This window comes from Trachurus trachurus (assembly GCF_905171665.1).
Source record: "Trachurus trachurus genome assembly, chromosome: 5".
NCBI classification, from domain to species: Eukaryota; Metazoa; Chordata; class Actinopteri; order Carangiformes; family Carangidae; genus Trachurus; species Trachurus trachurus.
Window position 1 is genome coordinate 16,406,466 of NC_139896.1, and position 58,356 is coordinate 16,464,821.

General features: G+C 39.9%; 1 protein-coding gene across 1 annotated transcript; it reads left to right on the forward strand.

The window, feature by feature from the left end:
- Positions 1-8,829: 8,829 nt before the first annotated feature.
- hdac11 (histone deacetylase 11) lies at positions 8,830-29,164 on the forward strand. Its single transcript, XM_083972749.1, has 11 exons — positions 8,830-9,029; positions 9,514-9,573; positions 9,699-9,847; positions 11,154-11,254; positions 13,763-13,879; positions 16,903-16,945; positions 18,946-19,022; positions 20,754-20,816; positions 26,223-26,319; positions 27,461-27,639; positions 28,376-29,164. Exons 2-11 carry the CDS (start codon positions 9,539-9,541, stop codon positions 28,616-28,618), a joined length of 1,104 nt encoding a protein of 367 aa, XP_083828875.1. The 5' UTR covers positions 8,830-9,029; positions 9,514-9,538; the 3' UTR covers positions 28,619-29,164.
- The last annotated feature ends 29,192 nt before the right edge of the window (positions 29,165-58,356 follow it).

Here is a 58,356-nt window from a genome sequence, read left to right on the forward strand (position 1 = left end):
CCCAATCGCCTTAGTGCACAATGAGTGGGACCACTTTTCATTTCTCAATATAGTATATGTCACTATCCAAACATTTTCTGTCTCTGTCCTTTTTTCACTGAAAATGTCTATTATGGTGTGTCTATTCAGTGTCTTTCTCAGAACCACGTGAACAAGCTACAAAGGGAGCACTGGGAGATCCATCCAGACATCTTGTCTGTCAAAGACTAGGCTACACGGTGATATTCCCCTGGAGATGACATGGAATCATGGAATATGTACTGTAGCTGTGGAGGATGTAGGCTACTCAACAAATAGCCTACCCATAATTGTGCCTTCTGGAGTAGCCTACAGGGGAGAGTTATCATTCTATGGAGTCATTTTGGATATTGTGAAATTGAAGGCAGGTCAATTGCTGTCACGGAAAACACATAATATAAACATAACTGAAAAGGATAGAGACTTCACAGCATTTTATGACCTACAATTGAGTGATATATTGAATGTTAATAATAATGTCCTCGTTTATATTCTGTGTTTATTTCTCTCAAGGTTGGCTGAATCCATCCTTCAAAAAGCAGCCTCTGCCTTTGCCTCTGGGAGAACTGTGCCAGTGTTTTACCAAAGATGCTAAAACTTGCAGAGGGAAAATCTCACTGAACAAGACCCTACACTGACACAGGACTGAAAATGTATGACTTTGGCATGTGAGTTGTCCTGCAACTGACTGGTAGATGTCATGTTAACACAGGCACAAGAAAAATTGTCATTGAAGGGGCAACTGGGGTCTCAGAGAAGGAAAGTCGTTTATTTTAATCATTGCATACAGTAGGTAACATAATAACTTTTTTGAGTGGTGTTATACAGACGGATTGTGGAGCTGCAAAACAAATTTCCATACAAACAGACAATAAAGGTCTTCTTAATCTTCTAAATCTTTTTTGAACATGAGGCACAAACATTTCTTTAAAGCAGAAGTAAGCTGAATGTTTATGTTAATATAAGTCTTAAATAGTTATATCTTCCAACAGCAATCACTTATATAGAGTGTTTGGTCCGAAACACGGGTCTGTCAGTCACTCTGCTCTGCTGTACGCCGAGGAGAAAACTTTCCTTGTATCCTACAACCTTTATCCAATGAGGAGAGAGAACGGCATAAAGGGGCGGTCCTCTCTGTGTGTGCAGCCAAGGGATGCGCATGAATGTGGTGACGTAGGGACGAGGGCGGGGACTGCTAACTCCATCGGCTGACAAGAAGTTAGCCAAAATGACCGGATTGCTTACTTCTGCTTTAATAAAACAGACAAGGGCGATCTAAAAGAGTATGAAAATCACTGCTTTTTGAGTATTGAAAATTCCTTGTGACCATGAAGCAATTCTTTTAATTTGAACGTCTCCAGCGCTAATGACTACAAAATATCTACTGTGCTTTGTGTCATAAAATGAAAAACCTCCATTCAGCTCACATACCTGTTATACTCATTGCTCATGCTCAAATGCAGCTTTGACTCCAGTCCAGCTGTTTCTCTTAGGAAGCTCATTCATGATGAAGCAGCTCAGGTATAAAACACAGCTACACCTTAACTGACCAAATTGTCTAATATTTGAAACACTACACATTTTTTATTCTTTTTGAGCAACAAATACACTCTGTCTAGTGTGGGTCAGAGCATGACGCATTTCCGGTTTTCAACAAGAGCATGACCAACACATCCTGACCTACTCTTCAAAGCAAACTACAGAGTGGTATCTCCTTTTATTGTACTCCACTTCCATACACTCCTGTCAAGTGTGAGTGTTGCAGTGATAGCATGGGAGCAGCTGTCAGATGTGTGGCTGGATAAGACAAACTGGGTGCATGCTGTGACAGCCCATCGATGTCCGTGTTGTGAGCCTACCACTCGCTCCCATGGCTCTATAGCGTACGCTCTGTCAGGACCATTGTGCTTTGAGTGGCAGTGGTCAAAGTTCCCACAGGAGGCAGCATAGCATGCTGGGAACGCAATTTAAACCCCAGGATTTTGACAGGGTGACACTCAGAACAGTGTATTTTGAGTCCAGAAAAACCTTTTAAGAAGTACTGTATGACATTGAATTTCAAATGTAGCTGTTTAAATTGCTGCATTTGGCAAATTGGCTGTCAGGGCAAAAAGGATATGTTGTGCCAAAATCTCATTTACAATACAAGTTCTCACAAAAGACACAACGATAACAACATGGTTTACTTTGTTGAACAGTCACAAACAACATAAATTACTACTTTCACATAAGAATTAAACACAACTATTTTGTTTTGTTGACCTTTCCTTTCATTACAACCCACATGAAAAGATCCTGTCAGTTAAAGGTGCCATCTTGAACAGTATCACAACCCTGGTGAGAGTGCCCAACTTATTCATAAGAAACACCTGAAGCTGTGGTTAAAAGAAAATTCAACTTGTGACCATTAAGTTTGATTGACCTGTGTAAAAATGTGCAATAACTTTGCTGCTGCTTCTCCCTAAAATCGCACTGACACCTTACTGCTGGGCACTTTGTAAACTCTGAATAGGGTATTAGTAGTCTAATTTTCTCTAATTTTATTTTTATCTCTGCTGCCTTGTTGTTTCTGTTTTCCGTTTTTTTCTGAATGTTTCCTTTTTCTTATCAACCTGCCTAGGGACAGCAGATGGAAATTTGCCTGGTATTACAATCTGGTATATTTACATGCAAATATGAGTATGCATTGTCCCTTCTTTTATATAAATTAAACTAAACTGACGTGGACTGTAATGTGGACTAAGTTTGTTCAGCTCTCTAATATTTCTGGAGACATGGTCAAATTATGAAAGTGAGCCATTTTGTTGACCTAAAAGGCAGAACCAAAATGAGATCAACTTACATTTAACTGAGGATTAGACTTATAAAACTAATCCTCAGGCTCTACAGTCATACAGTCATCATCTAAGTCATTATTGTTGGCTCTCATTATTGTTGAACAAGGAATCTCGGGATATGGTTGCACCACCAAGGATCCACCTGTTGAAGAAGGCTGCATGTTTCAGCCACGTGACGTCTGAAGGAGCCCAGTCATGCCACAATGACGCAATTAGTTTTAAAACGCAGCCTCCAAAGGATGCAGCCTTTGAATTGGGGAACTTTTTATACTACTGCCCTTTGCTTCCATCATGACTACTACTAGATGTGAGCTAAAAGTAACTATGGGCCATAAGAAAACTGTTGCACAAATGACATATTTTACAGGAGCATTTCTGACAAAAACATGTTCATTCATCACTGGTCAATAACCATTAAAGCAGAAGTAAGCGATCCGGTCGTTTTGGCTAATGCTGCGTTCCAGGCAGGCTTTTGAAACCGTAAATTACAGCTTCAAGTCACAACTTACGACTTTGTAGCGTTCCAGGCAACCCACTCGTGTTTTTCCGACCTGTTTTACCGGTGAAAGTCACTATAACAGCCACTCGTAACTTCCGACCCGTGAACTCGTACCAGATCGAACTGGTACAACTTCACAGGTCGGAAAAACATGAGTTACGGGCTGCCTTGAACGCACCATAACAGTCCTCGTCCCTACGTCACCACATTCACGGCGTCCCTTGGCTGCACACACAGCCCTGCATGCAGTTCTCTCTCCTCATTGGATAAAAACTGTAGGATACGATAAATGTTTTCTCTTCGGCTCAGAGCAGAGCAGAGGGACTGAGAGACCCGTGTTTCAGACCAAACACTCTATGTAAGTGATTGCTGTCGGAAGATATAACTATTTAAGACTTATATTAACACAAATATATCACTTACTTCTGCTTTTAAAAAATGTAACCTCAGGATTTTGTATTACGGACACGGACGAGAGTGAGATCTTCTCTGGGGGTGACAAGTCGAGACATTAGAGTGAAATTAAGCAGCAATCAGTGAGCTGTTAGTCTGGAAAAAGGTGCAGCCATCAGTGAAGGCTGGATTCCTAAATTGCCATTTAGCCAATTAGACATTTACAGGAAGTTGCCAGAGCTGAGTTTAGTGGGAACAAATAGGTGATGAATGAGGCTAAATGAGGTCTGCTTTATACTTCTTTTTAGTAAGATCCTTTTCTGGCCTCTGTACACCATGAAAAAGGGTAGACTCATCGTATACACTGATGATCTTTATAATGCACGAGGTTGTGTTTAGCATCTAAAGGAGCCACAGCAGAGGGCCGGCACACAATCAACCATACAGACAGCATTTCATGAGATCACTGCCTGGCTCTGGGAATCAGATGATGTTTACATCAGCCCGAGCAGATGAGAAACTGAGAGCCACTGTTTGAGTTGAAATAAATTGTATTCTGTCTCTTTATCTGTTGTCCAGCGAGCAGCCAAAGAATCTGAGAGATTCACAGAGTACAGCTGCACTGTCAGTCAAAATGGTACAAACATAGCAACCACCACATCTGTGCCACTATGGCTCTGATCTGTGCTACAGTTTGACATATATATATCCTGTATATAAATAATGTATCCTGTTTTGCTCACATTAAACATTTGTCACAGTGGCCATTCCCCCTGCATTCATAACAGCCAAATGCTATCTGTATCATTATCATGTGATTATATAAAAAATATTTTCTGAATCTGTATGGAAGCATACTGCTGCCTCTATGATAACAGTTGATTTGCTCAGTCTTTCTTTACAATGAGAATATTTCAGGGATCCTTGTGCTGACAGTTTACAAGTAGCAACAGGTTATTTTTCACATTTTAATGCTATATAATAAAAATATGATATTGAACACTTCAATTGCTTATATCACAAAAAGAAAGTAAGACAAAAGACATCATAATGAACTGCAACATTGGAAGAAATGGCAGAGGGAAGCTCAAGGCAAGCACAAGCTAAAGTTATACTGTGCTGCTGTCCTGAATTTATATGAAGATGCAGTGGAGGAAGTAAAGATACTGAAAAAAGGGAAAGAGGTGAAGAATACAGAATGCAAACTGTAAGCAGTGAAGAAAGTTTAGTTTTTCTGTTAGGAAACTCAGCTGTTTTGCACAACACACTGAGAGAAACAGGGTCTGGAATGAGAGTGTTTAAGACTGCATTGTTGTCAAAATAACCTAATTATAATTAAATTAAATTAAATAAATTACAATTCTGTATTTAGATTACACCTTTGGGAGACAAAAAGAGGTTTGTGGTTACCTGATGTGAGACTGTGGACTGACTTTTCTATATGGATCAGTATGAGCTCAAAACCAAACAGTGAATGTTCCCTAGACTCATATTGTTCCTGTCAACTGTCAACTGTCTGTAGTGTCTTTATTGCATAAACAGTCCAATGATAATAAAAAAAAGTGATATGATACCGATCAGAGAAAAACATTTATTGAAGATCTCTCATTTTGTGGTATAACTATTTTATTATATGGGAGAATAATATTTAGATTTAGAAATTAAGGGTCTGAGAAGAACAGACATTAACTGTAGGTCTGTAGTTTATATTTTACATTATTTCTATTATATTTTATTATAATATAATACGTAGGAGCAGCATTGTGTGTTTGATCTGCTGCAACATACTTATAATTATATACATCAGTACAACACGTATAACGTCAGGTCACAGGACAGTTTTCATTTTGCTCTTGTTCAGACTGAACTTGGGAAAGATCGGGTTACATTTTCTTATGTCACTGGAGCCCTTGAAAGAATAAAAGGCTGCACTTAAATGTATTTAAATTAAATGTTTTCATTCTTGAGTACTGATTTGTATCGTGCATATCTCTGAATTATATGTGTATTTACTTTAAAATGTGTTTCCATGTATAAATTGTATGTTTATATCTGTACACAGGCATCACTTGAAAAAGATCCCATTCTCAATGAGACTACTTATTTATAGGATTTATTAAAAAATAACAACCTCTACCAGAAATAAAATAACAACCTCTTCAGAATCAAAATTGAACATTATCACTCTAGGCAGCAACAACTAATGTCTAAATATAAAACATGCAGGTCATTCAAACAATCATAGCTTGTAATCCTGCCTATTTCCTCTAATAATGTGCTGTGTAAAGCCTGAAGTATTTTCCAGGGCACTAAATTGCTTTAAACACCATCACCTTGGTCTGAGAAATTACCCCAAGAATTAGTGTTAAAGAAATATTCAAGCCCTGCTTGAGATAATTGTTCCCCTTGGCTTTAGCAGTGCAGATGGAAATCAGTGTTTGCATCTGCAAATATCTCCCTGAAGACTTGTGGAAGCTGCCTTCTCTTCTGTCTTCAAAACAGCCAGGAGAGATGGCTTTGTTCACATGGAGACCTCAGCAGAGAGAGTACCGTGAATGATAATTCATAAAATCAAGTTAAAGGTGTAAGTTTAACTCCAGAGGTCTCACTGCCAGTGTATTCATATCACATAATCTCTGCTTCGCCTCAACAATCTTTATTCTATTTGTTCTCACTGATATTAGTGAGGATATGGTGCTGTCATATAGACTTTGACAGTTGCTATGGTAACAGATGCTCAGTGTTGTTGGTGAGGTGTTTATTGCCCCAAAGCAGACCATCTAAGTCACGTCAGATCTGGACTTTGCTGTGTCAGTCACTTTTACCAAAGTAAAAAAACCAAATTATTGCTGGCAGGTCAAAAGAAAATAGATGCAGTTGAAACCAGGAAATAGTAATGTAAGAATCTGATGTGGGAGGCCAAGAAAAGCCATGTTTCTCAGACTATAGTTGTCATTTTAATAAAAGTCACTCAGACTGTAGCTGGCTGCTATAGGCAAACAGCGCCCCTCATACTGATGTGTGAACATGTGGTGAAACAAATGTCTCACCTGATGTCTAATGACAACAATCACATCCCAGAGGAGGCCAGGTGACAGTTCTCAATCCTTGATTAAAAAGAAGAATGATTTACCAATCAGATGAATCTACAATAGGCCTACCATCACGCCACATACCACTGTTGAGAGCAGGTGAAGATATAAAAATGGCCACAACCATCCACCAGAAAACATCACCAAGTAGTAATTCATTGCTTTTGAAAACTTCCAGGTTCATTAGAGACTTGAGTAGCTGCACCACTTTACAGAGCTCAAAAGTCGACTAGACTGGTCCAGCCTATTCCTCAAGGCAGTTTATGGGAGCGATGACAAAATGCATCAACCTTGTGCTAGTTCAGTTTCTCTCACCATCTCTTCAGTGCAGGGATTAATTATGATGTTGAGAATAATTAAATTTCATTAGAAGAGCTGCGGAGACATAGACACAGGAAACTATTGAGCAATCGAAAAAGTCTGGTACAATAGCCCTGCCAAATGGTTGAAATCTCAACAGGCTCACTGTACTTTTTCTGTTCGTCAGATCCTGGATGGTTATCACACCAGGGACCTCCAGTGTTATGATACAGTACAGAGTAGGGGTTGAGGGTGTCTCTTGTCGTACAGAGTAGACCTTTCCAGTCACCTGTCACATCAAACTCAGTCCTACTGTATGTCGTGCCACTATACTCCATCATAAACCTTCCTTACCTGCCCTGCTGTGCTGTTCTAGCTGCGTCTTACCCCATTCCATTAACAGTCCTGCCCTAGTCAGTAAGCTTATAAATAATAATAAAACCTCTCTTAACTAGGCTACTTCATCGTCTCCTGTTGTCTGTGTTCTGCCTTTTGGGTCTAAAATTGAACTGAATCTAATGTCATCTCTATTACAGTGCACAGACAAATTTCATGCTATTTAAGATGTCTGCCTCTTTATTTGCCAAAAGGTAGGATTAGAGAGTCATCCAATTCACAGGGATTACAGGTAACATTTTGACTGGCAGTGGTGGTGGTGTGTGAATTCATGTTATTGTGTTATAACAAAGATATATCAACAACATCTGAAGGAGTTGTTATATGCAACTGCACATTATTGCACATACTGAGATCAGATAAGATCTAACTGATCCCTGTGGGAACGTTCATTGTGTTGCGGAAGTTAAATCTAAAAGGAGTCTGTTTTTTAACCTTGCTAAATCCTTACACATTCTGACATGCAGTAAAACCTTTGGAAAGAATATTGATTAGGTAACGCAGTGTTATGAGCTCTATGATTTATTTTTTCTTAAAATTTACATTAGAAAATCTATACTATGTAAATAATGTGTACTGAAAAACAGTCCATGCATGCATACAGTGGAGCCACAATAAAAAAATCCACAGTATATAATCATTAGGCTATATACATGTCAGGTCTACTTAATTATATGCTACTACTGTAATGTTTAATTCTGCCCCATTATTTCAAACCAATATTATTTTCGCTCTATTACATTTCTGTCATACCTGTTCAGGTTACATTTCATCTTACATTAGCCTACTCATTTAGAATATAGTTCATCAGTGTTCTGGTTTATTGCACATTAATAGGCTACAACCTAAACATAATAGTCTTTCTCATAAAGACTATATGTTACCTACATCTCAATGGATAAAATAACAAATTAAATCATTGCACAGAGGTAGACAGAGGATACAGGACATGAAAAACACACAAAGAGGAAAGTATATTTTCTATCTATCTATCTATCTATCTATCTATCTATCTATCTATCTATCTATCTATCTATCTATCTATCTATCTATCTATCTATCTATCTATCTATCTATCTATCTATCTATCTATCTATCTATCTATCCATAATCAAAATAAACCTTTTGCTTTTAGACTACATAATTTACAGGAGGATGATCCGTATGCGAGTGCCTCTCTCCTCTTGAACAACAGGTCCGGGTATCTTGACAGTGAGTAACGACGTACACGGTCCTTCTACTTTAAATCTGCGTGTACGCTAACAGCGTAACTGACGCTGCAACGTACGCACTCTACGTAGCGGTCGAGAGGGAGGAGGGAATGAGGATACAGTCAAAGAAACACTGCCAACAGGGAGATTTTTACTACTAGCTGCAGTCAAATAGCCGAGGTTAAACTGTGTCGGCCAGGACAAACACTGTCTCCACTGACGGTTCATTTCCTGGCAGCTGCAGCTTTTCGGTGACTTGTGTTTATCCCACGTACAGTAGCAGGTGAGTTACATCGGCTGGTGGCTACTGGTCTGCCCTGAAACTCTCCCAGGCCGTTTCATACACAGCTGCTGTATGCACGTATTTGTCTTGAACGATAAAACTAACTCGTTTAAACCACACACAGGTCATACTGTAACGTGTTTTGGAGGCTGTGTGCGTGTGTGTGTCCCCGGAAACATTTCCTTCTGTCGTTGCGTCTTTGGAAATGTTGATATCCTACTGCGCATGTGCGAGAAATGAGCCTCTTGACTCATGCAGTTTATTATGACTGTCTTGCAATAACAGTAGCGTGGATAGTGTGCCTTTTTTTTTTTTACATGCAAAGTTGCTAAATATAAGCATTTACAAATGTTCTTCATACAATATAATAATAAGAATAATGTTGAGAGTAATAATATAAAATAATAATATGTGACTATAAATATTTACATCTGTCACTTGTGTGCCAGTTTATGTGCTTTTCTTCTCTTTTTTTCCCCCCTAGGTGAATGTAGCAATGCCTGAAAAACATGTCTCACAAAGAAGATAGTGAAGGGAAAAGGAGGTGAGCAGCAAAAACAAACAACATGAAAGTTCCAGTAGTGCTTATTAGGCCACTGTGGAAATCACTTCATGTAAATGTAATGCACCAGTGTTGCACTGAACACCTTTTGGACTATCTTCTTTCAGCTCTCACCGCACTGAATTGTACGCTAGCGTCCCTCGAACATGTCTGCCCATCGTGTACCACCCCGACTACAACATCACCTTCATGGGCCTTGAAAAGCTCCATCCGTTTGATGCGGGGAAGTGGGGAAAAGTCATTCGCTTCTTGAAAGGTAAGTGAGAGAGAGAGAGAGAGAGAGAGAGAGAGAGAGAGAGGGAAACCGAGTGGCAGATGCGGAGGACATCTCCCCAAGCTGATGTACATGGAATCGCTCAGTGTGGATCAGAGAGGCAAAGGTAGGCAGAGAACAAAAAGGAAAGAGTTGTGAGGTGAGGTGCAGGCGTAGTAGTGGGAAAGGCAGAGCATTAAAACACAGATAATTAAAGAAAACTCCCCGTGGGAGTCCGTGCAGGTACAGTAGATGAAACCCAGTGCAGGTTTCGAGAACAGCTGCTGCATCACCGGCAGTGGCGTGCACAGACTTTTTGAAGGGCAGGGGCGAAAAGGAAAAAAAAAGGGCACATATAGCGCGTCCTCGCCACTGAAGTGGGCACTTTTGTTTTGGCATGAGGTCACTGTAGCACACGTTTTGGCTTCCAAGAGGGCACTTTAACGTGCGTTTTTCAACAATTGGGCCACGAGGTGCACGCCACTGATCACCGGCACAGCTTCACATGAAGTTATTGTCAAATTGCACCATGAATCTTTTTGCCATAGAAAGTGCTGTTTGCAGTTCAAAAAAGCTTAAGACGTTAAGAGTGTAAATCAATGGCTCTGAGTCTCTGCTGACAGAAGAAAAAAAAACCTTGACATATTTGACGAAAATGTAGATGACGCAGATTTAACCATAAGGGTGTAAGAACCTTAGACAGTCCTACAACTGACAAGCTGATGTGAATCAAAAATAAGACACTATCAAGAATCTTCATATTCTTATAACCATATTTAAAAGGTGTTGCTGTGGAGCATATCAACTACATGCATCACATTTTATAATTAATTAATCACAGTTTTACTGGCATGTTATTGCAGTGAATTGTAGGTTACACAGTGGCCAGGTGGGTTGATATAAATACTGTATGTTGATGATTCTACCATTAATGAGGAATGTAGTTTTTTTGGCACCGTTTGAGTTAAACGTAATATTGATTGATTTTTTGCCTTTCCTCTCTGATGTTTATAGGATGGACAAAATAATGTAATCACTCATCAGTTCAACTGTACCCCACCAATGTACATCCTCCAAACCCACCAAACAGTTGAATTAACACCTTTCTAAAATGAATAAACTTCACAAAGGTGCGATTGTTTTATTTTAGAGAGCTGCTATTACAACATCCACTGTGTGTGTGTGTGTGTGTGTGTGTGTGTGTATATATATATAGTATATACACAGTATATAATTCTTTTTTATTTATTTAATGAGGATAATTATCTGATGCCTGTCAATTACTTGATGCCTTACCTCTTTGTCTCAGAGGAGCAGTTCCTCAACGATGGGAACATAGTGGGAGCCATTGAAGCTACAGAGGAAGATCTGCTAGTTGTTCACACCAAACGCTACCTCAACAGATTAAAGGTATTTTTTCCCCCTCAGCACTTACCTCACCTTTTTTTCCTCACCTCTCTTCCATGTGTCACTCAGACGCACTGAGGAGACAAGGGATCTATCAGAATTTGAACGATATATCTCTTGTTATATGTGATTTAAACAGTTTGTTGCCAGGTTTTTCCCATCTGTACTTATAATGCAGGAAAGGACATAAGAGCGATGGAGTTCTCATTAGCATGCAGTGGATTATCCCATAGGAGCATTGGTCCTCATTCAAATCAATCACTTGGAGCATATTCAGAAGATAGCACCTCTCTGAGTCCTTTGAGTCAGTAAGACTTTTGTGCTTTTAATTTATGAGCCCCAGTAGTTGATTAGGATCCCTGTTTGTTTTTCCTTCCAGTGAGAAGCTGCAGCTCAGTTGTGTGTGGACATTTCATATGCTGATAACAGTAGTGCTATCATGTTCAAAGACTCAATGTATTCTCTCTCCCCCTCCTCACGTGTCTGCATGCAGAGCCAAATCTTGGAGAGCTCAAAAGAGGTACCTCAGAACTCTCTGCTGTGAATTAGCATTATTCTGTGCTTTCCTGTTTCACAACAATGTCAAGGCTCAGTCATAAACTCCCTGGCAATACAGTATCACTGTGCATTTCTTTAGTCAGCTTTTTTTCACCTAATATATCCAAACTCTGGTGAGCACACAGTCTTATGCCTCTGCACTAGCGGTTGTCCATGCATTCAAATATGATATGTACACAGCTGGCCATGAAGTTGGAATAATTTTGTTTTCAGACACATTCCTCTTGTTATTCCTTCCATAAAGGTTAACTGTGGTTTAATTTTCACAGAGACATGTTTGGGTCTTGTTTGAGATTGAGCAATAAAGTTTTGAGAAGATATACACTTTATCTATTAAGAGTAAATCACATTGTCACAATCATTTCATGAGAACATGAAAAAAAAATCTTATTCCAACTTAACAGGCAACCATGTAGATATATCAGTATATGTATATGATACGTCCATATCTTCCACTCTCATGCAGTATCACGAGGGAACTTCTTTAAATTTGGCAGAAACATTAATATGGCCTCAAGGGTGAACCTACTACACTTTGGTGGTCAAATGTTTCTTCATAACTGAAGAATTCATTCATTAATCATGACATGATGGTTAACACAAATTTCTAATGTGTCTAAAATTATTAAAGGGACAACGAGGAGTTTTGGAAAAGTGAAGCGTTTTCACACTACATTTATGAGCCTCCGCGCGCACCGTAAAATTCTTTGACCGGCGCAAGACGGACTCATGTTTTCATTCATCAATAATTAAAGTCAGAGGTTCAAAGAGGTTCACATACCATCGTAGTTCCGACCATAAACGGCGATTCGGCTGCGTTATTCTCATGACTCGTTGCGAAACCGAAAGTAAGGAAACGCTGGTCGGCTCGACCAGCATTTCCACCACCACTAATAATAACAAAATAACGATAGAGACAAAACGATATACAGTATTTATCGAAAATGGGCCCATTAACAAGTGTGGGTAGCGTGAGAGTTTTTTTATAACCAAATAGAAACTCCTCGTTGTCCCTTTAAGTAATGACATTTATATTCAAATGATCAAAAAACAACTGTTCTGCAAAAAACACTCAGTGCATCAGCTCAGCATGAAAGTAGGTGTTACAACTGTTATACCAGTCTTAGCTACACTTTGCACTGAGTGTACCTACCAAATGTGACTGAACAGAGCGACAGAGCTGCGTCTGGTCTTAAGATGCGCGTTTACACAATACACAATACAAGCAATCATTGTTTCTAAGCAGCACATGTTGATCTAACGTCTTCCTTCAAACAACCTGGAAGATATGGATGAAGAAAACTGAACATGCAGTTGTCCACCACTGTACACTGATAATATCATCCACAGTTATTTGAAAGGCTCAATTTGTGTAAAACCAGAATACAGCCAGCAGCTTCAGGGCAGGTGGACAGAGCCACCATCCTGTCCGGTGATGGAGTAGAGAGGGAAGCTCCTTAAATAGGGCCCATCTGTTATTAATGACACGTGTTGCCATAATTGTCTTCCGCACTGGTTGTGTGATCAATATTTTCCTGTTATTACTTACTGTAGACTTCTTAACTGACACACGTGCACCTCACTACATGTAAACGTGACACCCAGGCACAACACATATGGGATTAAATGTACAGCAAGCGCCGTGGTGCCCTAGTCATAACTTCAGGTTTGGTCTTAAGTTAGACTTTATGTTACACCCAGGTATAGTCCCAGCCGGTGCACTCCACTCCAGGCTGTTAGTCAATGCTGTGACTCAGGGAGGGGAGATTCTGACTACTGTATATTTCCTACAACTTGGCTGGCTGGTGGTGGCATACAGCTGGGAGGTGGTAACTCTAGTTTTTCTATCACCTTTGGTTTCCTGTGCTTTTTAGCCTTCTAATGACTTATAGAGTCATATCGCAAAAAAGCTAAATATATTAATGATGTGTTTAATTGTGTCCTTCCCTGCAGTGGTCCCTGGTGGTGGCAACTATCACAGAAATCCCCCCTCTACTATTTCTGCCCAATTTCCTGGTGCAGCGGAAGGTGTTGAGGCCTTTGCGGACACAGACAGGAGGGACAATAATGGTAGGCAGCCACGATTTTAACTTCTCCCTCATGTGTCTTCATGTTTGTAGCAGTTAAAATTTACATGTTTTGTCCATCTTCTCACTAGGGGATGAAACAGCCCCCAGCATCCAGCCAACATCATGAATGGGTTACTTTGCCTTCCAAATCTGTAAATTAGCCCATTTGTGATACTGGCTGGATTTCTCAACAGCTTTTAATATCTCATATAATCAAGATGAATTCAGCAACTAATAATCTTCAGCTTCCCTGGTGAACTTCCATTATTCATAACAACTATAATATCAAAGAAATCCTTGTGTTTACGGTTAATTTAACAGAAATAATTTAATACGTTTTAGCATATTCAAAGTTATAGTGTGGACAAATGTATAAATTCTTGCTGTGTAAATAAGAGCATTGCTCTTAGTCTGTAATATAATAGTAGTATAGTTTAAAACATACAGTTATGGCCTGGTATCAGTCCCCCTGGCTCTGTACTGTGCAGAGTGAGCCATGTGTGCTTCACTCCTGCAGATCTGCATTGGTGTGTTGGCATTGAAAAGTTAAGCTCCATAGATTTTACATTTGCTGGGCCGTTGCCCGCCATATACTGCTTTATCTGTCATGACAAACTCTTTGACAGACGCAGTTTTTTATGCTACGGTACAGGAAGCATTCGCATTCACTTCATTTACCTTCAAGTCTTGTATTTGTTGATATGGCATTAATTAACATGGAAGTTTTATTGACAAAATTGTCTTTCATAACATGTTTTATGCAAATGTTGTAGTTGAGAGGAATAAAATGTTTAGCACGGCCTAATTGTGTAATCTGTACCGACGGGTCCACCACCTGCTGTGGGGCAGTGGCCTCCATGTAAATTATGTCAATTACAGAAGTGAAAAAAAAGTGGCAGTGTTGCTTCGTTTGGAGCCACATGAAGCCATGTAGTGACTAGGAATTAACTAGCAGGACCAGGACCACACACACACATGTATATGTATGTGTATGTGTGATTTCAGAGTTATGATTACTTCAACTTCCACTTGTAGTTCATAGCACCATGAGTCCTGGTACCAGATCATATGTCAGGGCAAGGCCTTGAACTAACCTGGGCTTGATCTCTCCGTCTTGTCATCCATTTGTCAATCTGTCTTGGGTTTTCCTTCACTGATGGTATAACCTCCCCTTAGACGCTGCTATAGGTGCCTTCCTTTTTCTCATCACCATGCGTCTCCACTTTCTGGAGTTGAACTTCATTCTTGACCATGTTGCCAACTCAACAAGGATTCATCTTTCCCGTGGCACATGAGATCGTTGTACTTGAATTTTTAGATTTAGAATAGAATAGAAACTTTATTTGTCTGAAACCAAAGGGTAACAGAAATTTGTCCTGACAGGGCTCAACACCACTTTTACACAGACACACACACAATATGTTGAAAAAATACACAAGAGATGATACACCAGATGAAAAAACACACACACACACAATTCTAAATTCATAAATTTATATATATTTATGTACAGTTAGAGGCACAACACAGTAGCTTGAGTTTATCTCCTGTAGAAACCTTGTTTTGGTTTCCACTTTGTGCGGCTCACTTAAAACTGGGATCAATCTCTATTAGTCTTGTTATCCGAAGAGGAGATTTTAATGTGCACAAACTGATCAGTGTCATGCACATTGTGTGATTTCAATTCATAAAAGTGAAATAATTACAGATGATATCAGACCTACAGTACAGTAGCATCATGCCAAAGCTCTTTTCACTAAAAGAGATCCTGGGGGTGATGGTTGATGGAGTTGTGCAGATTAAATTAGAGGGCTATAGTACAATGTGCCTGGTGCTCTGTTTAGTTATACTGAGTGCTTGTTTTTCTCAGACAAAGTAGAGTGTTGAGCCATGGCCAGAGAGTGTGCATACATGCTAATGTGTGTCATTACTCATCCATCAGATAAATCTATTGGCATTTATACACAATCTCCCGAGCTCATATCTCCTCCCCTCAGGCGTCCTACACACTGAGCTGTAGGAAAACATGGCAGACGAGCCCCCTTTTTTCATCCGAGAGAGAAATTTTGATCTGCCTTTGAAAAGAGCATCTGCCACTCTGTGTGCAACACCATTCCTCTTAGTTAATGAAACATTGCTGGGTATTACTGTGGTGGAACCTAGAGGGATTTCCTTGAGTGTAGCTGATACTACAGTATGTCTCGGCTATTATTGATCAATCTGATCATATTTTTGTCACAATGTTTTGCAGCTATTGTAACCATCCTTTAAAGTGAAGTGTGTTAGATAAGCCATCAGTGGTTTACCACCAGTGAAGCAAGCAGCCCCAAATAACTGTTTTCTCATGTGTAGCCATGCACATCAGGATTAAGGTGATCAACATGAGAGACAAACATTGCTTGTGTCTTGAGCTTTCCCACTTCCTGTCAGGTGAATGTGTGCTCCAGCAATATTTTTGCATGGAAATGTAAAGGAGTAGTTTAGCATTTTGGGTAATACTACTTTCCTTTGGAATGTCATGAGAAGAGCCTGGAGACAACCAACCTTGGTTTAATAGCTGTTTTCACACTAAAGTCGATGTGTTTGTAGCTTCATTGGATTGTTTGTTTTTTTATAGTTGTGGCTTTAGATGACTAACAGATTTTAGGTTACATATATTTTATGATGAAAAAATGAATTCCGAAGGGTTCACATACTGTTTTTGTCTGTACAGTATATAAATGGAGAAACTGTATATGTGCCCTAGATAAATGGAGGTCAGTTTTCAAATTAGAAAATCCAGAACCTTTGGTATGACATGCAGTATTCTAAGTGTTTTATCCAAGTCTGTGATGCATCAGGACATACTTCATGAAATAATTTTTCCCCCTGTTCTTTAATGAACATGAATCAATTTATGAACATTGCAAAAACCACCTGATTGTTGTTGCAGTTTGTGGCTTGTTTGGACCCAGAAAGGAACATACTCACTCATCTTTATATCTTTACATTAAATGTTGAACTGAAGTATTCTCTCTTCCACAGGCAGGAAAATTGGCTATTGACAGAGGATGGGCCATAAATGTAGGTAAGTCAGTTTACAGCACAGACAATGATCTCAACTCATAAATAGACATTACTCTATCTGCACTCAACTGTTATTCATTAATCTTCAGTACAGGGAAGTGAATTATTTGTCACTCTCAGTGCCCAGCGCTGTCTCCTACATGATTCGTTTTTACAACACAAATATGTCTTCAAGAACGTAGTTGCTGTCCAATCCAATGGGCTTTATGCACAGTTCCACTACTTCCTGAAATAAGCCAGCTCCTTTATTTCCTGTGTTACATTATTGGACAAACTGATTAATCCAGGTGTGTCTGACCTCACAACAATGGTCAGGCACACCTGGATTAATTAGTTGGTCCAATAATGTAACACAGGAAATAAAGGAGCTGGCTTATTTCAGGAAGTAGTGGAGCTATGCATAAAGCCCATTACAATCAGATTACATTCAACACTAGTGATAGTAAAACATGATAGGTGTCAATCAGGTCTACACTATGTAGTTTCTGTCTGTGCATTGTCAGAATTACTCGACGCTAACCCACATTAAGAAGTCACAATAGCTCAGTCCTGCTACAGGTTTTAACTGTGCAGCTATTTTATGCCACTGAAAATTCTTTGTATTGTCACTTCACAGTTTTTCCAGTTTTTGCAGCCGTGTCCTCGTCATAGGCAACCATTTCTTACTCAGAGTGAATGAATCTGAGCTGTTTGATGTAGTTGCTTGGTCAACCATATTTTTTTTGAATTTGAATAAAAAAAATACCCCCAAAACTTTATTTTCCCAGAATTCATGGCAAATTAAGCAGGCTTTATACTGTGTCTGAGTTGCTTGTCAGATGTCACACCTGTCAGAACTGTTTGAAACCCACTTCACGCTATGATTGGCCAGCTGTGCAGAAGAATCAGGGATTGTACTTATCTCTGTAGCTCTCTTTTTTTGTTGCACTGTCAGTTTTGGCACTTTTCATCTCAACAACCAAGCAAAACACTGTGAATGTCTTCTTGGGGAGACTACCGCAAAATGGATTCAAATTTTTGATCACATGTCATATGACAAGTTTTCACTCTGACTTCCTGTTTGGATGAGGACGATGGATTAGTTCTGAAAACCATAGACCAGCCCTATGTCCAATTTAAGAGAACTGGACAGCTCAGATACAGTAAAACTGGATGCCTCAGATGGATAAATGTCTGTAGATGCCAGAACTTTCTTGTTATTGATCTAGATTGGCAACCCCCTCGGCCAATCTGTGTTGTAGGTTCACCTTCACCTACCCCCCCTGTGTAGGGGGTATTGATTCATCAGGCTGGGGTAAAATGGGGAAGTGGTGAAAATAGTCAAAACTGTTTTTTTGGAGTGAGACCATAATAGCTATATTTGAGCCAGAGACGCAAGCTCATCCGTGTGACTGAGCTGATGCTCCGCAGAGTCAGCACAATCTCAGACACAGCCTTGGTGCATACTCGCAAACTAGCTCGTTACAGCATGAAGGTTGTGATGGTGACTGGCAACTTTGCACGTTCTGCTTGCTCAGCTATCTCCCACCTTCTGTTGATGAATCAGGGAAAAAAAATTGTCCTGCATCAATAAACATGATTTTAATAAAGATATAAACAAAATATCGGATGCACCTGACGTCCGTGTATTGTGTTCTCAACACAATAAAGATTCAGAGGCTTCATAGAAGATTGTTTTTGGAAGCTAGGTACTAAATGATAATCACATTTCAGCCGTTGCTTTACCAGTCTTTATTAATATTCTACTCGACAGTATAGTTTAATGAAGCATGCACGTCCCTGTGCTGCTTCCCTGTGCGAGCAATTCAACAGTCCCATTCTGGTGTCAATACAACCATTGTTGTACCACAGGGCCATTTTTATAAGTGGCAATAAATTCAATAACAGACTATTTTAAATCACCAGTGGTCATTGTGAATAATAGACTGGTCAGATGGGCAGTGACCTGCTCAGCTCGTCTAATGGCCCTGACACTGAGCCAGTGAATCTTCTGTTTCCCAGGAGGAGGCTTCCACCACTGCTCCAGTGACAGGGGAGGGGGCTTTTGTGCATACGCTGACATCACTCTGGCCATTAAGGTAAGACTGATGTTTAATGTTTAACTCATCGGAAACATCCATGTTTATTTGATTAAAAGTGAGATAATGTTACTTTGGGAGGAAGTAACAGAGCATCCTTAAGTTTTGCTGCTTGTTCAGATATGAACTGGTAACTTATGGTGGCCGATGATACTGTAGCTAAAGTTAGCAAGTTTTTTTTTCTATTTGGCCACAATACAAATGAGGAGCAAAAAGAAAGGAGTAGGAAGGAAATCAACAACACAGCACATCAAATACAAGAACAAAAACCACACTCATAATAAAAGTTAGTACAAAGAAGTAGTATAAAACTAGAATGACCTCCTCTGGGTTGTCAGAGCCACTGGGCAGAACTCAGCAATAGGAGCGAGGCAAAAACCAAAACATTGGGGAAACATAATCGTAAACTTAGGAACACAGGTGATTGAACTGGTAGTAAAACAAGCTGGCGAAAAACAGATGAACTAATAATGGCCGAGGAGAAGACAACAGCCTTTAATAGGCTTCTTTTTTTTATTAATGCAGAAGGGAGGCAAGGGTAATAGGGAGCATGTGAAACACAGCAGATCTGACTGGGAAATGCACGGAGGGAATGAAATGAACAGAAACTTAAAGAAGTCATTTCAAAATAAAACAGAAAATAATAAACACCAAATAAAGTATTTCAGAGGGGCAGGCCAGGACAGCTTATCATGATGATCATCTTTCCGAATGTTTGATCACAGACCATGACTCTGTGATAGAAAAAGTCCTCTCTGAACACCATGTAGAATGAGATAGCACAAGCTGTCCAAATAGCAGAACTGACTGTGTAAATGCATTGTAGATAAAGAAACGGTCAAGTGTGAGTGAATGATGAATGAAAGGATGTTATCTGTCTTTTCATCTTTACTAATTAAACTTTTCACTGAGCAGCTCAGAGGCTACCGACAGCTAGAGATGGACTGGTTTCCTCTCAATGCATTTGGCAATTAACAGACCTTAAATGTTAATATGACAACTCTGATCATTTAATTTGTTTTTATCAGCTCAGTCTCTTTGATGTCATACACTTTATTGAATGTATACACAATCACATGTTTAAAGACTGATCTCAAGTGTTATTAATTGGTGTCAGATTAATCAAATGAAGGGCAATCATAATTGGAGATTCAATATTTTTCACTCCAGCACTAATGATGACAAAATCAGGATATGGGAGACAAGTGAAACGATAATGATAATGGAGCAGCTTTTCCACACAGTAGTATGATTGTCCTGATTTTAGAAATCAATTTTCACTTTTAAAGAAATCAACATTAAGATGAATAACTGGGTTGGAGAGATGATGAGAGGCAGACCCACATACTGTATTGGAAAAATATAGAATAACACCAGTTTCATCCTTTAAGATAAATTTAACCCAGTGGCTCATTATATTATAGCAATTTCTGTGTCTTTGTGATGCTAAAAGAACAAAAAAAGCATTTAACAGCCCTTTGATTTGGGATTCTGCTTGGGGAAAACATATTAGACCAGTCTCAAAAAAGGAATGACTAAAATGCCTCCCATACACAGGAAGAGTAAGAAAGACATGCCACGGCTTCCTTCAAAAGATGACTGTCATTATCAAGTTATTGTGGATGTTTATTAAATGTAACGCTTTAAGTTTCACTTTGGGTTCTACTGAGTGAGACTCTAAACTATGAAAGAAGCAGAAAGCAAATATTTTCTCATCCATCTCTCTTACAGTTTCTGTTCGAAAGAGTGGATGGCATCTCCAGGGCTACCATCATCGATCTGGATGCTCATCAGGTGAGCCGATACCATTACCTCTTTGTGTCAATCTGAATTGCTGCTTAGGGACTGACATTGATGACAAGACTCCCCCCTTTACACACACACACACATGTATATGCACACAGACACATGTACGCACACGCACACACACACACCGCCCTTTTGCAACAACACCAATCAATGAGGCTCCCTGTGGGTCAAATTGGCCCTTTCTGTCATATTCAGTGGGATGTATCTAAAAACAGCTCCCCTGGCAAACAGCTGAGTGCATCCAGACTTTGGATAATATTGGACTTGGGCAGTGGGCTATCTACTCTAATGTCAGCTCTTCATATGTTTGAGTTTGTTGACACAGTGATGTGTGTGTTTGAAATAATTCATGTGAACCACAGAAGCAACAATCAGTCTGGCTGCAGTGATTTATAGTCGGACACAGTCTTACTGTAATGATGCTTTTCCGAAGTGGTTGACTTGATTCATCAGTAAAGAGATCCAAAGAGTCCAAGATCTGAAGTGCAGGGTGTTCTAATACGAGCTCAGCCACAGAGTGAGTAAAGAAGCCTCTTTAATACCTCTTTACCGTATATAGGGAATACATAGGAATGCATGGGTAACAGGTGGATACCACTTTGGTAACTCTTTTTAAATAAGTGTCCATCACTACTGCCAGTTCTTCCAGACCTCCTGGCATCTTGCCCACTATCTTATTCTGGGAAGACATGTACATTACCTTTTGTGGTCTACAGTACTTGGCTCGTTCATGCAAACATGTAGGACCTATAGGTGAAAACATTTTAACACTTACCCTACCTGAAACTGTCAAAAGATAAAGATACTGTCATTGAGCATGCTACTCTATGAGACTCCACAGCTCTATTACTTGAGAAGAGCATAGATACAAAAGTTACAGTATAGTATAGTATAGTATAGTATGTACTTAGTTACTGTTCACCACGTATGCTTTGTATCATTGATTGTGACAGTATTCTCACTTATTCTATGTAGTTTCTGTGTATATAGATTTTAATAATTTTGAGAATACAGTAAGGAATTAAGTTAAAAGTCTCCAATGCATCACTATCAATCACATTTTTTTTTCAGCCTCATTGCTACTGCTTGAGGAAAGGCATACTACTAGAGAAAGTTGACAATTAACTTGCAGGTATTACTGCCCCATCCCATGATGACGAGCACCATTTTTGGAGTCTTTAACTTTAGTTGGGATTATTATCAGGAGTTAATCACCTACATACAGATATGTTGAAAAAAAGTGGCCCCTTAAATGACCCGACATGGTTTCACCAAGCTCGCATCTGGCAGCTATACAACTACCAGCCATGCTTGCTAGCAAAACAGCAACATCGTGCTTTCAGCAGAACAACAATTAACTGCAGCATTAATAACCAATGATCTCATGATGCTGATACATTTTGAATGAAGCTACCTTATATAAAGTTCGCCTGACCCGCTCTACCCTCTGAGCCGCAGCGCCCTACTTGCTGCAGATCTTGTTAATCAGGTCACCGTCGGTGGACTGAGCTCACCCCAGCTGTAGATAACAATGACTCAACATTTTTTGGAAGTCTGATTATCATATTTTAGTCTTACCTCGTGTTTTCTACATAATGACTTGTATCCCCCACCAATTAGCCCTCAGAACTGTATTAACATTGATGACGTCTCAAGGTTCCCAAGGTCTGTGGCTGCATGCCAGTAACGGGGCTTTATTCATTTTGAGCTATGGCTCATTGGTCATGATGCGCCTTTACCTATTGACAAGAAAGGGATCAATACAGATGCAGAGTAAATAATTCATGAAGAAGAACAAAAGAGCAAATCTGCATGAGGGCACGGATGCTGGCCTGAAGTGGCCCTCTCAGCAGATAATTGGGCAGAGAGAAAATATTGAGGATATGCAGTAAAATCCTAATTATGACCCTGAGACATGACACTTAAAGTCCTTTTATTCTCACATAAATTGAGGTTATGACCTAGACAGATGTGTTGCTTATTCACCCAGTCAACAACAAAGCAGTTAATGGTCAGTTTTCTGTTTGGTTTATAAGAAGCTTGACTGTAGTGCTGCTGTGGAGGCATAGATACTGTATGCAGTGTGAGCTGTTCACGTGTGATAAGGTACTTTTTATGTGTCAAATACATTTTATAGACCATCAACTGATATATTTTGCAGCTCGCTAAATAAACACAAACAATGATGGTTGACCTTTCCATTTACACTTGGTGAACAATACAAACATCACCACTGCTTCAACTGCTGTGGAGTGACTCACTCTGTGAAACAGTACGGGGTAGTGTTGATATAGTGAAATACATTGTATAAAGTGTTTCTAGTGCTTTATCTACTTTATTATGGATCAGTGACAAAATACATTTAAAGGTTGAGATACATAATCAATATATACTGTATATAGGATTTAAAATCCTGAATGAAGGATGGTACATCCTATGTATGTGTTTCCCCTTTGAGCACCACCACTGCTACATTATGAGTGCTAAAATTTCACACGCTTTTTTAATATCTTTGGGCTACTGATGATTTTTGTCTGATGTTATCTTGGCATTGTTTTTTGAGTCATAGGCCAGTGCATGAAATTGTCCCAGACCCTCTCATTCATCTGAATTAAAGCAGCGTAGCTCACATGTTACAGCTCAGCCACCAAAAAATGAACACTCATTCATTTTGACAGGAGTAGTAACCAGGTTAGATTTGTTAAAGTTTATACCCAACCATCCTATTGTCCTGCATTGCTCAGCTTGCAGTGGTACAACCACAAAAAATAGTCCATTGACGTATTGAAGGCAGCTCTAGTAAATGTCAAACACATCAGTCAAGCCTCTTCATCATCTGTCTCTTTATTCATTAATCCCAATAAAACTGTGTCAGTACTGTTGAGTTCAAAGAGGTATTGATAATAAATTACCATCTATACTGTACATGTTTAGGACATTGGCCATTTCCTGCTCCTAAACAGTATTATCGTCTGGTGAAAAATCCATTCCTGTTCTTGTCTTTTGATCATGTTTAGCTAAGTAATGATAGATTGTGCTATCATTTGATACAGATGTTTGAACTTGGTGAGGTAGACTATCTGTTTTGAAGAACTAAAGGGTAGGTCTGTTTGAGGCTGCAGTCAAGGCTTTCGGCTGACACTAACAAATGTCGGTGAAAAGCAATCTTTTATTGTATAATACAGTATGTGGGGAGAGGATAAGACTAATAAGACTACAGGCAGGCACAGTATATAAGCTGATTTATAGTCTCAGGCCATCTTTCAAATGAGGAGCAGAGCATTCACTTACATGTTGATTCAGTCATTGTCTAAAGGAAGCTTATATTAGCCCTCAGTATGTGTTAATACATATTACAACTCGCAGGGATCTACAGTACACCCTCTACATTTGTTCCTAATACTGGTTTTACCATACAGTAATGCTATCAGTTAAATTCATACTTAACTTTGTCTGTTGTTTTAAAAAAAAATATGTTTCCTCTTTTTAGCCAATGAATTGGATTTAAATTCATGAGTAGCCTACAGATGCCGAAGAGAAATGTCAATGTGTAGCCTTTTTCTCTGTGTCTCATTGACTTTTTCATGTTGTTCATCTCTGGAAAATATCTAGCAGAAGTTGTGCAGACTGAGATGGAGGGAACTAGAGTGACCAGAGTGCACTGCCTTTTTGTAAAAGTGTGTGCAATCTCTTTCAGTACATTTTTGACGTTAGTGTCACACTTGGTCAAGTATGTCTGAGCCATTACCATGTGAAACTCACTATACTGCTTTAGGCCCTTTCTTATGCCCTTTTTCCACCAAAATTAGCAGGTATAAGCTGAGCGACCCACAGTCAGTCGAATTCAGTCTCGCTGTTCGGACTAAGGGCACGCACAAATGCCATGAGCGACGTTGTCACGTGCACTTACAGGGCACACACACAAACACAGAGTGAGCTGCTAGTGGATTTGGGGACTGGTAAAATTGATCTGTCATATCTCATCCTCTGATTGAGGTTCCTGTAAAAATGCCAGAGCCTCCATGTGAGACGAATCGGTTTGTCATTGGTCATTGTTTGTTTTAAAAACTTATTTTAATGCCGCTGTGTTTCTGGTTTAACAGCACTGTGCTGGACAGGTGACAGGTCTGTCTACAGTGTCTGTGCTCTAAAAGTTGTTACAGCACACAAGGGGAGAAATTGAGCAGATTTACCTGGACCAGTGCCAGTCGGAGCTGATTGGAGCTGGAGGCGATAAATGTAATTTTGAACCGGGTGTGAATGTCGATTCAACGCTTTTCCAATGCTGACAAAAATCGGATGTTATCAGGTCTTAGCTGCATACATACTACCAAGTCCACATCACACATAATTCATGTGCAACACTTTCTCATGTGACTGTCACATTTTGTTTATCTTTCTTGGACCATCTCTGGCAGATGACCACTGGTTGTCTAAGAAGCATAGGATCATCAGCCTCTCCGACATTTAACCCTCAGATTTCATGGTTGTGCAGAACCTGTCACAATATACTTCAGTGTTAGGATGCAAAGTTTTAGTGAGAAGTCCAGTGGCCGAGGCTTCCAAGATGAGTCCCTATGATTCCTGAGGAGGTCCCTGTACAGTCAAGTAAGAGGGGCATCAGATTACAACACTGTGAACTTCATCTAGTTATTACATACAGTAATATAATTGTTACCTAGTTCAGTCACTACAGTATAATTTTAATAAGCATGAAAATCAGAAACAGTGATGTTAACTGTAGATCGGCCATTTACTCATCATGCAGCTTGAACTTGTTTGTTTGCTTTCACATTAAAATCATGCACTCAAGTACAAAATGACTCTACTCGCCTCCTTGGAAGTACAGCTCGGTTTCACTCCAGTTTGAAAACTGAGATGGTTGGATATCATATCAAAGCTGGTATCATGTCAACTCTCGATCTTAACCTCAAATGTGAAGTGGATCCAACCAGACCACACATTAGAAAACATTGTTTTTCCCCCCTTTGCATTCAACAATGGATTATACACTCACTTGGGCATGATATTCAGCTGGCACCAAATTGCCTGGCTTGTCCCATACATCCTCCTTTTCATTCAGTAATACCAGGCTTGGCACAATGCCTAATCTCCTCCTGACAGCAGCCAGACACATTGGGTGACAAATTGATGGAAGGAAATGAAAAGTGATGGAGTAGCCATGACTTTTTTATTAAGTATTTTAACATTTAATGCCTGCAGATGACAAGACTATTTATCCCTCATCTGGTGCTGTCAGTCAGTGCTGCGCATCTCTGATAAACAAATGGGTGACACCTGTGTAGACCCTGGCACAGTCAAGGAAAGCTGCAAAGAAGCAGAGACAGGATTAAAGCGCTGAATAAAAGTTGCGGTTTCGTTGTGTTACAGGGAAATGGACACGAACGTGACTTCATGGATGACAGGCGGGTGTTCATCATGGATATGTATAATCGCTACATATATCCAGGGGATGGATATGCAAAAAGTAAGTGAAAGCACCATTGATTTTTGTCCATAAAACATATTTTTAAACGTAAATGTCAAAGTAGTTTTGAAAGTATTAATATCTGTAGACAGATTCTTCGACTTCATGGGAATTCATGTTCATGTGATTCATTTGGTGACAGAATAAGCTCTCTGCTCCTCTGATGCCTTGTTGGCAGTGGAGGTTGGAACAGAGCGGGCAGCCTCCTCCAGCTCCAGCCCCTAGATGTCACTCAGTGCTGTTTTAATTATGCAGTGAATCCCTAAGCACTACCAATCACTCTATTAGCTCTCAGCAAAAAATACTGCCAGGCCATGCAACACCGTAATCATGGCTTTTACACAAATGAATGTGTTAATACATTAAAGCTGATCTGACAGGGACCGCATGTTAGCATTTAACCCTAATTCATACAGTACTGTGCAGATGAAACGCCACAGCCCTGACTTTAAAATGCTCCCCATCCTTCAGCTTCCTTCCTCCACACAATTAATTGAATCCTTGACATTTTATAATCTTCTCCCCCCTAATGAATGTGAAATAAATGTACACTCTGGCTTTTTTAAGATAAAAAAAATGTACTCTCCTATTCTGCTCCATATGTCATGCATTTCCTTGTACTTTTAAAAAACCAAAGCTTTCAATTTTTGACACTTTTTTTTCTTTCAAGTCCATCAAACTAGCAAGACTAGACTAAAAAAACTACCAAAAAATCTGTTCTACATGGACATGCATTGTTCTTTCTAGTGACTGCAGCATAATTGTTTGACTTTGAAACATAAAGGTCTCTTAATTAACCTTTTTCATCACTAGCATGAATTATTGGAAATATACATACTAATTTATTAAAGCACAACCGCGCTATTTCCTGTCGTTGCATTCTGTAGGAAAGAAACTCAATTACCTACCTGAGGTTCATGTATATTGTGACTCAGTTATCAGGAATTCTTTGGCCTGTCTGTGCTGAAAGAAATTCAGCTTTGTGTAACCACTGCAGCAATTACCGGTCTATATGTGAGGCCTGTGGATTGAGCTCAACATAACGACTTCTGTCTCATAATGGCTTGTTTACTGATAGCAGCCATGGTACTGTCTACTGTTGTGCTGTCGCTTTTGAATGTAACATTATTGTACATTTCAGGAGCCATAAAAAGGAAGGTAGAGCTGGACTGGGGTACTGAAGACTCTGAGTACCTTCAGAAAGTAGAGCTCCACTCCGAGGGAGCGCTGAATGAGGTCCGACCTGACATCATCGTCTATAATGCAGGGACAGACATCTTGGATGGGGACCCTCTTGGGGGACTCTCCATATCACCACAGGTACTGTACCGCTGTGTCGACACATCTCAATAAAAACCGAACATTAGAGCCGTAAAGGTAGTGTTGGAGATACACACGTCCAAAGTCCAAGCCCCTTTCCTCAGATTTCTCTCTGAAGCCACGCCTCCAGTTCATGTAGCCTAATGTGTCAGAAAATTTGAAAGTATACTGAGAGCTGATCCAAATGAGCCAAATTTGTATTTATTACTTCCTGTGGGCAGGGATTTCCGGCCAGTGATCCGGTAAATTCCAGAAAACAATAAAGCAATTAAGGTGAAGTGGGGATTGCCATACCGATGTGTGTTAGATAACTAATTTATGACTGGGGCTGGTAAATAGCCTGAAAAAAAGTTACCACAGCTTTAATAATTGTTATTTAAAGTTCTGAACATGTGTTTCTGCTGCTTTCTGCCTAACAATGTTTGAAATCAGTCCTCGTGCGACAAATTGCACCATAATAAATGACACGAGCTGTTCCCGTTCTCAGTCCCTAGACAAGTCGGGGAGTGTGTGTTTCTTTTCAGTCCCTCCCATATGTGTCGCCCTGAGAGGCTTAGTGCTCTGCTGTGGAACAGGGAGATATAGGAACAATCAGTCCTCTTCCAGGCCTCCCCTCCCTCCTCAGGGGAGGAAGGCAGCGTAGATAGAAACGTTAGCCAGAAGTTACTCAGAAATTAACCAGCTCTATCTGAAGCTGTGGATCAACTGACAGTTTGTCTTTCCCCTTCTTTGCCAGGGCATTGTAAAGAGAGATGAGATTGTGTTCAGGGCTGCAAGGAGACGAGGCATCCCCATACTCATGGTAACATCCGGGGGATATCAGAAAAAAACAGCCCGCATCATCGCCGACTCCATTCTCAACTTGCAGCAGCAGGGCCTGATTGGTGCAGAAGCTATGGAGGGGGAGGGATCATCATCGCTAGCGGCCAGTATGATGAGCAGCTGTGGACCTGCAGGATCCACAATGACTGCCGTCTGAGAGGCATTAAGTTCAGGGATCTCTACAGCTGTGACTGATGGCATTGAATTCACTTTATATTGTGAAGAGAGCAGTAATGATGTCATGATGAGGAATGTTTATTGTGTGTCTGCGTGTGTGTGTTTTAACAAGCTTTGTGAAGTTTGCACCTAATACAAGGGAATAACCATTCAAAGGGAAAAAGTTGTACTGAAACAATTAGCACTCTCTTGACAACGGCAGATTTATAGAAGCTCACATGTGCGACAAAAAGATTATTGAAATTTGAATCAGTGGGAGAATGAAGGGTATGTTAGGCTTATGTATGTTCTGCATTTTGGAGAGGTATTCTCTCATCTCAGGAAATGTAATAAGGTCGTTTATGAAGGATAATATATTAATCGTCCATAAAACGGTACAGAGGTTTGATGTTCTTACAGACACATGAAAAAGTATAGTAATTATCCTCCAGCTCACTTTATAGTTATGGAGGTTAAAAACAGAAATAACAGCTCTAGATAAGTGTAACTATCAAATATAATTCAATAATGAAGTTTAACCCACAGGTCTTAAAGGGATAGTTCACCCAAAATTCAAATTTCACTCATTATCTACTCACCCTCATGTCAACTAAGAGCTGTGAGAATTTTCAGAGTCCTCCGTTCCTTCTCTGAGTTACGGGGGGGTCTGCGCAGCAGTATTTGTCCATATAATGGTTGTGAATGGACACCAGAGCTCTTCGTCCAAAAAGACACACCAAAAAACATCCAAATACCTCCATACTGCTCGTCTGTAATGTCCCTCTTGTATTGAAGCCCCGACATGAGAAATTGTTCCGAAAAAAATTAAATACGTCTATATTTTAAGCTTGTTTGTAGCGGAAGCTCCCAGTGTCTCAGTTCACTGCTCTGCCTGTGTAAGTGCAAATCTCACGTGATTTGCACTGACCGGCGGAACAATTTCTCATGTCGGGGCTTCAATACAAGAGGGACATTACAGACGAGCAGTATGGAGGTATTTGGATGTTTTTTGGTGTGTCTTTTTGGACGAAGAGCTCTGGTGTCCATTCACAACCATTATATGGACAAATACTGCTGCGCAGACCCCCCCGTAACTCAGAGAAGGAACGGAGGACTCTGAAAATTCTCACAGCTCTTAGTTGACATGAGGGTGAGTAGATAATGAGTGAAATTTGAATTTTGGGTGAACTATCCCTTTAATGTCTTGTGCTCATCAGAATTTTGTTTTATCATTTCCTCCGATAGTATTGTAATATAGTGTGCACTTGGTGCTTTAAATCCACTGATAATCTAAAGTTAATGTTTACAGGGAGCCCAGGGTGACTTCACGACAGGCACTTAAGTGTTTTGTTTCCAAAGTCTGAACAGATTTGAAAAAGTCAACATGGGACTCAAGCACTTTAACTGGTGTGTGTGGTGGTAACTGAAAGTTCACCGACACATTCCTGAGCTCCTGAAAATCAATCTTCCTTCTGCAGTTGGCTTCTGTCATCCAGACATCAAAGTCCAAAAACTGAGAAGTGTTCGGTTATTAAAGAGCAGCACTGACCACTGGAGCTTTTCACGGCTTTTATATCCGATTGGTTTCAGAACTCAGAAATCCACTAATGATGTTTACACATACAGTTGTTATGTACAAGGAGAAAAGTTTCCAGAAGACACTAAAGAATCTCCATCAAACACACACTAATTTCTGAAAACTGCTGTGTAGGTGTTTATTTGTGTATAATACCAACTTTCTGTACAGTATGATGTTTTAAGTTAACCTTTTCTTTGTTTATACATAGTATAAAATACCACCGTAGTATCGCCTCTTCATGCTTATGTAAAGGTTTGTGAGGCATGTTGTTGGATCACTGTGAGAGACAAGAGATAGAGATAGAGACAGAGGTTAAGGTTCGAGAATGGGAGGAAATCACTAAAACAAGTCTGGTTGGGCAAGAAACCTTTGAAATTATGAATCATACAAATTACTGTTTTGTTTTTTGGTTTTCAGTTTAGCCATAGCAGCTGTGTCCTTTTTCAGAAACAAGTGAGTTCTGTGGCTGAGATTAATACTGGAAAGTCAATATACAACGTATACCTGGGAACATTCATGGCAAACCAACAACAGAAACTCTTAATTCAAAAATGCAACCACTGCTGCAGCGTCCATCTTTACTGACAATGACATCAGCACGACAGAAACTGCTGACTCACTATTGATTTGTTTGAGCAAAACAAAACAAGTGAGTCACTTTTCCTAAATAGAAATTGAAGAGTGTGTCAAATTGAAAGAATGAAGTGCAAAGAAACGATTGGTCTCATAATCAGCCTGAAACAATGCTTTAAGTAACAATTTCAGGTGCTTTCACTTGCGTGTGAACCTCCTTATAAAGACGTTGAGATGAGTTGTGCTTTATCTAGGGCATGTTTCATTGACGACTTATGTTTCTTTTTGTTGCAGTTCTGCCATGTTCCCAGATGTCAGCAATATGAGTAGTAATAAATTGTAATGCTCCTTTAATCCCCTTACAACTAGATGTCCATTATTCTGAAAGCCAAACCCATGCCTCACTTGATTTGTTTAATTCAGGTTTAAGGGACGAGATGTGTTGCGCTGATTCAGCCGTGCTAATTGACTTCCCAAAGTACAGCAACAACCTGGGGGAGTAGCTGCAGAAGGAGGGAGAGTTGCACATGTGTTCATACTTTGAAGTTGCACAGTGCAATGAGACGTGTGCAGTTGGCTTCTGAACGCCTCCCATTGTGGAATAAACACATGGACTGAAGAGCTGTATCAGTCTGAATCCTGTGTTGGTTGAAGGAAATAGACCAAGACAAAGCTGTTGACCAAATCAGAAGAGATGTTAACAACAAAACCACATCCTCTGTGGACTTTGGTGTTACATTAGATGTGTTTGCAGCTGAAGCGACAGCTGGCAGGTGCTGCTGTAATGATTTTTTTTTTCTAATGTGTTTTCACATTCATTATCATCTGCTCCTCTGGCTCCACTCTTCTGTTTCAGAGGGAAAACAAAAAGTTACAAAAGTTAGGACTGGAGCTCAGACTCATCATCATTTAAAGGATTAAAACGCCTATCTTTGAACAGCATGAAAAGCAGTGTTCGGTGCTTATCCAGGAAGCTGTTTGGACACATTCATAATGAAACTGTGAGAGGCAGGCCATATTAGCGGTGTCAGTGCTAATTAGCTAAAGCCTTTGATCTGGTGTGCTGCTTTTGAATGCGGCTGAAAGGTTTAGAGCAGTCTACCTTTAATTAGGACTCAGAATATATCACTTATTGTATGCTGGCCTCCTTAATATCTGATGCGATCCTAGATTCCAGCAGCTCATCAGCTCTTTTCTGTGTCAGCCAGCGTTTTAGCCGTTTGAGTTGATTGAATTTTGCGTGCCAAAAATAACACTCAAGTCTTCAAAGCTGTACTGTTTTTTTTTGTTTTTTTTGGGTGTGTTTGTGGTTTGTGCTGACATTGGGAATTACATCTATGCATTCATAATGACACTGAATAAATCCTGTAACAAAAAATTATTCATTTTGCATTTTCTTTTTTTGCTTGCTGTTACTGCTCATACAAAGAGAACGGTATACTGTATGTGGGAAAGAAAAATGCTGCTGCTGCTGTGTAGTTCAGCATTTTTCAGAATTCTCCACATTGAGATGTGCTTGTCCCACATGGGTGTTTCTAAAGCCCTGCCCCAAGTGATGTAATGGTTTATCCCACAGTGTACCACTGGGACTCAGACAAAAAAAAACAAAAAAAAAAACAGCTCAGATTCAGTTTCTGTGTCATTTGGCCTCACTGATGCACACTACTGGTGAATTTCCACGTTCCTGCAGCCTATCGCATCTCCATCCAAACTGAGGTGAAACAGAATCCCTGTAAAGTTTCAGAGCCTTAGAAGTGCATTGTCACTGTTTTTGTCCATTTCACTCATTTCCTTTCATTAGCAGATAACTGTAAGGGGAACCTGTAAAAATTGTAAACATGAACAAAACAGGATACAGTTTAAAAACTTGCCAGAAGAAACTTTGCAAGTATTTCATGTCATCTGCTACAGGAATGTTTGCAATGTTTGTAAGTCAAGACCACCAAGAATGAAGAAGAAGTGAACAACTGCCTTTCTCCTCTAAACTCCTTCAAATGGTAGAAAAAAAAACTCACAATACCTTGGTGTTTGATTAAATTAAATCAAACACTGTTACCTTTAATAAAAGATTTATTAAAAAGGCAAAATAAAGCTAATAGCACAATCTAGCTGAGGCATGATGAGTGCATGATGTGGTCTGTCACAAAACACAAGTTCCTTTCACTGCTTTGTCACAGTGATGGCCCTCAATATGATTCACATACTGTAAATAATTAACATTTTAATTAGCAACTTTAACATAACATCAATGTTGTCAAAGACCATACTATGTAAAAATATTATCCATGTTCTCATTTTTTATGATGAAATGAATTGCCCACTTGCAACACATTCACAGCCTATCTGTTAGGATAGACTTTAGAAAACAGTTTCTTATTCAGTGGGAGAGAACTTCTTTTACACAGGTTATTATCAGTCAAAACACGTGCACACAGAACACAATAGAAAACACATTGCATCTTAAGCGTGAATACGGGACAATTGTGACTAATAAAAAAGTTAGCCCCACAGTGTACACACCCACCGCTCTAACAAGAGGTCCACAGTTATCAGGGTAAACAAAAAGAATGTGTGGGAGGACAATGAGTGTGAGGACTTTAACTTGCATGTTAATGTTTTGGTTTCACAACTGACAAGCAAACTTTATTTTATGCACAAAGCAGAGCAGTGGCAGAGTTCAACTTCTGACTCAGGGGAGAGAAAAAAATCAATCACAACAAGCAGCTGTACAGACAAACAAAAGACGACTGTCAGTGTCTGATTATGGATGTGTGCTGTTGTTTTTCTCCTCTACAGAATTGTAATCCACAGGAGTGAATGGTCTTAAACATATGTACTAAGGTGTGATACAAGCTTTAACCAGAAGCCACTTTAGCTTCCCATAATCACCATGAGATGTGACACAGAACCAATTATACTAATGAGCTCATTAATAACACTAGTCAGTGTTTTAATTAGTGCATATGTTAGTAACATTACACTTGTCTTCACCTAACACATTGGTCATATCATTATGAACTCAGGAGTTAAGTGGGAGCCCAAGAGTTCATAAATGTAACCAGGGAAGAGCAGAGTTAGTTTTGCAGAAAACAGACAGACAGACAGACAGACAGACAGACAGACAGACAGACAGACAGACAGACAGACAGACAGCATAATTTCAAACAGCCCATGTAGTGTGGTGTTGTGACAGAAGCCCTGCAGTAAGCTTCATTAAACATGTTTCCCTGCAGGCTGCCTGGCTCCTGGATGCCGTCTTACCTCAGATGAACTGCTCCAGGGGTTCAGCTGCTGGACAGAGGCCGAGACTATCAAGTGCTCCTTGTCTGGCTGCTTCGACAGAGATGTTTTCTCCTCTCCAGACAAACCAGCCCAAGAGGGGTATAATCAGTTCACAGTCCGTAGCCCTGAACAATATGTTTACATTCACAGGAAACTGGCAGGATCAAAGGGGAACTCACTCAAAATATTACACATGAGGTTCAGTTTACTAGTTTCACGATATATAGAATTCCAAATTGGACAATAAACCTAAAATGACTGATCACACAACTAAGGAGAAAGACCATGGTCTTGCTTAGCAGAATATGTAAGGGCAGAAGGGCTGGAGATGAGGAATTGGACTCAAAGATAAACTGATGAGATTTTGGTAGGAAAAGATCAAAGTTCTAGGTCATGCTGATCCCACATACTTTTAATACAATATATCAGGTATTCATTCAAATTCATTCACTAATTTGAGGAACAATTTCATTCAAATTTCTATAAATATTAAATCAGATGATAAGGTTTTCTATACAAGGTCACTTCTGATTATATTATATTATATTGGAATATGAGGGTTAACTCAGGTGTTTGAACTGAGTCAGTGACTGCTGGCATGCTTAGCATAATGTGAGGTCTAGATTTGCTTCCTCTCCAAGGCTGTATGGAAAATGTATTCACTGGCAAACTGTTACAGAGTTGTGGTTACTGTTTTTTTTTTATGCCTATCAATCATCTGGAAATACAGAACACAATTGTCCATTGTAATACATTCACTGACCTTGCCAGCGATATAGAAATCTGATGTTTAAAGAAAACAAATCCGAGGATATTGACTCTGTGCCTGATTTTTTAAGTGTTTATTATGTCTCAGGCAAGTCCTGGAAGTCCTCCTCTCCCCTTCTAAGATAGTTAACTTAACTAAGTAGTTTTAATGAGTGTTTAAAACAAGGGATCAAAGGGTTTTTGGCACAAACACAAAATAACTGAGAACAAATTTTGCATGAAAGTATCTCATTTTCACGGTTATTGGCCAGACTTTGATTAAATGCTTGTAGACCTTTTTTTATTTTTAATCTGGTCAAGCTGAATGTGTCAGAGTGATGCTGGAAGAGATTTAAAGCGACTCAGGCTCATTCAGTCACTTAAAGGACAAATTAAAGCAGCCACTTTGTCTCCTGCTCTGATACATGGCAATTGTGGTGAGCAGAGTGTAACTAAACTGAGTTGAGCAGGAGTCGTATTGTTTTGACAGTTGGTGCTATTGTTTCAATGTAGTAAGGCCACAGTACGCAGGCTGACTTACAACTAATGTGTGGCTGAATTTTTGTCTCTGGCAGCTTTGCCACAGGAGGTGATGTGTGAGGGGTTTATTTGCATTCTCGGACAAAGATCCTCTGGTTCATGCCAATGTTCAAGTGCAGTGCCGTTGCATAGGGGAGAAGGTGATGACAATTGTAGGGGCTGCAGGTCCCGCAAAAACCCCCCAGTAGCCTAATCTCTCTATGACCAAATTATTCTATATAAAACCCTGGCTATTCATCCTAATGCTGCATCACCATCAAACAAAGCCACAAAACATGCAACACTTATGAAATAGGTTTTATATTTCAAGGTGAAGGGCCATTACCAATGAGTTGTCATCAAAAATGTTGATTCAAAATTTAAATAAAAACACATCTAGCTGGATAGCTCTTGGGGTAATGTCATTGGCTTTGGACTGGAAGGCTGGGGTTCAAGTCTGAGAGCAAGGAGAAGAAGAGTTTCTTTATGGCCGTCATCCAGCCTCCTCTGAAGAGCACTGAGGCTGTGTAGCCTTGAGCTTGGCCACGGGCATTTGTCACCACACAAACATAAGACAATAATTTCACAGGAATTGCCTAAAACAGGACTAACATGATAAACTGGTATCATTCCATATTGAAAAAATAAAATGTACTGTCCCTTACTAAATCAATACAGGACGCTCATCCTAATCTAATGCTACTCTACTTTTTCACATGCCATGTACAGTATGACATTAGAAACAAGAAAACAAAAGTTCCATGAGACATACAGACGTAGAATGACAGGCAAGTTGTCTGTCACTCACTAAATAAAAAATGAAAATACACAGCCAATGAAAAAAGTGACGATGAAAACTCAGTCAAGTATTTTTTCAAGGGGCCCAGATTTCCTAGCAACGGCCCTGTTCAAGTGTCAACTGCAGGTAATTTGTATTGTCAATGGATTTCAAAGGGGCTTAATAGTGCAGCCATTTTCAGTTCACCTAAAGCCAATTGGTTTTCACAGCTCCACATCCACTGCGTCTAGGGGGTCATTAAAGATCTGGTTCCAGCCTGTTTCCAGACCTTTCAATTGCTGTCACATCTCCAATTGTTGCAGTGGTTCAAAATAAAAAGGTCTGGTGGTTTGCTTGACAGCAGTTTCCTCATTTTCCACCTTATTGAAAAGCTTTAGTGCTTTTTTCTTTTTAAAGTCTCCCACTGAATTCACTATGAAAAGTCAACTTTCAGAAATAACTTTTTTTAAATTTGATTATTGTGAAATATATTAAAGCAGCATACATTGATTTTTTTTCCTGCCCACATAGAGGCTGCTAAAGCTGTAAACAACACTAATAGATAAATTATCTAAATATCCAAATTATTACAGCTAATGTGTTTGCAAACAGTGGCTTATTTACAGTACACATCCAGCAGACAGAAAGTAACATTAGCCATAGCATTGTATTGGAATACTCTCTTGGTCTCCAACAAAAACTTTGAGAAAATAAAAAGGTCATTTTTCAATGGCTCTGTTACAGTGGTGTGACTGTACTGACACAGGAAAGTTGTGAGCTTTGAAACTTAAAGCAGAAGTGAGTGATCCGGTCGTTTTCGCTAATGCTGCGTTCCAGGCAGGCTTTTGAAATCGTAAATTACAGCTTCAAGTCACAACTTACGACTTTGTAGCGTTCCAGGCAACCCACTCGTGTTTTTCCGACCTGTTTTACCGGTGAAAGTCACTATAACGGCCACTCGTAACTTTCGACCGGTGAACTCGTACCAGATCGAACTGGTACCACTTCACGGTCGGAAAAATACGAGTTTCCTTGAACGCACCATAACAGTCCTCGTCGCTACGTCACCACATTCACGGCGTTCCTTGGCTGCACACACAGCCCTGCATGCCGTTCTCTCTCCTCATTGGATAAAAACTGTAGGATACGATAAATGTTTTCTCTTCGGCTCAGAGCAGAGCAGAGGGACTGACAGACCCGTGTTTCAGTTCAAACACTCTATGTAAGTGATTGCTGTCGGAAGATATAACTCTTTAAGACTTATATTAACACAAATATATCACTCACTTCTGCTTTAAACAACATTGCGTGACAGCATGCACTATGAAGGATCCACCCAATGGAGCCTTTGTTGTCCAGAATTTTTAGTCCTGTTACTTTACTATCGCTATTGGTCTTCAAACATCAATGGAATCAATGTCCACCTTTATTTACAGTCAGTTTTCATTTGTGTCAAGTTTTCATTTTACATATCTGATTCACAATAAAGTAAAAAAAAAAAAAAATGCTGTGATTTTCACGGCATCAAATATTTACATTAAAAAAAACTGAAATAAAACCTAAAAGTGCTGGGCTGGAGACAGAAGTTAGAAGAGACATTTTTCTTTTGTGGTATTTGTGAGATGATCCTTCAAATGCACTGAACAGTTTTATACATGATCTCTGGTTGGCTGGCAGTACTGGCGGCCATGACAACCCTCTTTGACAGAAATGGAGTAATACATATCTTGGCAGTATACAAGCCTGACTCGGAGCCAGAGTGGGAAGAATTGAATATTGAGGTAATTGTATTTGTTGCTGGTATTACATCATGGTGAGAAGCAGCTGTGTCAGAGTACTTTCATGTTTTTACAGCTCGTAGATAACATGTCTGACAGCAAAATAGACAAATCTTGTTTCCCCCATTCCTTCTTTGCTGTTAGTGCTGTGCGAATATGATGTGTATAAACGTAGTGACAGAGAGATTTTTGTGGCAGACAGAGCTCCAGTGGTGACCGACGGGGACTTTTTCTCATTGTTTCCCACCAATTCAGCAAATGCCTCTCAATGGAATTTGTTTACAGCCTACTGTATGATATATTATGCAATATCTCCCCTGCAATGCAGTGGGAATATTAAGTTGTTTCGCTCACCTTGTCAGATTCATGTTCCAAGAGGGCTGCCTACACACTGCTGGGTATTATGTTCTCTTTCACTCCCAGTGGGTTTGAATATAATCAGGGACTTAGCAGCAACCTTTGAAGACAATAAGTGGATCATTTCTTTGTATTAGAGAACAGGGAGTGCATCAGTTGGTTGTATAAAACACATGCTTTTGCTGTTCACTAACAAAGAGGCAAATCCTCCTTCTACTGTGATGTATCCTGGGCTGACAGATGCAGTGAGTTTTGGGAGCTTTGCTCTGAGAAATCACACTCTGTTTCAATGGCAGTTTGTCATTTCATACCCACTAGGCCCCTCTTCCTTCCTAAACTACAGATGGCATCATTTGAGTAAAATGCACTGAGGACTCCAAGGTCATGTCTTTGTCTGTAATGTATAAGTGTTGATTTGCTTGTTTGCTAAAACCAGGTTCCTCAGCGACACTGTATATTGTTAACATGAACCACCTACTTATCCGCTGCATCACTTAAAGGTCCAAATTGTGTGAAGTGAGGCTGACATTTCTTTGATAATAAAACAGGTCTTGGCGCTATAATGTGGAAGTATCAACGCCTCAGTGAGAAATGCACAGAGTCTCCAGAATCAAAACGGGCACTTCCTATACCTTTCTTATTTTAAAAGTCTAGGAGAGGAGAGGTGTTGCAACTCCTTATCCTGGATAACTTTAAATTAAATCATTAATGCTATCCAAACACAGTAATAGAGGAAGTTTTGAGTTTAGGGAAGGGACAGGGAGAATTAAGATATTGAAGTTAGAAATTAAAAGCTAATGGTCTTTTTCACAGGCTATGTTGGTGCTGGAGGAATCTAAGCTTCAAGGTGATGTCAGTGGCCCTGGTTATCCACAGAAAACACCACATCTTGTGTTTTGTGTTTCCTGACAGTCGGTGGCACATGGCAGCCTAGACAGAGAGCATAAATGTGTTGGACATTTTACAAAGCTTTCCTCTGGTTAATTCAGCCTTTGTCTTCTTTTATCTTATCTTGTTTTGTGCACACGGCTCCTGTGGCAAAGATTTTACTCCACACGTTTGTTGCCAGTATCTGTATTGTGATTTATGATGTTGAGCCAAAAAAATTGATGCTGGCAGCTGTATGTGATTTGTTGATGTTTTGAACGGTATGACTCAGGCTGTCTTGCTGTTTGGCTTGCTCTAAAAATTTCCCACCTTACAGATGGATATGAATTATTCATCTGTGGAAGCTGTAATGCTCACTCTCAACCAGCAGGTGGCCCCATGAAGAGGGTAGATTCTGTATACTGTATGTACAGCTGTAGACTGTACTGTATGGGACAGGCTTTCTCATGGTGTCAGATGATGAACTCTTCTCCCAACTTTTAGGTATGTATGTGCTTTGACCTAATGACAGCAACAATAACACAATTAGGAACTATAAATAATGGATTACATTCTCACAACACGAACACTACACAACAAGCACGCCTCCTCTGCTCTGTAGCATCATTCACCCCTACTGTGTTTTTCATGGTGATCACTGAACACATCTTCTCTGATGAAAATCCCATTACGTTTGGTGGAACCATCCGACTGGACAACAGAAACATGCATGGGAGTGAAAACATAGAGGTCCAGTAATCACACATCAGCACAGAGGAAATTCGCTGTTGTCTTTGGCTCTAAGGAAGACGTCAAGCTGTCATGAACAACCCCTCCTGCAGATGAATGTGCCATATGGATGAAGCTAGCTGCAGACTCCTCGCCATGCTATCTTGAGGGGATTTATAGAGGGTGAAACTGACCTTGAATTGAGCAGACACAATGACATTTCTGAAGAAGAGTTTATATAGAATATATTCTGTCTGGGGGTGTCCAACATTGGTCACATATGATGCATCTTCAGAGCACAGGATACGTCTCCATTTGTTTGTGTTATTGTGTGGTACTTTTACATGAGTAAATGATCTGAACTGAATCCTGCACTAAAGTTACACAATAATAAACTAACTGACTGAGGCAGCAGCACCTGTAATCTGATAACTATAGAACGGCCATTTCTAGTTTAACAACAACAAAAGCTCCGTCTGCAAGAATGTCTGTGAGACATTTATTAACATCTGATCCTGTCAGTTTCAATAGTCTACCAAGTCTGAAGCATTTTTGTTCAATATTAATCATTTATGTCCTAATGTTTTGGCAGCTTAATATAAACGTACTGCTGTGGTGCATCATGACACACTGACACATGTAGCTCCAATAGGAAGCGTCGCTGGCAGGAGACCACACAGAGTGTAGGACCCAACTAATCTAATAAAGAATTATTGACTGTGAGTTATGAAATTTGGGATACACATACCGTCTTCATCCATTTTTCAGAAACAGTTGCAACTTCTTTTTCTTTGGTGTTTGTTTACAACATAAATCACCCAAGAGGAAGAGGAAAAGAAGAGCCAAACTTGGGGCGAAAAGGAAGAAAGTAAGTAGTGTCGTGGCCTGACGTTGAACACTGGTGCCTATTTGCTGTGGGATATGAGCGCCTGGTTTGATGCATACTGTTGGGCACCAGTGTGTGTTTTTCTCTGTTAGCATCGTCAACAACATATCTATAACCAGAAAGCTGAAGCAAGCCATAAAGAAATCCTTTCTTCTTCTTCTTCTTCTTCTTCTTCTTCTTCTTCTTCTTCTTCTTCTTCTTCTTCTTCTTCTTCTTCTTCTTCTTCTTCTTCTTCTTCTTCTTCTTCCACTATGGTCAGTTTTCAAGACGAATTCTCCTCTGCCTTTGGGTTAGGGTGACCAGATCTCAACAGACTGGAGACAGAAAATGTGATTTGGTCTAAAAAAAAAAAAAAAAAAAATTATAGAAACTATTAATGGACCACTGAATTGTAAATGTCCATGGCTTTCATTTCAGAAATATGGTCACCTTATTATATGGGTGCCTGACTTCCAAACCACTTGGTGCCTGTGCAACCTGTTAAACTACACCAGAAGATAGGAGGACAATGTAGAGAAGAGTAGAATATATGTATTGTCATTGTACAAGTGCTAGTAAATTTAGGTGCACTTCAGACTGGGGCAAGGAGACGGCAACAAAAGTAAGAGCTATTATCTTAGAGTTAGAGCTATTTTATATAGAAATATCTTTTGACAAACTAAAGTGTTTGCTATAAGCAGCTTTTGAAGTGTATCTTGGGTGTAATTGTTTCTATATTGTATTTTAGTATATTTACCTGAGACAAATTATGGAAGACAGACAGTGTAGTGTGAGTGGAGAGAGAGAGTGAAAAGAAGGAGCTGCTCATGGGCTGTTGTTCTTTTCCCCCTTGAGTCTGGTTCACAACTGGAGTTTTCCTTAGGGCTCCGATGATCAGTCTGCAAAAATCTGGAGTTATATCCAAACATTTCTTGATCCCTTTCTGTGATTATTGGCAGTGGTGCACAGTAAGTGGCCTGTTTTTCAAGGCTTCACATTAAGGAGAGACGTTGGGTTTCATTCAAGAACATTTTTGTGTTTGGTATCCTACAGTTCTTCTCTGTCAGGTTTCAGTGTCGGCCTCACCAACGCCTACAGTAACTACACTGAGGATGATACTTTGAACAGGATATTAGTTTAAAAAAAGAGTTTAGCATTAGAGTCTAGATGTTATTGTCCCTTTAGGGAAATTCTTTTCCACCGTACCTCTTCATTTCACACTCTACCACGTGGAAAGAGCAAGACACATAATAAAACACATTTAACAGTCCAAATAAAGAAAAAAAAGTTCACATTCTGGCTTGTTCAGCGAGGCCTTTTGTTCAGGGTCACTATGAGCGGGCCCAGCGCCCTGCATCTGCATCCTGAGGGAAGTACGGTGAGGTGGATATTCAGTGGGTGTGTGATATCTGCAATGCGTGTGATGGACCTGTTGCATCTGTTCTGTTTGGTGTGGGGAGAAGCTGTGATAGTTCTGCTTGTGAGTTTGGCTTTGTTTTTAACGGATAGCATGTTGAAGAAGCAGGTGGAACAGTACGTGGACTGGACTGGATCATCCTTTGATACAGCAACAGGAGGATATGAGGGGCAACATAGAGTTTATCATCATTTCTTTTCAATTAAACAATTTTTGGTAAAACATTTATACAATTGTTATTCTTAAAGTGAGAGGGTGTGTCAGTCTATTGGTTTAAATCAGTGGCACACGTCACTGAAGAATGAGTCTGTTAATGCAACAGACTGATCATGATTTGGTTCCTGAAAAGTTCAAGAATTTCTTTATTTTCAGCAGTTCTTCCCATGTCCATGTTCTTGTTCATGTTAAGTTATGTACTCCCATCTCTAATTCCTCATAATTAAAGATGAACTTGGGAAGATGTGTGTAGGTGTGTTCAAGGCTGGAGGAGGCTGCCAGAGCAGAGGCCTCTGGAGCTGCAGGACCACACAGGGCCCCAGACTGAGCTTTCATCCTTCAATCTTCCAACAGCCGCAGAGACGTGGCCCTCTGCCTAGATGCGAGCCGAAAGATAATCAATCAACTTTGACTCATCAAGCCAAGACACACTGCAGTCTTTCAGTGTCTTGAGAAAGCCATGGGTTTGCCTTTGTTGTAACAAAGTTTTTCATTGATCTGTTTGTCTGAGAGATCCCTCTTTTCTGGGATGATATAACAAATATTTTCTCAAAAAATGGTTTAGCATGCTGAGAGTTATGTCTACAAACGGTTATTGAAAAATCTCAGAAATTATGAAACATGATGCATGTGATGATTTTATACCAAAGCATTAAAAAGCCTTGAGTGAAGTCCAGCTTTCTTTGGCCAGAATGCAAACTGCTGTTCAGGAAACAGTTTATATTTTACTCTTAGGAACACTCCAACATTTTGGGAAATTTGTTGACGAGCTGAGAAATAGAGGAGAAGAAGAGCCCGGTATTAAGTGTGTGGGTGAAATTAGATGTTTAGCACAAGTCTTGTTTCCAAGTCTGGAAGAAGACGGCCACATGCACCTGGCTTGTAGCAGAAGAGACAATCAATAATATCTTCCAAAAATGGTCTCATGTTGTGCCATATTAGATAGAAAAAATTTAATTATTATTTTGATTTACTACATTAGGCGCGGATACATCAGAGAGTCAGTCAGGTTTATATGGTTGGCAATCTCCAGACTTCTTACTGTAAGGACTATTAACATCACTCAGCCTAGCTGTAGTCAATCATTTAATTGTGTTTGCTAAGAGCAGCTTCAAAACCACAATATTATGTCTAAGACTAAGAGCACTGGTTCAAAATTGTCTGAAACATGGGAAATATAAACCTCTGAGCTGATTAATTCCTTTTCTCAATGCCAACATGCAGAGCGATGTCAAACTCCTGTGTCATATTCAGATTCAGCCTAGATATACTCAGTCTCTGGTATGAGGTGACTATGACATCCAAATGTCTCTTTCTGTTTCTGCTGGTCGACATACAAGGCAATGTCCAAATTGGCTGAATCTCCTGCTCATGTGATGCCATGAGATGTCTTGTTAACAGTGGCGCCATATTGGAAACCTAAATAAGCTGCAGCTGCTGTGCAGACACAATGCATACAGTGTGTTCTTAGCCTTATCTTTGCTTGACACCACTGTGACCATTTTTTTTTATATGCCTTCTTTTTCCTGACGAGTTGATGGTTTGATTGAAATGTTGGACAACTCAGAGATGAGGATTATTTCAGAAATCTGAAAGGAGGACACTAATTAGAACTTTGTAGTTAGAGATTGTTTTGTCTTACACACTTATCTGAATATCTAGGACTTCCAAAAAAGTAGCGGCAAAGAGACAGGCTGTTGGCAGAGCGTAAAGGAGACAAGGAGGGAAAGTGTCTGGACTCTCAAAGGTTGATTACCTGACCCATTAAAAGTGTTCCTCAGGGGAACCGGCTGCTCTTGCTGGGCAGACAGCGAAGAAGTCATGTTTGAGCCCTCATTTGAACGGCCTGCTGGTGGGCCTCGGACAGAAGCCAGGCGTTTTTATTCGTCTGCCGCAGACAAAGCTGTCAGGGAAGTCTCTGAAACCGCCACGAACAAGTGGAGAAACTGCCGTCCATGTCCAAGCTGCCACAGTCAATTAGCAGCAAAGAATTAGGGAAACAATAGGTCTTTCATAACAAGGCATAGTTTATTAAGTCTGCTTAATTTTCTGTTTTGGCTTGCACGAATCTGCAGAGAAGCCTGCAGGAAAATATTCTTTGGATAAATGTGGTTAATGTGTGAAAGGTTTGGATGATCCATTGCAGATAAAGCAAAACTTGTGCTCAGTCATCTGTACAGACATAATCTGCCCCTTCAGTGTAAATTCATGAGTGGAACCTAGTTGTGATTTATAGACATACCGGAAACTCTTCTTTGCCTGCATTCAGACTGCAACTGAACATCTGCTATAACACTTCAACTACTTAAGTTTGATTGATTTAAATACTGGCATAAAAGACAAAGAAAAGCCCATTTAAAGTTTGGGATGTTGTTCTTTCAGTTAGTGTTTTTTGACTCAGAGATGGTACATGAAGGAATGAGCCAAACACAACCAGATGGTGCTGCCTGGAGTCTCATCCACACTCTGGCTGCTGCTGATTCACTACTTCCATCTCAGGAATTCTTGGCAGGACAAAACACAAAAAGAAAACCTGAGCGAGAAAGGCCCTGTGATGAATTCAAGCTACACAATGTCGAGACTTTATAAATGAGTTGGAGCAGGACTCGGGGTTTAACTGCAGTTTAACATTCGCAGCTGAATACATGCTTACTGTTGGGAGATTTTATTTTTTAAGTTTTCAGCCACCTCAGAGTGTTTTTTATTCTGACAGAAGTTTGATGATTAGGATCATGGTCGTGTCAATAATGCGAGCTGACATGGCCAAAACTCGGGAGTTAAACGCGGCGAAGGCTGCAGAGGAGATGGATGAATAAAGAAAAAGGCAAAAAAAAAGGGCTCTCACACCATCACAACAAATAATAAGTACACCGGACTTTGCACTCTGTCGATTGGACCATTCTGTGACTTTGTGACATTCCAAGCTACAAGATGAGACTGTTGTTCACTCATGACGGACAAATATGGACACATGTGCAAACACACACGTAATCTGTATGTACTGTCTAGAGCTAAACTTCAGCTCTGTATACTACCTGCTGCCAACATGTTATGTCAAAATGTCATAAGTAAAAGTATGTTATACCAAAATACAAAAAAGCAAAAACAAAAGAAAAGATTATGATATGATCTGTCTACTACTTACTGCTGTAACATGCTATGTCAAAATGTCATAAGTAAAAGAATGTTACATCAAAATGCAAAAAAAATAAAATAAGGGGGAAAACATCTGAAAGAAAAGATTATGATAAATATTTTTTATTCTGTGTGTAATGGGGGCGGGACTAGATAAGCTTTTGCTTCTCCCGCTTTCACTTTCGGCCATGTGTACTGTATGTATTATTTGAACTAAGATGAAGTGTGATGATGATGATTTAAATTGACATGCCCGAAATAAACAAATTGATTGATTGATTGATGGTTGCTCTAAACTTCTAAACATCAATGTGGAGTCAGAAAGCAGAGCCATTTTTAATTGCACCCTCTTTCAGGCCCAACATTGTTAGACAGTTGTAACAGAGGATGGCCAAGAGAAACAAGAGGACAACAAGGGTGTTTCAAACACATAATTTTTTACTGTTTTGACAGTTTCATACTGGCCTACATGTTCTGCAAATTAAACAACGTGAAAAATGATCTGTCCATTTTTCTTTTCTGATTCCAAATCCTGAACTGTATTGGCTGATACAGCTTACCACAGCGGTCACTGCAGGGTGAAACCCATAGACTGTAAAAAAAATATGGACGTAGCATCCGTGACTTCACCCATTGGTTTTGGGGAGTCGTTTTTGTGACTCAAATATGGCGGCCTGAACAGCGCCATGTTGGATTTACCGGCCGAGAACCCGCCCACTGGCCTCGGAGCAGTGGTCTTCGGATCTGTCACTCAACGTTTCCGCGCCCTAATTATTAAACCTAATAATAGTAAAACGGTAGAGTTAAAAAAAATTCACCCCCCTCAGAGTGTGTGCGGGGGTAGAAAGAAGAATCGGTTGAGACCAAAAAACGTTATGACACCAGGCTTTGATCATGTTTATTGAGGATGTAAAATCGGCGATTTTAACATGGGGGTCTATGGAGAATGCTGCTTTCTGGTACCAGCCGCTAGTGGCAGCCGATAGGATTGCAGTTTTTTGAACGCGGAAGTGAGCTTCACTTCTCAGACCGACAACTGCCCCCTTGGTGAAACCTGAAGTGGACAAAGAAGTACTAAAAGCTGTAGTTCTTCAAATGACCACTAGAGTCTGGCCCCAAAAGGGAGTCAATACCCATAGGCTCTCATTTTAAAAACTAAATGTCTAAAGCAATATGTTTAGTACAGCCTGATCCCCCAAAAAAGTTTTAAGTAGCCTAACTGTATTTGGGTGAGATGAGGGAGATATAGGATAACATAACTTGCATGATTGAGGAGGTGGACATTGTACAGTAGGTAAATCTGCAGCGACAAGGTCTTGGCTCTACCTCTTTGACCATATTTGTATTAGACAGTTAGTTAGGGGCGGGGTCAGCCACTGGCAGGATGGTGGATGTGGAGCAGCTCACTCTAAGCTTTAAAACCGCTCCTCGGAAAACTGTGGGTGACAACAGCTGTGTTCTGTTAACCCTGAGCAGATGTGATACGGTTGTTGCATGCATGGCACGGCTTGGTTTTGGCCCTGTGTAAAACATGAGCACATACATTAATCTTTCCTTTAATGTCGAGTTGAACTGTCAGTCATAAAATAAATACATAAATAGAATAACAGTTACCCCTACTAATCATGGTGTTATGTACTGAACATGTTCCTCACGAATAGGGTAAATAAATTACATTAGAAATATGGTGTTTTGGGTTCAGACAATTACCCAGTTATAAAGTTTAAAGAAACCAACATTGATTTGCTGTGGTGGCAAAGAGGGGACATCCAGATGGCCCAGTCCATATACTATCTCTTCCCTTATTTCTTGTTATTGCCCCTCTTGTCCCCTATCAAATAAAGTCATTGTATGTCCATGTACTAACATAGAACTGTTGGAGGAAATAGGAAATGTTTACTGAAACAACTGATGTAATTTGTCTTTAACAAATGGTCACTCATTATTCACTTGAATAAAGGAAAAGGTCACCTTTGTAATTGTATTTTTCAGCGATCTCACATGTTTTGAGACCCAAAGCAGTTGCCTTGGCGAGCACATTATCACAACTGATCTCAGTGCCACAACTTGAAAATAAAACCCAGTTGTAATAATTTCTATTTTCCCTTTAAATGTAAATATGCTACTCTCCAATTGTCAAAAGTATGAAAATGACATCACTGCTGCAGCCTGCTGTCCTTGGGAGCTGCTTTCTCTGAGGATATCATGATTTCCCTTCTGTCCTCTCTGTTTTTGTTTCATGAGTCACTGGAAGCAGCAAGAGAAACTGACGAGTCACGAATCAAGATACAAGATCTTTTTGATTTTATTTCACTGATTTTTACAGTGAGATTGTTAATGAAGAAAAATGTTTTAAGCGGTGAAAATGAGTTCCCTGCTGTTCTGGTAGTGTTGTGTATACATAAGTCTTCATTTGTGTACTTCCCATGTGGGAGTGAAGGAGGGATTAAGCAGCAGCACTGTGTGTGTCTTGCTCAGCTGCAGTCTCTGCAGTGAAACCCTAACAGCAGCATATGCACCCTGCTGTTTCTGCCATCTTTGAAAAATGTCCTCATATTGGCTGGAATAAAGGGACATTCAGGGACTTTAGCAGGGTTATCAAAGTCAGTGCTGATGCCGGAATACCTTAAAGGAAGAGATCAAATAGGACAGCATGTGCTTTCGTTCTGAAAATGAATGCTTCAAGTGCTTTTGTCCTTCTGTAGCACATTCTCGTGGGTATTTGAACTTTCCTTTGTACCACAGCTCTGCCATGATGCATTTCAGCTTCTCCTCCCACAGAGACAGAGAGGAGATTAAACATCTATACAGTTTAACTTGGATAAAGAGTTGCAGATGTCCTGTGTGTTGTCATGGTGCTGAAGAAAGTGTAATATCTATGGGGACAATAGCACTTTGAGAAGAGAAAAGACTCCACAGACTTCCTGTATGTCTCTGCTTTCAACCATAAGCGAAGAAAGAAGTGCACTCTGCTGAGAGTACAGGAAGTTGTAGGACACTGATTAGCGGCTGAGACAGATGGAGTTAGCTTTTTTCCACTGAAATCCTGCAGACTGCCCACAGCCTCAGTTCCCAGGGGCCTCAGTGGGGCTCTGGATCACGTAAGATACACCCTCAGGGTGTATCAAGGCGGTTCCCTTTCCTCCAGAACCTCAACCAGTTCCAGGGACCATGCAGCTTTAATATCTCACTTGTTCTATACTTCTGTACCTCCTCCAGCATTGGTGTGACTTTCCAGTCCAGACTTCATCTATCACCTTTCACGTATACAACAGAGGGCAGCACAATAAATGCTTAGAGAGTGTCTAAAAGTGTGCTCTGTTAAATTCATCTTCAGGCCTCTGTATGAACAGCATAGTTATTTAGAACTGAAATACACAGTTTTAACACTTGATGTAGTTGTACATCACTCAATACAAACTTACTTTGTTTCAAGCACACCCTGGTAGAAGATGGATTTAATGGTGCAGAAACTAATTTTTTCCAGAGGCACAATTGATTTGTCAAGAACTGCCGTATCAAATGGCTTTTATGTTGGTTTTTTTTCATCATATGCTGCAGATCAGACACACGCTTCCTGAGTGGTGCTTCTCTCTCTGCTAGACTGTAGTTGCTGTTCTTTGAAGTTTTAAGTATTTGATTTTAATGTGAAATAAATGCTCAACAACCCAGCAAGCGTGTGCATCACTGTCTGCCTCTGTCACTTTTTTTTATACTGCCACTATGCAGCATCTATGTCACTGTCAAAGTTTCTAATTCTACATGTGACTGAATTCTACCTCACTTACTTGTTTTTTCCTTATATTTTTTTTATTGGTGTCTTATTTCCCATCTAGGCTGCATGTTCATGCTCTCTCTTTAATGACTCCTCCCTTTCTGCACAAATGTCCATGACAAACATGTTGGGTTAAAACCTGGTTCAATAACCTTGGCTACCTCAGCTCTGTCATCAGCACTTTCCCGTCGGCGCTAGCAGTTTCATTAAGACTTGAGGCCCTGGGAAAGACTGCTACATTATCTGGTGTTGAAATGCATATTGAAGACAAGACTGTTGTTGTTCCTTCAAACTCACGTTCAGGGATGTTTGCCTTTAACAAGATCATATCCTCATTTCATTTGAACTTTATTCGGTGATTATTTGTAAAATTGCACTCTGTGATTTGTACGGTTTTATAGCCAATACCATAATGTTTTAAACTCTCTCAGATACTCACTCTTGCCAAAGGCAGCCCCACCAGACTACAGTGACATATTATGAGTAATGTATAAAACTCTCCTCGTAATGTAACACATGGTTGGCACTCAGCCTCAGGCTCTTGCCTCCAACTCAGTGGACACTCAGCCCATTCACAGCAACGAAGGCCAGTGGAATGAGGCCCAGATGCAGCCGTGGTGTCTTTAAACTTTTAACATTGTGTGTGTTCCAGCATGTGTGTGTGTGTGTGTGGTTCTTGTGTACACACAAGTTAAGTTGTTCCTAAATCCCAAACTGGAGCTATTTTCTACTTTACTAAATAAGAAAATAGAACCAATGAAGTCTCTGGATAGAGTAAATTAAACCTTTGTTCCTGGAAATACACAATGCTGATATTTTGCAAGCTTTGAAAATATCTTACTTACTGCGAGTGATGGGGCCTTACATGAACACAAAAATGTTCAGCCAAAAGTTAATTTACATGCCAGACAGACAGTCTCGATTGTGTTTTGTCTGTGTTTGCCACTGATATGAGAAATGTTAGATGGAAAAAGCTGATGATGAGTCAGACATAGACAATAAGATCATCGGCATTTAAAGCAGTACTAAAGAACTTTCAGTTTTGGTTGAGTTTGGCGGCACCTGTGGACCAAAGCGGTAGTGTTTTGCCTGAAGGAAGACTCCATTTCCCATGAACACTAGCGTGAAGCCCTGTAAATATCCTGCATTAAAATTAACAAAAGACATCAAAACTAAGTTTCTGTTTCCAGTGGATCATTTCAAAGTGAAAACACAAACATAATCCATTGCTAAAGTGCTGTTTTGCCTGTTCCCTCCTTGTTGTGACTCGCAAAAGTGAAAGTGAAGGAAGACTCCATTTCCCATGAACACTAGCGTGAGAGCAGGGTTCCTACCATGCTCCTCAAAGCTGCTTAGTGCCAGAGAAAGAGATACAGACCCCCTCAGGCCATGACAGAGGTGTCATTCAACTTGTTGTAAGTCGATGTATCATCACAAAAGTTATGAAAATATTTTATGAAGGTTGAAAAGTTCCTTAGTGTTGGTTTAATAACATCTGGGTTGTGATTTTTTTGGCATCTCTTGATGCAATTTTGATTTATTCCAATGGTAAATATCAAACATATCTAGAATTGATTCTAACTTAATTATAATGAAACATATTAGAGCTGATTGACAATGAATGTTAAAATTACACCATTTGACATTTTCAGGGGGCCATTCAATTTTACTTTTGTTAAAAAAATTGTTCAAATGTCATTTCAAATGACATAAAACCGACATGAATACAGAATGTACATTCAAACAAATCTGATGCATGGTTTTAAAACAATTTTTAAAGATATTTCTGAATTGCTCATCTTGCCAACAATTCGTTTTCACTGATTCTTTTATTATTCTAGAAAACACTTATATTTGAAACCATATTTTCTGGCTTTAACACAAGAAGTACCAAAAATTTGAAAAGGATTGAGGGGCACCAGGGGCAAATATGTCAAAAGCCAAGCACATGAATCTATTTTTTTGTGATCAATTGTTAATGGATTTTTTGCAGACAACAAATAGGACATGGAAAGAAAAAAATCGGTGGGGCATAGCATAATAAATTACTGCCTTTGTTGTCTTTGTTTTCACCCCATTAACCCCCTTCCATCCCTCCTCCCAGTTCAAACAAAAACAAACAAACAAAAAACAAAACCAAACAAAACAAAAAACAAAAAACAAAAAACAAAACAAAACAAAACCGATAATAACCCAAAAAACTCACTCAAACATCATTCATTCACCCACTCATTCTGCCCTATAGCCCAGAAATCCCATGACCACTGTGTACCTCTCAGTATATCAGTTCATGCAAGTACATCTGTACAACATTTGATATGTTTTAGCCAGATGGACAGCAAACAAAGTACACAAAAAATAAGCATATGATTCACTGTACAGCCAGAAATGAGAATTGAAATACAGTTCTTACAATAAACCCTCAATTTTTCTTACCAAGTTTGACCAACAGCTGATATTTTGTGTTTTAGCTGAATGTAATCGTGCTGTGGTAAGCTCCAACTGTGCAATGTCCTTCAGTAAGAAGAAAGCCATTCCTTGGTTGACAGTATACAGTATGTGGGGGGTTTCCAACTGCAAGCTATCATCCTCTTGGCTGTTGTGAGCCCAGCTAACAGACTGCTGTTATTTATTGTTAATTTCAAAGAGGAAATATCAGTAATATGTAATAGTAGAGACAGAGAACAAGGAACAGCTCTCTCTATTACATCAGACAATATACTTTTCCACAAACTGTTAACCTCCGGGCACTGCCAAACTAAATGAAAAAATGGTATTGCCTGGACATAAACCACAAAATGGGTTATTTTTGAGTATCATTTGATGAAGTCTTTGAAGTGTAAAATAGGACCGATGGACAAATTTATAGTGACTCCTCTGATGATTTGGATTTCTAAATGAAATAGTAATATTTGACTAAATATTGGTCAAATATTGCCAAGCAATAATTAAGTTACATCTGTAGAAAAACATGTTTATTTACTGAAATGACCTTTTCATTTAAAGCAGAAGTAAGTGGAATATTTGTGTTAATATAAGTCTTAAATAGTTATATCTTCCGACGGCAATCACTTACATAGAGTGTTTGGTCCGAAACACGGGTCTGTCAGTCACTCTGCTCTGATGTAAGCCGAGGAGAAAACGTCTTGTATACTTCCTTGTATCCTACAAGCTTTATCCAATGAGGAGAGAGAACGGCATGAAGGGCTGTGTGTGCAGCCAAGGGATGCGCGTGAATGTGGTGACGTAGGGACGAGGACCAATAGATCCATGACGAGGGCGGGGGCTGCTAACTAACGAAGTTAGCCAAAACGACCGGATCGCTTACTTCTGCTTTAATGATAATGATGGTTAGCTGATGTTGTGAGTAAACTTGCTTATAGAAAAACGCTTGATGTCATGATGAGCTCCCGCTAAAAAGCAGAAAAAAAGTTGTTCGTCCAAACCTGCTGAGAAAACAGACATTCATTTAGATACACAATCAGATGTTCTGTGTTTTACCTCTCCTGAGCTGAGGACCTACCATGTGACCACCTGGGAGTCCATCATTCCCATCTGAAAGCCTATTGGATGTTATCATCACGTTGGTCCTGTCAGCATGTTTTAAATTCCCATTCATCACTATCAGCACTTCGATGCAATGATATTAGTACACTGAAACAGATGTTTTTGTGCAGGCAACGCTTCTATTCATAAGGGATGACATGGAACAGCTATGGTAATTGCACACATCATTAAGATAAACACATAGCTAGGATGGCCTATGGGACTGGTCAGACAGAACCGAATGTTCCCATTGGGTGTCATTGTGAAACATCAAACTTTGCATCACACATTCCCAAACAGTATGGGAAAAGGGACATGCAGAATGCCAAGTAAATACTGCGGGGACTTGGTGTTGTGCTGCACTGGAAAAAAAAGAAAAAGATGACGCAACAACACTTGGTGCTGTAATAACATGACTTCTTTTGCTCATGGTCTCAAAAGCAGCTTCGAGCGGATATGTTATACTGTAGTTTCTCCCAGGAGTTCCTGCTGGATTCTCAGGGGCAGGCGGAGGCTCAGTGCTGGGGGTCAGGTCGTGTGGATCTGCTGTCCATATGGGAAGAAATCCTTTGTCCTATTTTATACATAATCACTGATATTTCAACGGCCTTCGGGACTGAATAAAAAACAATAGTGCACTGTTGACATTCAGCGTGACTGTTGATTGGCTTGACATTTAGTGTTCAAGGGCTACTCATTTGAATAGCTGTTGATGGAGAAAAAAAACATGCAAGCAAACACAAAAGCAAAGAAATGAGAGAAAATGACACTGCTCTGTTTTTCTACTATAAAGTAACAATAGGACTTTACTTGTTTTACAAAAACAATATCACTACTCGGTGCCGTTGATTGTAGTACTATCTGTGTGGCAGGACGAAGGAGGGCCCAGGTAGGGTTTGAACCCTAGTCTCCCAGGTAAGAGTCATGCGCGCTTGCCCTTCAACCAAAGGGATCATATCCCTGTGGCCAAGTAGCCAGGGCACATGATCAATTGGAGGCATAGTGACAGGACCCTCAACTGTCACAGTAGTAAGTACAGTATAGATTAGATTAACTGGATGGAGATTTGACAAATGTGGGAGGAATTTTCCAAATCAAACAGGATAATACATGACATTTACAGAGCTTGTCCAACAGCAATAACTTCTTACTGATCCTTCTTTTAATTCAAGGTAAAGGTCGGGGTATTATGACACGCTGAACGGTTCCACATTGCTGAAGTGTTGTTTTTTCTGAACCTTGCTGAGAGAAGGAACAGCTGAGTCTACTCCAGGTGTTGGTTTTGTTTTTCATGTTTAAAGGCTGGCTTTGTCCACCGGCTCAGCCGATGGCTTCCAACATAACAAAGAGAAATGACAACAAAGGCCACAAGTGTTCGTTTTACTTGAAGGTCCATTTATCATGGAGGAATGTGCCCAGGACAGGAATGCATCTTGTTGACAGCTACAGGAGGCTGAATCAGTGCTGCCGTAGCTCTTTTTCCCCCTTCCTTTCAAAGCACACGGGTTAACAGGGTGAAGGAACTTTTGAGGTAATGTATAGCCCTTGATGTCAGAGTTTTACAGTCTGAAACTTCTGGGCTGTTCTTCCATGACTATTTTTTTTTTTTTTTTTAGCTACAGCGTGGAAGGTTGGAGTCACAGCGAGCCAATTTGGAGCAATGGATAATTTGGCTGCCTCCTTCGAATCGACACCCCCTGGAAACCAGAGCTCCCACAGAGCGCCTGCTGGTAGCCTATGCATATTTCATGAAATCAGAAGCTGATTAACTGAATGGGTGTGAATAATTGCATTCAACAAAACAATCACTCAATATAAAGAAACATCTTTTTTTTTTTTTTTTAAATAGCTTTTAAAATATAGATGGAATAGCTACAGTTTTAGAGAAGACATGACCACACTCTAAGGCCTTTGATTTTCAGAAACGTTTTTGATTACTTTGATTTACTGTAGTTATATAATCTAGGAAAAAAGCATGGATTGCGTTGTGTAGAGAAAGCCATAGGATTTTCCAATATGTGCTCAAGTTTTGTTGGTGCCTGCATTATAATCCAGTTCTTATTCTAAAAAAATAAAATAAGAACAATAAAAAAAATATTATAGTTATCTGAATAATAACAGGCCTTTTTTTTCTTTGGCTGTTTCCTGTGAAAGAAAAATCAGATAAACCCAGTGTGCACCACCCGCCCCGCCAAACAGCCAGCAAACAAAATTAACAACTAGGTGGGAAATAAAGTGGAACATTCACCAACTAATGAGGCAGATATTTACCCCAGGAGTTGGTAGAGAACCAGCAGCAGCCTCCCTCCGAGGTTGATGAAGCCAGCACTGAAGTGCCAAGAATTGCAGTTCCTCTAATGGCCTCTAGAGTATCGCTTCAAAAGTGAGTTCTTCTGTCATACATGTTTACAGTCTGGCACCAACAGTTTTGGTCTCTGTTTTTTAAGGATTGTTTTGCATGACTGATGACTGATTTCTTTGAGTGAGTATACTAACTTGCCACAAACCAGCATTCTCATTTCCCCACTATGAGCAATAAGGTAGGTGAAGTCAAGTCAGACAGACAAGATGGTGACCATGGAGCAGCTCACCAGAAACATTAGTTTGACACAGAGTCATCTGTGCCCATCTAGTGTATGCTGAAGATCAAAATAGAGGAAAAAGGAGGGTGAACATCTGTTTTTGATCATCAGCTGGACAAAAACACAAATACATATCAATGCTAATGTTGTTTATGTCGGCAGAATATGAACAGTTGTTTTGTACTTTGAATATTACATGTTCCAGCTATACTTTGCATGGATGCCTGTATACATCATCTGCAGCAATTGACATTGTTGCGGCTATCTGTCAAACTAAAGCCGCTGAGAAAGTTTGTGCTTTGTGATGCGTCCCAAATGTCCAAAATTTTGAAAGTGTTCATTGCAACAAAAACTGTAGAAGGGCCAACAAGCAGTTATTGCAAAAAAAAAAAAAAAAAATATCTAAAACAATACTAGGTGTGCTTCAATAATGATAAATTAAATAATGATGATGATAATTATATTTGAGCTACTAAATTTACTCACTTTGTTTCCAATCTCCCGCCAGCATCCACGCAATGACGTCGTCACAATGCAATGATGTAATAAGCCGAGCCCATACAAAAAGTAACAAAAGCAAAATATATTTTGGCCCCTACAATCATGGTTCTCTTCTTGCTGTTTTACTTTCATGGCTCAATTCCATAAGACTGATCAGCTGGTTAAAATGTAAACAACAGATTAGCCTACCTGTTAGCTTCAGGAAACTCTGTCTTACTGATGACGCTAGTGCCGGCAGGTGTGACTAATGTTGACAAAGTTATGATTTAACCATAGTGAGTTTGTCCATTGTGTATTATTTTAAAATTTACTGGATGCTCGGTGCGTTTGACTTCCTGTTTGGAGTGATCTGATCTACGTAGATTGATGTGTGCTTGCTGTGTGATATTATTAAAGCAGAAGTAAGCGATCCGGTCGTTTTGGCTAATGCTGCGTTCCAGGCAGGCTTTTGAAACCGTAAATTACAGCTTCAAGTCACAACTTACGACTTTGTAGCGTTCCAGGCAACCCACTCGTGTTTTTCCGACCTGTTTTACCGGTGAAAGTGCACTATAACGGCCACTCGTAACTTCCGACCCGTGAACTCGTACCAGATCGAACTGGTACGACTTCACAGGTCGGAAAAACACGAGTTACGGGCTGCCTTGAACGCACCATAACAGTCCTCGTCCCTACGTCACCACATTCATGGCGTCCCTTGGCTGCACACACAGCCCTTCATGCCGTTCTCTCTCCTCATTGGATAAAAACTGTAGGATACGATAAATGTTTTCTCCTCGGCTCAGAGCAGAGCAGAGTGACTGAGAGACCCGTGTTTCAGTCCAAACACAGTGATTGCTGTCGGAAGATATAACTATTTAAGACTTATATTAACACAAATATATCACTTACTTCTGCTTTAATTTGCATGTTTGGTATTGAAGTAATCCAAAAGTAACTAAAAGTAATCCAGTACATAACTAGAGAAAGTTACTGATGACATAACAGGTCACTTGTAATTGTAACTAACCCTCCTAACCCTGCTCACTAGTCAACAACAAACTATTAATGTCAGTGCACAGAGGATAAAAGTCTCCAGCATCCCGCTGACTGGCACAGGCAGCGGTCAGAGCACATGTCTGTCAGTGCCCTGTTCTCTGCTCACACTGCTCCGTCCAAACACACTGTGCTGCCAAACAAGACAAGTCAGCCAGTAACAAAGACAAGCTGACACTCTGGCAAACACATACCAGGCATTATGACGCTTGTTTTGCCCAATTTGGCAAGTTCTGTTCTCCCAAATTGGTTCAGGTTTTGGTTTGGTTGAAACAGTGTTTTTAATTAATTTTAGCAGAATGTTTCAGTCCGTGTTTTACAAAATAACAGCCTGGGGGCGAAAATGTAATAGCGGCATTAGATTTTGTTTATGTGCCCAGGTAGTCCTTTTGATTTAACTGGGGCCTTAGTGCCAGCCGGGCATGTGAAGCACATTCTCAGACAGCGATGAAATACATGTATGTGTGCGGAGGCAAATACAGATGGAACTCAGCATGTGCTAGGCCGCTGCAGGGTTCACCTGAACCTTTAAAGTCTTGATTTCCGCACATATTATTTCTATAAACCAGCCCACTCACAGTGTGCTTTTGCATTTGCTTTTATAAGGGGCCTTTGGTTACCTGACCCAGTGTTAAGAGAATCGGTGCAAGGGGCAGGGCTGCTCTGTCCCCTACAGTGCTGGGCTAATGGAGATTCCAGAGCACGACACCTCCCATTTCCCCTCTCGCTTCAGAGTTCACTTTTGTCCTGCAAATCACAGCACTGCATCCCTCAGATAACCTGGCAGGCTGAGGCCCATGTGGAGGTCAGTCCTTGCCCAGGCCTGTGGGTCAGTGCAGTGGAGACAAATTTTTCTCTTTCTGCAGAAGTAGATATGTCTCTGTGCTGCGGGCAAAACGAATTAGTAGTGACGAGTTGATGCTTTGACCAGGTATTCACATCTCCTGTAAATCATGAACTACAGAGGACATACATTCTGTGACTATCAGTGCTCTGCAGGAGATAAGGTTTTGCAGTTGAGCTGATGCTAGTTTCTTACAACATGCTGCTCACATCTGACTTGTTCAGGGAGAGGCAGATATTTCCAAACCTTTTAGTCTCTCAGTCACTCAGTGATGGAAAAAATGTTCTGAAAATATTCTATTTATGCTTTCTCTGCATATTATCATCTAAATATAGTCAGTCTGGAGGTATTTCATGCATTTATTAACCAAAAGGTTTTAGCCTGAAACACAAGAACATTCCAGAAATTAAATCTCATTATATTTAACTGTAGTTTATTCAATCCTGCAGCTAAATCACCCCTTTCACAGGCAAACCAAATTGAATCATTTTGAGCTATAAGCATGTGCATTGCATTATGATACCACCACCTAACACAGTACATTACAGAATAAGCGCAGTATCCCATAAAAAAAAAAAAACTGTGTAAATGTAAAAGACGGGATGTGCAGAGCA

Bases quoted from the DNA above. Each gene is read 5' to 3' on its own strand.
- hdac11 (XM_083972749.1), top strand. From the start codon at position 9,539: ATGTCTCACAAAGAAGATAGTGAAGGGAAAAGGAG. The intron at 20,817-26,222 runs GTGAGCCGATAC...GTTGTGTTACAG, and splicing joins TCGATCTGGATGCTCATCAG to GGAAATGGACACGAACGTGA. The intron at 26,320-27,460 runs GTAAGTGAAAGC...TGTACATTTCAG, and splicing joins AGGGGATGGATATGCAAAAA to GAGCCATAAAAAGGAAGGTA.